We start from the raw sequence: 55301 nt of genomic DNA, 5'->3' as shown, positions 1-55301 counted from the left end.
TTAATGAAGCAAATCTTATTAAAGTATTTCCATCAGGTTTTTCTATAATATCTTCGGCTGTAATTTGTTCTATATTTCTTGCTATTTGTGGATTTCTAATTTCAAATTCACTTGGTATGGTTATTTCATTCCATTTTAATCTTTTTGGAGTATAAGTTGTAGGTCTATCAGCATCAACTTGTAATAAAGTTGTTTCTTCTTTAAGAGTTTGAGTCATTATAAATTTGGGATTTAAATGAGATGATAGAGGTATGTAATACATTCTGTATATTATTGCAAAATTCTTTGTATGTTTTTCAAATTCATTTCCTTGTAGATGAACATCTAATATAACTGAATTTAAAATATGTGGGTCTGTTAGATCTATTGAAAAATTTGGAGCACAGTTAAAATATATAGGTCCATTACAAACATTTGTTTGAATCATAGAAAGTAAAGAAGTTTTATATCTTTTTAATCTAGTATCTCTTAATGCTAAATATATTGGAGCATCTACTCCTAGATGGAATAAAGGTTTCACAGCAATTTGTATTAAACCTATATGAATATATCGATATCCTTTACTTAAATATTTTTGAATTGTACTATGATTTAATAATGGAATTGTTTGATATTCTTCTTGAATAGATATTGTTTCTTCATGAGTTTTAACTGATAATGCGGTTTTGAAATCTAACGAGCCTATTCTATAAATATGTTCTATCTTTTCTTCTGGAATAGTCCAATCTGAATTATTTATAGGCATATGATATTCATGACTTTGTACTATATTAGCATGCTTTGAATTAGATCCTAATTTAAATTGTCTAAGAAATGCAACCATGTTTAATATTTAATTAAATTTTACTTAGACGGGAACAACCGAGCACTATGCCTGGAACATCCTATTCTGGACTTACCAACGGTCTAACAAGGCATCAGGTCTTACCAACGTTTTCAGTAAAAGTTTAATAAAATATGCAACATAAATGCATGCAATAGCCAAGTTAAAATAGAAACGTAATTCAAATATAGCAAATATAATTGCAAAGTTTAAATATGCGTATGCACTTTAAACAGGGGTGTGGCTCTGATACCACTTCTATTATTCTGTCTAATGTATTTATTTTTGGAGTAGAAGGTTTAGATTCTATGGTTAAGTTTTGTAGGGCTTGAGATATTTTATTTAATACATTATCTGTAGTATTTATTTTTTGATTATTAATATTTTGTACTAAATCTTGTTCTTTTTCTCTTGTCAGACTTCTAGGTTTAAAATGAGGTGCTGAAATATCATTTGGGAATTTTAATTCTGGTTTCTTTATTGTATCTATCTTAGTATTTAATACTTCCATATGTTGAGAAATTGTATGAAGAATTTGATTTGTATAATTATTTTGTTGATAAACTTTTTTAATATCATCCAAATTTACATTATTATTTGTACTTGATTCAGCTTCTCTACCCTTTTTAAAAGGTGAGGCTATTATATCTCCTTGTCCTATATTAATTTTTACTTCTTGTAATGGAGGGTGTATTGAAGTTAATATTTGATCATCTTTTAATTTCCATTTTTTATACAAATTAGTTTGAACATTTATCTGTGGTGTATTATAAACATTATTTATTCCTAATTATAGAATGGAAAAATGAATTAGACAAACAAAAGTTTGACTTTCCTTTCTTTACATGGTTATCATTTTATACATCAATATCTTATTTTCTTAGAATATTTTTTAATTTTCTTTTTATATGCTGATGGTGATTTAATTCTTTTAATTCCAAAAGCATCACAAAATGATCCTACTTCTTTTGTTTTTGAACCATATTTTATTTATAATCTTAATTCTGAACATAACATTAATCCTTCTTTTTTCACAAAAGCAAATAATTGTCCAAAAGTAATATTTTCAAATGAAATGACATCTGTTCCCATTTCTTTTTGTAAATTATCCATTATTCTTTGTGAAAATAAACTTGGTAATCCGGTTATGAATCTTTCTTTCCAGAATGAAGCATTACAATCTGGTCTTCTTAATACATTTGTTAAAAACATATCTTTATACCATCTAAAGTCTGATAATGTTGGACATCTTAAATTTGTTAAGAATGTTTTATTAGAATTTAATTCCTCTTTTGGATTTCCTATAAAATACATTACTATTGTTACAATTAAAAATTCTGCAGCATCTGACTGTATTTGAATATTTCCTTGATCATCTTCTATTTCTTGTGTGTGATCTAATATTGATAATTTATCTTGTAATGTTAAAGCATTATCCCACCAATTTTTTAATTGTCCAGTAAATCCTGAGACTAATAATGTTGCAATATTTCTTTCTTGAATATTTTTAATTTTATAAGCTAATCTAGCCATTCCCATTTCTTGCAAATTATTTAATACTTCATATTCAGCTTTGCCATCTATATTCCATTCATATATTGAATCTCCATCATATTTTGTAGTTCTAAATTTTGGTCTTTCTTCATATTGAATATCTGGAGGACTTGGTCTAGGATAATAATTTTTTGAACTTACCATCTTCCAATTATTTTTCTTGTTATAATCTTTTCTTTTTATTCTATTTATTTGATTTCCTTCAGTTTCTTCAAATTGATTTTCTATTGGTAATATTATATCTTCTTCTTCTGATTCTGTTGATTTTTCAGATAAATCTTCTTTTTTTTCAGTTGAGTTTTCTTCTATTATTCTGTCTAATGTATTTATTTTTGGAGTAGAAGGTTTAGATTCTGTGGTTAAGTTTTGTAGGGCTTGAGATATTTTATTTAATACATTATCTGTAGTATTTATTTTTTGATTATTAATATTTTGTACTAAATCTTGTTCTTTTTCTCTTGTCAGACTTCTAGGTTTAAAATGAGGTGCTGAAATATCATTTGGGAATTTTAATTCTGGTTTCTTTATTGTATCTATCTTAGTATTTAATACTTCCATATGTTGAGAAATTGTATGAAGAATCTGATTTGTATAATTATTTTGTTGATAAACTTTTTTAATATCTTCTAAATTCACATTATTATTTGTACTCGATTCAGCTTCTCTTCCTTTTTTAAAAGGTGAGGCAATTATCTCTCCTTGTCCTATATTAATTTTTACTTCTTGTAATGGAGGGTGTATTGAGGTTATAATTTGTTCATCTTTTAATTTCCATTTTTTATATAAATTCGTTTGAACATTTATTTGGGGTGTACTATATATATCATTTATTCCTAATTTTGACATATAAAATGTTAGCCATGTGAAAAAAGGAAAGTCAAACTTTTGTTTTTCTATTTCAATTTTCCATTCTATAATTAATTTTTCTTTATATTGGGATTCTAATTGAAAAAACCAAATTCTTTTTTCAGTATTTTCTTCATCATCAAAATCATCTTGTAAATATTTATGATTTATTTTATATGGTTTATTTATAACATTTATTTCTCCTTTCATTTGTGAATGAGTAGGGGAATATTCTGATTGATTTTGATTTATAACTTCTGGAACAGGTGTTTTATACTTAAAAGTGGAATTATTTTCTAAAGGAAAATTAATTTCAGTGGATTCATAATTAGAATGTCTAGCTGGTATCCATGAATAACTTGAACTAGGTCGTTCTCTTAATGAAGCAAATCTTATTAAAGTATTTCCATCAGGTTTTTCTATAATATCTTCGGCTGTAGTTTGTTCTATATTTCTTGCTATTTGTGGATTTCTAATTTCAAATTCACTTGGTATGGTTATTTCATTCCATTTTAATCTTTTTGGAGTATAAGTTGTAGGTCTATCAGCATCAACTTGTAATAAAGTTGTTTCTTCTTTAAGAGTTGGAGTCATTATAAATTTGGGATTTAAATGAGATGATAGAGGTATGTAATACATTCTGTATATTATTGCAAAATTCTTTGTATGTTTTTCAAATTCATTTCCTTGTAGATGAACATCTAATATAACTGAATTTAAAATATGTGGGTCTGTTAGATCTATTGAAAAATTTGGAGCACAGTTAAAATATATAGGTCCATTACAAACATTTGTTTGAATCATAGAAAGTAAAGAAGTTTTATATCTTTTTAATCTAGTATCTCTTAATGCTAAATATATTGGAGCATCTACTCCTAGATGGAATAAAGGTTTCACAGCAATTTGTATTAAACCTATATGAATATATCGATATCCTTTACTTAAATATTTTTGAATTGTACTATGATTTAATAATGGAATTGTTTGATATTCTTCTTGAATAGATATTGTTTCTTCATGAGTTTTAACTGATAATGCGGTTTTGAAATCTAACGAGCCTATTCTATAAATATGTTCTATCTTTTCTTCTGGAATAGTCCAATCTGAATTATTTATAGGCATATGATATTCATGACTTTGTACTATATTAGCATGCTTTGAATTAGATCCTAATTTAAATTGTCTAAGAAATGCAGTCATGTTTAATATTTAATTAAATTTTACTTAGACGGGAACAACCGAGCACTATGCCTGGAACATCCTATCCTGGACTTACCAACGGTCTAACAAGGCATCAGGTCTTACCAACGTTTTCAGTAAAAGTTTAATAAAATATGCAACATAAATGCATGCAATAGCCAAGTTAAAATAGAAACGTAATTCAAATATAGCAAATATAATTGCAAAGTTTAAATATGCGTATGCACTTTAAACAGGGGTGTGGCTCTGATACCACTTCTACCCAGGTAACATAACGATAACATGAATGTATAGAACTGTAATTAATGTAAAGAGTTGGACTTACAATTAATTTGAGAGTTGCAATGAGTTCTACGGAAGCTTGCACAATTTCTTGAATCTTGACTTTATTTAAGACTTTTGAAACAAGAGTGGTTGGGATATGTTGAAAAGTGGGTTGAAAATGAGGATGGTGTTTGAGAGTGTTTACAAAGGCTTTCTTACTTCTGAATAGCTAATTCACCGATGCCTTCTATCTAACATTTTGATTCTATTTATAGAGGCTCGGGAAGTTACATTTGAACTTCAGTTCATCTTCATTTGAATTTCATCTTCTTTTTGTTGAGAAGTGGCCGACAGTATGAAATGATTGCTTTGTCATCATCTTTGAGTAACTTAAAAGTCATTGGGGTCTTGTCCACATGGTCCCCCAAATGGATCAAAAGTTGATTCAGATGAGCCTGCTGACTCCTCTATTTTGTCGCTTTTGTCATCCTTATCTTGCTTTTGTAGATAGTCCAAGTATTCTTTAAACATCTCGGGATTCTGCATCATCTTTTTCATCACAAAGTCATTTGAAAACGCCTCGGATGCCATACTAGTAACTTTTTCTTTATCTTTTTTCTTTGGAGTGGTTGGATTAGGTAGAATAGTAGTTGGAGTAGGTGGCATTGTCGTTGGAGTGGGTGACAAAGTTGTTGAAGTGGTGGTTGAATCTTTTGTCCATTTGAGCTTATCTCCGGTTGTCAGAAATCTTATCACGTTTGCTTGATCTCCGAATTCCTGATTGAATCCTGCCCACCATTTAATCTTGAATTCTCTGACTAGAGACATTGGAAGTGCCTGCTTTTGAATCCATGATCCTGCAAAATTAGCAAATAATCCTGTTAAGCTGTTCTTTAAGCTGTTGAATTCGATTTATAATTGGCTGAATATCTTCTGGAGGATGATTGGCTTTTTCTAAAACATGTTTGAATATGATATTCGAATTGATCTGCCTTTTTAGAAGAAAGGCTTGTTCTTTTGGTGTGGTTGCAGTCCAAAAGCTGTGTCTAATATGAACTGTATCATGGTTTCGAATTTGAGAATAAGGAATTGATTGAATGGTTTTGTCAGGGTTTTTGACATAATAAGTAAATGGTCTATGAGATATATTTGTATCTCTTTTTTGAAGAATAGGGTAATCTTCGAATGTATTCTTTGTGAGTTTCACGTTCCATTTCCCTGTAAGAATTCTCTAGTCAAGAAGTCAGGAAGAGAATTATTTTCTCCTTTAATAAATTCTATGTCAAAATCGAATACAGATAAAATAGCTTGCCATCTAGCAAATATTTGTTTTGAAACTATATTTTGAACATCTTTTTGTAAAATTTCTTTTGCAGATTTACAATCTATTCTAATTAAAAATTTCTTATTATATAAATCATCTTGAAATTTTGATATACACAAAACTATGGATAAAATTTCTTTTTTAATAGTTGAATAATTCTTTTGAGGGTCAGACCATGTTCCAGAATGAAATCTAACTAATTCTTCTTTTGAATTATCCATTCTTTGTTTTAATATTCCACCATATCCTAATTCTGATGCATCAGTTTCAACTATCATGAATGCTTTAGGATGAGGTAGACATAAACATGGTAATGACTCTATTTTTTCTTTTAAATATTTTATTTTTTGTGTATGTTCGTCTGTTCAAGGTTTTGAATTTTTCTTTAATCTATTAAATAGTATAGAACATTCTTGTCTTAATTTGGGAAAGAAATCTGCTATATAATTTAAACATCCTAAAAATCTTTGTAGTTGATTTTTATCTTTTATTTCATTTGGAAATTTAGTGGCAAATTCTAAAGCTCTATTTATTGGTTTTATTGTTCCTTGATATATATTATGTCCTAAAAATCTTACTTTAGTTTGAAATAATTTCATTTTTGGAGCAGAAACAACTAATCCATTTTTCTTAACTACTTTTAAAAATATACTTAAATGTTTAAAATGTTGTTCTATAGATTCTGAAAATATTAATACATCATCTATATAGACTATACTGAATGAACTGTAAGGATTAAAAATATCATTCATTATATTTTGAAATTCTGATGGTGCATTTTTTAATCCAAATGGCATAACTTTCCATTCATAATGACCAAAAGGTGTTGTGAATGCTGTTTTATATTTATCTTTTGGGTCTATTATTATTTGCCAATATCCTGATTTCATATCAAACTTTGAAAATATTTTTGCGTTAAACAATCTGTTAAACAAATCTCTTTTATTTGGAATAGGATATCTAATCCATTGTAAAACTTTATTTAAAGGTTTGTAGTTTATTACTAATCTTGGAACTCCTCTTTCTTTTTCAACTTGATTCATAACATAAAATGCAGCACAACTCCAAGGTGATTTTGAAGGAGTTATTAATCCTTTATCTATTAATATTTTTATTTCCTTCTTACAAAATTCTAGAAGCTCAGAATTCATTTGTATTGGTCTAGCTTTTGTTGGAATATTTTTTTCATTAAAATCTTTTTCATATGGTAATTCTATCATATATTGTTTTCTATCCCAAAAAGCATTAGGAATATCTGCACAAATTTCTTTTTTAAATAATTCTTCTAATTCTGATATTCTTTTTTGTATTTTAATATCGTTTAATTGTTCTTCAATTTTTAAATAGGATTTTTCTTCTTTAATATAACTTATTTGCTGTTGTACTCTAGTAATGGTATTTATTGTTTTATATATTGAAGATGTTTGTAATGTTTGTAATTCCCTTTGTCTTATTGGAGTTAGGAATTTAAAGGTAATAATTTTTCCCATTATGTTTACTGAAATTCCTTCATTACTTACTAGAAATGGATAAATTTGAATTAAAAAAGGTGTTCCTAATATTACATCATGATTTATATTATTTACAATTATAAAATTATGTCTAATACAATATTCATTATTACATATTGATCCTTTTGTAAATTTATATTTTACTTTTAAATCTTCTCCATTTGCTGCCATTAATTTTTCATTTGTTCTTTCACAATATTTTGTGGGAATTATTCCTTCTTTAATACAACTTATATCAGCTCCACTATCTATTAGAGCTACAAATGTTTCTTTGAAATCTTCTACTTTGATGGTTACTAAAGCAAACCATTTTTGAAAAGTCATTTTTTCTATAGCATTTATATATTGATCTTCTTTTACTGGATTTTCTGCTATTTCTATTTCGTTTGTTTTAATATTAGAAGTTGAAGGTTGATTGTTATCTATTAATGTTAATTTTGATTCTATTTCCAAGTCTTTTAATTTTAATTCTATTATTTCTTGTTGTAATTGTTTTACTTGTACTTTAAGATTATTAATTTCTGATTGAAGATCTTTAGTTGTTTCCTTTTTCATTACATTTATATTAGGATATTTGTCTATTAATTTCGAAATGCTAAAAGGTTCTATTATTTTAGGCATTTTATCTTCTTGAATGATTAAACTTTTTAATCTTTCTAAATATTCTTTTTTAGCTATTGGATCTTCAATTTTTTCTATTATATCTAGTAGAAATTCTTTATCTTCTTTTTTAGTTATAACATTTATATATTTTGGAGTACAATTACAATCTTCTTCACTTTCAGAACTAGTAATATCATCATAATAATCTTCTTCAGAATTTTGATCTTTTTCATTTATTAACAAATTTATTAATTTATTTTTAATTTCTTCTTCGTTTATACAGATTTCTGAAATTTTTTCTTTTAATTTACATTTGTTTGCTTTATGTCCTATCTTTCCACATTTATAACAAACAATTTTTCTTTTAATAAATTTTCTCTTTTTAGTTGGTTCATGTTATCGTTTACTGAGTGTTGCTATGGTACAGAATTCGGCAATACTAAAAATCACTCACCATTCACCACGTGTACACTTTGAAATAATACCGATTTTGCTATTATAGAATACTGATTTTACACTCTCAGATATTTATCTCTTAGCTTTCGGTAGTAGTTTCTTTGACTTTTGGTACTACCACTAACTACTAGTCTGCAATGCCGAAAAATAGTTACTTTTGACACTTGAACAATTTCTTCTTTTAGTAATGTGCACAAATAGGACTTCTATGCTCCACCATTTTATACATCCTTTATCAAATCTTACACCAAAATGTTCCTTGAAGCGAAAAGAGCTCAAATCAACAAGGATTTTGTCATGAAATCATCTATACATTCCCAACACAACTTAGTACCCTCATGATCATTTTTGACCATTTCAAGGCTTATTTGGTGTCAAAATTCTCTAGTATATCGAATCATTAATCTCCTAGTGTCATAGGAATTGCAAAAATATGATTTAATTGGTCATTTTGCATCGAACAGAACAGAACCCCCAAATTTTAAAAAATTTACCAGGCCTTCAATTTTTTTTGTGTTGTAAACGATGCAACTTTACCAGCTCAAGTGAACAAAAGAATTAGAAATACACGCTTTCAGAAGTTAGAGGGCTCAAATTATACAAATAATAGTTGAAAGGTTAAAGGTATACAAGCTTAATAATTAGAGAGCGGTAACTAAACATTTCGCCACCTAGAACTATTACTTTAAATTTAGTTGTGCAACTTTGGATCAGTACTAACCTGTTAGTTATAAACACGAGCAATGGGTCCAAAATAGAATAAAGTATTAACTATGATTTACTCATTATAATTACTTTAGCCATACATGCCATCTGGTAAATTTTAAAAAACATATTGATGCTCGTCCAAACTTCTTTACTAATATAGTGGGTACTAACTCTCCACGGGAGAAAAGATTAAAGAAGGCCTTCATATGATTCTCTTCATCTATTTTAAACAATCTAAACCTATATAGCTAACAACAATACACCATACTCATTCAGTATAACTGCATAGACTTCTTGAATACTACCATTTCATGATCTCAAAAGTGTCCAATGTGCTTCTTTCTACGAGCACCTGTTTGATGAGACCGAATTATCAATACGCAGACAGAAAAGTAACATGATGATATCAAGCAGATCTACAAGGTGAACAGTAGACATTGAGTTTGACGAATAACCAAGCACATGAAAGAGCGAGAAAGAGAGTGTAACACCTAAAGCATGATCATTCCAAGAAAACAAGCAGAATAACATGTTCCCCTGTATCTTTGATTACAATCGTTCACAAGAGGATGGGGGAAAAAAAAGAAGAACTAGAACAAATGATATGGAACAATCAGAGTGGAAATTTCATTGTAAGATGAGGAATAGAAGACATGGAACAATAATCCACAGACATACTAAAATCACCTTACTTTTAAGGGTTCTTCTATTTTGTTCCCTCAATAAAATCTGAGCTTGGTGTTACTTTTTCGGCAAAGTGTTGTGAACCAGGGTAATTTTAGAGTTTTCGTAATGGGCGCATCTCTTGTTTTGGTGAGCTTATTGGGCACAGAATCAGAAAAACTATCACTTATTCCACAACAGGCTAAGGATTGCAAATTCTAATGAAGGCAATATTCCTTTCTTCCGCTCATTAACTCAGTAATCTTTATCATTTGTTTGTTACTCTCCTTCTCTTTTGTTTTCTGGTACAGTAGCGTGATGATTTTGGGTCAGCGAAAACTAAAGCTACAAGAAAAGAAGCTTACCCATTTTGCTCCAAAGCACTTGAGCATCAATTGCAGTGAGGTGCTCATCATCAAGCCGCTTCCATGTTTTGATAGACTTCAAAGTTCCCCAAACTCCCTCATCTGTTTTCTCAAGAGATGCCACCACCATTCTTGTTCTCCTTGACCATCCAGCCTTGCCATAAGCATGATATCCAAACCCTCCAGCATAACAAAGATGTATACCACTTAAATCACCACAGAAGTCATTAAGGTGATCATGCCCTGTGAAAACTGCCTTCACATCCCCAGCTTCTACCATGGTTGCAAAGAAGCCAGAGTTGATAGATGCAGAGCTGATACCTTCCTGTTTCACACCAGTGAAGTTTGATGAATCAAAGCTTGCATATTCAGGCAATGGAATGTGAAAGTATACAAGCCCGGGTGCAGGAGATTTTTGAGCCTCTGGTTCATTCATGTAAGCTCTCTGCATAAATAAATAGGTAAATTACATAAGTTCCAACCAAATGTCAAGTGATAATAAGGTTAAAAGTATGTACATTGACTATGAAGCTGTACTGGAAAAAGGAAGAACTTAAGTTTTCTACCTGAAGCTTGGTAGAAGTTTGTTGAAACCAAAGCTGCTGAGAAGGTTTGATCCAGTCATAGCCAGGGATAGAAGGAACTTTGGAATAGTCACCACTGTCAAGGAAGTAGAGATTTAGTAGTGACTTATTCACCAATCTAGAATTTTCAATCCCGTGGACTTCCAGGTTGTAATTCCCAAAACCATCAATACCAAGAGCTTCAGGAGGATTTAACTGTGATAGAGTGTTCTTCATGCCAACGATATATTTCATGACACCTTTCCGTGAAAGTGTAGACTCTTGGTCATGGTTTCCAATCACTGCTGCCCATGGGATGTTGGATGATATTGCAGGGGAAAAAGCAGCATTCATAGATTTCACAGGATCAGTAGTATCAAAGCCAAATATATTGTCCCCTGAGCCAAGCATATCCAAATAAACATCATGTAATTTCTCATGATTAGGGATTCAATATATGTATATTAGTACCAGAGTACTGAGGATAAAGGATACAGGCTTTTGAATATAGATGGCCTAAACAAATAAACATATTTCTAGCAAGTGTGATTGCTCCTTGACTTTTTAAGAACATACACAACAAGAATGAAATGAAGCCAATTTTGTGACCTACAGAAAGCTTTATTTACACTTGATTTCTAAACAACATGATACTGAGACCTGTAAGTACTTTTCACATTCGAATCTATTGACTAAATCAAGGCAAAAGCTTCAATATTCTGACTCCAACGTGGAATGCACCAATTGGAGCCAGTAGGTCACAAAAATTTCATAAAGTGAGTTAATGACAGAATCATCTGTCGCATCTATTTAGTAACTCTTATAACAGCAATAATCATAAACAAGAGTATCTCTACAAAATTCGAAACACAGAGATGTGTCAAACCATCACTGTTTCCTTATAACAGGAGAAGCTCACTTAAAGAAGTGTAGTCTCTGCATGTTTGCGTGCTCGTGCATTGTGCATGCGTGCAAGTATAAGAAAGTCACTGATGAGCTCTTAACATTACATTCTTTATCTACAAACAACTATACCGTTTCCTCACTCTCTCTCTCTCTTCCCCCCCCCCCCCCCCCACAACCCACAACAACAACAAAAGATCCCCACTTCTTTATCTCTACAAGAAGTTACCACTGTAGCCTATGTGTTGATATGTTGTTCTTTATATACTGAATTAGGGAAGATACTCTAATTCCTTAGGCCCAATTTCTACTGTTCTGTAAGAGTTAGTTTCACTCCAGAAATCAACCTAATACTCTTTTACACTGCTACTTGTTTTCTTCAAAATTGAAGAACCAATTAATTTGATTTACGATATCAGGATACTCCTTGTTTATTTAGCTTTGATTTTGTGTGCAACAAATGCCAAAGTTGACATGAATCAACCAAACTCTGCAATTTCATTTTAAATCCTTTTCTGATGAGTAAACCTTTTTTCTAGTCGGTTCATCAATGAAGCACCTAATGTGTCATCAGCAAAACGCTCCATTTGCTTGGAAAATGTAAGACTAAGCATGTGTCATTACAAAAGACATTTAGTCTATGAAGTATCCTTGGATTTTTATGTATTTTAAGGTGCAATGTAGGACAGTAAGCTAGTGATTTATTGACTTTAAATCAAACGAATGAGCCACTGAGTTAAAATCATAAGAAAATGGTTGATTTCTCCTTTCCTCTTGCTTTTCTGACTTCTTCCAGAATCTCTGTAGCATTTCCAATCATTAGATCATAATAACTCCTACATCTATGAATTACAAAACCCATCTAATTTGCACTCCCTTCTACAGAAAGGCTCACAGTAGGTCAACAAGCTTCAAAGTTCTCTTCATACCCTCCAACTCAGGTTTGGTAGTCCATCTGCATCTTACTTTTCTGAGTGCATTAAAGTTTTCCACTTTTAAATGCAGAAGTAGATTCATAACTCATGTTGGCCCCAGGAGAATTTAGCCTGCATTCTTGTGGGCAGTTGTCTCAAGCATAAGGCTTTAAAGTCCCAATGCCTACCTCCAGTTCAAACACTCTTCAGATATTTTTATTCTTCTTCATGCTTTTTGTGTTCTGATTTACTATTGACCGTATCAGAGTTGACTACAAGCCAGTACATACTCATCCACATTTTTTATCATAAATCGAAAGACATGGGAGTAAGAGCATTCCATTATTTTGGGTACAACTCTGATTGCTCCATTAGTGAAGACCTTTTTCCCTGTTAAAAAAACCATGTTTGGGACCAAAAACTAAATATAGATAAAGTTAGATTGACATTTTCATTGCCAAGTAAGATTTTGCTCTTGACTTAATAGCAGTCTTGTCTCTTTTACCTTGTAGGGGGAATGTGCTAGCACTGGTTCAGGGTTAAGAGACAAATTCCATTTGGGAGGTTGTTTGGTCAACTTCTCCTATGTACGTAGACAATGAATGTTCATTAGCTTTCACTAAGATTCTGCTTAGTCTATCCTGTCCTCGATTTAAGGGCAGACAATCTGCTTTTGACATATCATGTTCAGTAATTGTACTTGGGATGATCTAGAAACTAATTATTTTCTGTTCTAATTCTTCACAGAAATTGCCCTAGCATCAATCTGCATGGATCATCCCTAATTTGGACCAAAATTAAACTACCACCACAGCATTACTTAGATTTACTTTCCAAATTCCTTTGGTCCAGCTTCGATTTCTTACTCTCATCCTTATTATTTTCAAGACTTTATCTTTCTCATCTTCAACTGGCAAGATAATGACGTAGGCATTCTATAATAATCACATTTTCAAAATTTGTATGGCTACTATCAACAAGAGCTATTTGATTTCATCGACAAGTGTAGCTTTTCTTTCAAGTTTTCTAAAACTTTTACTCACCGCTGCTGGGTCTTTTGCATCTGTCAAACTCTAAAAAGCTTTTTTGCACTCAAGGAATGGAATAAGCAGGAAGATCATAGGGCTTTTGCAAAGTCACACAAATAAAGTTGCTCTTAAGTGGCATTTTCATTCTGTATCCTTCTATTTTTAAGTAGTCTATATGTCATTACTATCTTTTATGTACTAAATTTACCAGTACAGAAGCCTCGGTTCGTTGCACATAGTAGATCAGGAATTAATATTTTTAATAATATACATCCACAATAAGCATCATGGAATATACTACGTAGATCTACTTGTAAATGCATGAAACTGCTTATCTAGTACAAGAAATATTTGCAATCAAAGATTAAAAGACAAAAGAGAAACCAAAAAAAGAATGTAGAGAGTACCAGTGAAAACAATAAGGTCAGGCTTCTCTGCAAAAATAAGTCGTCGAATAAAAGCTGTGGTATTTGTATCAGAGCAGGAGGCAACCTGCTGGGGCAGTACATCCAGACAAGGAGTAGTTTTACCATTAGCATAGTGCATGTCAGCCACTTGCAGAATCCGAAATTCCCCATTCTTATTGAACCTCAGTTGCTTACTTGCATGGACAGGAACAGTGCAGAGTATAGTAAGCAGCAAGACCAATATGAAGCTTGCCATATCCAGTAATAGACAATAACGAAGGAACACAGTAATCAGAAGATCTATTGAAATGGTGATGTTTCAGGCTGTACAGAGTCAACACTTCAAACCTCCATTAGTTTGCCAGGCTGCTGTAAATTTATCATGTGCACCGAGTCTATGCCTCCTGCAAGTTGCAGAAACTTTGTTGTCAAATTCTGGAATTGGTCTGAACCTGAGTGTGAATTCAGATGAAGTCCTATAAATGAAAAATCAGACAGATGAAGAGTCTAAACGACCAAGACCAAAAATGTTCCAACAGGTCAAACTAGTCCTAAAAGAACAAGTTAGCCAGGATGAGATTATAACAGTGTGATAAAATAGGCATAAAAAATATTAAATAAAGTCCCTTTTACTATTAAAAAGATGAAAATACTGCTTGCAAGTTTTTGAATGTCAAAGCAAAGGCAGAAATCACACTGTTTTATCTTCTGTGCATGTCTTTGCAGGTACTTCAAGAAATTAAATACCGGAAACTTGGACTTTCACCAGTTAACCTGTGGACATTGGTGCGGTTATTAACTTCACTCAAATCTGATATCTTCCTGATTTAAAAGGAACATAATCAGAAAATGAAAAAGGCAAGTCTACTCGTTTTGATACAAGCGGAAATCTTGGATACAAGTTACAGAATATAAACAATTCATCAAGCCAGATATCAATACTGCCATAGCATGTACATCAATATCTGGAAATGCAAAGAGGAATTAGCAGATGGACTAAATTTATTCAAATCTGATGTCTTCCTGATTTCCAAGTATCATAATGAGAAAATGCAAAAGGGAAGTCAACCCAATTTGATGCAAGTGGAAATCTTGAATACGAGTTACAAAATATGAACAATTTATCAACCAGATATTGATATTTCTGTAGAATGTACATCAAAATCTGGAAACGCAATGAGGAATTAATCACTATAAGAATCTCAAATCTAACCTGGAAAAATACGAAGGATATAAACAAAAAAATTCAAACTCAGCACAAGCAGAGATATTTTAGAAATGTTTGAGTTAGTTGCTAAATTGGTTACAATGAACTCTATCTGAAACTCAAATAATATACCTAATTTGTAAATTTAATCGCCAGCAGCTGCCAAATAACATGACTCAGTTTCACCAAAAGTTTAAATTGTTAAAAGATACCTAAACATGATCAAACAATTGCTGGAGTACTTTCGTTCCCAAAGCTCTAGTTTACATGTATAACCCTGCAGGTTTAAACACTGAATCCAGACAAGCATGTTTACCAAATGAAAAAGCACATTGAAAAGCACAAAACTGTGACATCTGCAAGCTCTAGTTCATAACCCTTTTACTCATCAAATGACACAGCAAAAGGCCAACTGCACTTAGAAGAATTATCAATCCAATATAACAGCTATCACAATCAAACACAGAAGTCACCTTTTCCAACATTAATCAAGATTACTCATCTTCAGTTCAAAAATATGCAAGATTTCATATTAAACATGTGGCTCCACTAAAAATTACAACATTTATTCTTACAGATCAACACCTCAAAACAACATGATAACACTGAAAATACAGTAAAATAAGTCCGGAATACAGGATAATAAACAAATTTCTGCAAGAACATACGAGACTTAAAACTAACATCCAACCCAGCGGCTCTCCTGCGACTACAATTACACAACAAGAAATCAATAGAAAACCATACAAGACACGACAAAAGGATAGCTATATGAGAATTTATGTCCTTATATATAGCTAAAATGAGCTTACCAGCGTGATGTCTCTCTCCTAGAAGGCTTGAGAATTAAAGGGTCGCAGAAATTGAGATTGAGAATGTGGGATTTTCAGATATTCTGAATCTTTATACACTGCGTTCCTTTGTTTTTTATTTTTATTTTTTTTGGTAAGAACTTTGTCTGCGTTTACTTATAGAGCGATAAGGTCCTTGATGTGAAAGAGACATTTAATGACAGCAAGCAGTTGGATATCCGTCTCCTAGAATGCTTGATAAGAAACAGATTTTTTACGAGTTTGGAAAAAAGGTTATAGAAACAAAGACAGGAATCACGGGCTTAGATACCAACACGGTTGAGAATTTAATGATAGAAGTATTGTTTACAGTTGGAATAGTAACAAAATAATGAAATATTCGCATATCCAGTGCTGACAATAATTTGGGATGAACCAATGAAGGACTATAATTATGACTAGAAACAGTTTTGACATTGATTTTGGGCTTATTTTGGAAACCTACCCTTGAGGCTTTTAACAATTGTGAAGGAGCCCCCGAATTTGGATATCATGCATATTAGCCCCATTGGATTTGCAAAATCTATTGCAATAACTTGTGATATTTTTTAGATTGATTTTGCGATTAGTTTGGAGGCCTACCTTTGAGGTTTCTAACAACTGTCGATGACTCCTCATATTTGAAAATTATGCTTATTAGCTCGTTAGATTTGCAAAATTATCAACATAGTGTCTATATGATGCACTCATGCGATAGTTTATAACTCATGTAGGGATGGCAATGGAGGCGGGTACATCATGCGGTAGTTTATAACTCATGTAGGGATGGCAATGGGACGGGCACCCGCCCTGCGGGGGGCTAATGGGGAGAGGGTTGGGACAGGGGTGGGGGGAATGCGCTTAGAAACGGGGCTGGAGGCAGGGGAGTGTAGCCCTACCCCATCCCCCGCCCCGCCACCCATTTTAAAAAAATAAATATATAAAATATATATGTATATAATTATATATGTGTACTAATACAAATTATTAATTGGTTATACTAAATTTACTAATACATTTATACTAAATCCCTAATTACACTTAATACAATAACATTTTTTTCTTAAAAAAAAGCACAAGCACAATAATAAATTAGTGATTGTATTTGTGCCAAAAGTGAAAACTTGACTACTTTAGTTATATTTATTTCATCATTTTGGATTGTATTCAAATATTTTTTGCTTGATTGTTTTTATAAGTTTCAATTGTAAAATTATAATGAATAATAATTTGATGATGTGTTGATATTTTAGTACTTGATTATTTGCTAAAATTTAACCATAATAAAATTATATTACAAATTTTTATTAGTCTCGCGGGGGCACCCGCGAGAGAAGCGGGGTGGGGGGAATGAGGGAAGGGGAATGGGGCAGGGGCGGGGGGAGCTTCTAGGCAGCGGGGTGGGGGATGGGGGAGGGGTCCCCCGCCCCAACCCCGCCCTGTTGCCATCCCTAAACTCATGGTTTGATTAAAAATTTTGGGCAAAGAAGTATTTGATTTCTTTTTAATATGTTTGTGAATTATTTGTGATTGCCTTGTAAAGACATTTTTTTTGGGGAGGGATTATATATGTTGTTTTGCACACATCTAATGCATGGGATTGTATTTTTATGCTATATTGGTTGTCAACCTAACCATCCCTATATTTCAAGTATTTGATTTTTATATCCAACTTAAACATGAATGTATGTAATAATATTTTTAGTATTTAATTAACCTTTTGGATTTTTACCAAGAGCTCAAGCAAAACTTATAATTTTCAAATGTCCAACTTATTGGATTATTGAATTGATTTTTTGGGCTCTTACCAAAGGCTAGTTCAAGTGAAACTTATAGACAAATTTTACCTAAGAGGTGAATACATATTTTTTTTGAACTTGTTGAGGACCAATTCAACGATACTATGAAAATTCAGAAAATGAATTTGTATTGCAAATTAAAGATGAAAGAACTTTCTACAACATCCAACTTAATCAGTAAGAAGTAGTCAAGTGACAGTAAACTCCTTAGTTTGATCCTTAACCCTTCCCCTCTTTATTAAATCAAACACGACCATAAACTTTATTACTAGAAACAATTTGATGTACATCAACTTGCTACTGTTGAATCGTGAGCCACAACTATTGGATTCCTATCTACCTTACTTAAAGTCACCCAAGAGTAGAAGGACAACATACATATAATGTATGATAATATTCCTAACAGCAGGTGGTGATTCTAAGGGATCCACAATATAGCGTAATAATAAAGTACTATTGGTTTTGACCATAATGTTCCTGCAGCAAAGTATTCACACTCCTATGATAGACTCTAGACATGCCACTGCTTTAGCTTGAATGGCAGATTCTGTTGATGTCAACTTAGCTTGGGTATGCATCACCATTCCTTGGGAATTATGAACAACATGGCAAATGCGACCCTCATGTTTTGGCTATCAAACTAACTATCTATAATTCCAATTATAGGAGAATTGTCTAACAAAGAGAAACCCGAACGAAAATGAAGCTCCATATTCCCCTTGGTAATCACCCTATTATGAGATTCAGCATGCAAATTCAAACCTCAATCTACTCGATCCATAAATGTTAAAGACTTCCACATCTAATAGATAGAATGAAGTGCTTGCGCTGAATTGATACACACTCATTCCTAGAGCAGTTTATTTCTTGCCAGCCAGATTTGCCAAATAATAGAGATCGATAACAGAATAAGATCCTTAGATGGCATTGTTTGCATCCACTGACTGAACCATTGCTTAAAGTCCAGCGGTTGTCCTATGCTAAAGTCAAAACTCATTGTTGAAGCTCTCCAAACTCTTCACGTAAACTCATATTAGAATAAAATATGAGAGATTGTTTCATGCTTCACATCGTATCTAAGACACGATGATACAAGGATACATTCCTTTTTGAAAAGCGCTACATTATTTGGACAAGCATTATTCAACAGCCTCCATATAAAGAATTGAACTGTTATAGGAGTCCTAATTAACCGAATTGCTTTCCATAATTGTTCATCACTTCCATAGGTAGTTCTCATGCTAGAAAAATACTGCTTGCATGCTTCTCGCATGGTACAAGTTAGATGATTACTTGACTTTATAGAATAGAAGCCATTATTTGTGAGCTCCTAACTCAAATAATCCTTTCCCCAGGAAACTGAGCTGTAGATGCTGAGTATTCTGTTAACTACTTTTTGGAGAAACAGTTGGTTTACCAAGGCTTTCCTTTGTTGTCCACTTTGATCAAGTAAATCAAAAACCCTGAGATTGAGGAAATTTGAGAGCAATTAGTTTCTAGGTAAAGGGGTCAGTATGCCAAGAATCCAATTATCCTATATCTTAATGGAGCTTTCATTGAAAACTCTCCATTTAAGACCTAATTTCAATAAATCCCTTCCCCATAGGCTACTTTTCCATTTCCAAAATGCTGTTGGTTTTGGTTTAAGAGAGATAAAATATATTGAATGGCAATACTTGGCGAAGATGAATTTACTGAAAAGTGATTTTGGACATGATAAGATATGTCAAGTGTACTTTGCTAATAACACTCTATTCAACTTCTCTATTGATCTCAGCACTTAAGATCCTCGGTGACATGTTTTCTATACCAATCCAATGCCACCAATAGTATTGCGCCAAGTGTCATGTTATTATTTACCCTTGTGTTAAACCAAGTCAAATTGAATTATTAAAAAATTAAAGTGTAAATAATAACATGACACTTGGCACAACACTATTGGTTGCATTGAGTTGGCATAGAAAATATGTCACCGAAGATCCCAAGTGTGATCCTCAGGCCTAAGCCATCGTGAAATCTAGAACAACAAATAAAGTTCCATGCCTTCTAAGGAATTCCTCTCCCATCAACATTGCCTACCCAGATGAACCTCACTATAAATTTGTCAAATGTTATGGTGATAGTTTTGGGGATACGAAACATGGAAAGGGTGTAAAGAGCAATGGAAGACATGACACGTATAGCTAATATTACTCCTTCCATCATCGATAATGACGAAGTTTTTCAGGTTTCAAGCCTAGCAATAACTCGATGCCTTAGCTCCCTAAATAGATGAGATTCTGGTTGAGAAAAATCAAAGGGTAAGGCTGAAATATTAAGGAGTGGAAGCAACTGATAAAATGTGGCAGATGTTTTGGCTAAACTCCTCGCTGGCATTGGGACTGAGAACCAAGCTAGATTTTGGTAGTTTATGAGCTATCAGAGAGTTGAGCATACTCATCCACCAATGACTTAAGAGCTAATGTTGCTTGATTTGAGTAACGAAAGAAGATCGTGCTGTCATCTTTAAACATCAGGTGTGAGATAGGAGGTACACTTCTTCCCACCACTAATGGAGGGAATAGGTGTTGTTGGGCTAACTAAGTAATGGCAAATGAGAGAGTTTCTTGATATAAAATAAATAGATACAAAGAAAGAGGGCAGCCCTACTGAAGGTTTCTCGTGGGCTAAAAAATGTTGGAGAGTCATCCATTAAATGACACCAAGAATTTAACAGATTGAACACACCCTTTAATCAAATTTATCCAATGTTCAAGAAATTGCATCTTCCGAAGAACCATCTCCAAAAATCGTCAAGACATTCTATCATATGCTTTGCTTATGTCCAACTTTAGCACTGTGTAAACTTTGGAGCCTTTGTTGGTCTTTCTTATGTACTCAAGTACTTCATGTCCCATAAGGATATTATCAAAGATAAGGCATTTCAAAACAAAAGCATTCACATAAAGGGAGATTAGCCTTGGCAACACTCCTCTTAGGTGGTTAACCATCATCTTCGTAAAAAGCATTGCAAAAACTAATAGCCAAAAATTTGTTAATTTGGAAGGTTTCTAAACCTTTGGAATTATTACTATTATGGTGTGGTTTCAATATTCAGGGTAATTTCTATGGTTTAAGAGGTCAAGTGCAACTTCACTTACCAGTGCTCCAAAGATACTTCAAAACTTCTAATAAAAATCTGTTGAAATGGCATTGGGACCTAATGCTTTCTATTTTGCCATTTGAAATTTTGCTTCATGAATTTCTAATACTGTGAACAATCTCCCTATTTCTCTTTTATCCTTTTAGAGATTAAAATAGTCAAATTACTCAAGAAATTTTGAGTATTTTCTTGTGATAGGGGTTGATTTTCTTTAAAATCTCCATACTATGTGACACATTCTACCATGTATAAACTCCTGAAATAATAAAAAACCATTTGTTGAAGTTGGACATCATTAGAAATCCATTCCCTATCATCATTAATTAGTTCAATAATGTAATTTTTCACTCCTTTTTTAAAGCCAATTGAAGAAAAAATTTTGTACGTTATCTCCCATCATACCTCAACTGACCTTAGACCACTACCTTTAATAATCCTCTTGGCATTGAAGCAAGAAATCTAAGTGATTATTAAGCCAATTATCAATCTATATGTCTGGTATTTCATTGATTTGCTATTGGGCCATTTGTAAATTACTTTGAGTTTAAGTTTAAATTGCAAAAATAGTAGATAAAGTTGGTGTTTATGCTTGTTTAGACAGGTTCTTGATCAAGGATGAAAGGCACATTCAAGTTGGAGAAGCATTAGATAAGAATACGCGTGAAAGTCTAGAGGAAAAAGCATGAAAAGGTACATTAGAGGTCTAACCAGTTTTTAGAACAAAATAAGCCCCAATCGATTGGAAGAGTCAATTGGAACCATTTTGCCAATTTGCTCTCCATGATCAAGGTTTTCAAGTCCCTTCCAAGTTTGGAGCTCTCTTGCTATTAATAAGACTTTATGTGGACGACTTGATTTGACTTTTAGGCATCATTGGCTCAGTTATAGAGTATTTTAGCTGGAAAAAATAATTCATTTTATCTTGTTCTTGATTTATACTTGAAGATTGCTAAGGAGAAGGAAGGAACTCTTTCCCTAACTTGGCTTATACCCTACTCTCTTTTATTCATTATGCATAATTCTATGTTATCTTCTATAATGCTTGCGTTTTTAAGCTTAATTATGGATAAATAAACTACTTGTTCCTATGGTTAGATGGAATTGATTGTTTCTTAGTTCATAATCTATCTTGGTAAATTGATGAATCTTATGCATGCTATTTTATATCTTTGGTTTTCATCTTTGTAATTGGAAAGATCCTTAACTATGGAGTGTCTACGGTGTCAATTGATAGAAGAAAGTTATTAATTAATACTAGTTCATAAAGACTTAAACTTTAAGTTGTAACTATCATAAAACCTTTAAGTTGTAATTCATGAGAGTAGAGAAGTTCTTGAAGGGTGATTTATATAGTCTCAAGATCTTAGTGAGTCTTTAATTTAGGTTAAGTCACAAAAGTAGTTTTAATCTTGTTATTGATATAGTTGATACACTAGTAAAAACGGGAATTACAAACTTAGGAGATTCACCATAGTTTTGCACAAGATTTATTTAACTGACCAAGATAAGATTTGTACCTAAGATAATTAAGGAAATTGAAATTGGAGAAATCATTTTTTATTGGTAATTTTCATAAGATTTGTTATTTGCTTAACATTTTTCTTTGTAGTAGTATTTTTAGTTTTTTGTAACTTTTTTTACAATTCGGTGTCAAAAAAATAAGGTGATTTGAAACATTTTGGTAGATAATTTTCCTTTTCTGTAGAATTCAACACCTAAATACTAACTTATATTTGATCTATGCACTTGCAAATAAAGAAGTAAGGTTAAATAAAATTTACATCAAGCTTTTGGCACCATTATAGAGAAAAAATTAATTAATATCAAGATTAAGAATTACTTTATTAGTTTAGACAAATTTTTCTTTATTTTGATTAATTTCTTGTGTTGCTGTTCTTTATGTGATCTTGTGTTGTATGATCCAGAAATCAAGAAGACCATAAAGGTAAGAAACACAATCCAATTTGAAAGTCTAAAAAAGGAAGAGGAGTTTTCTACGGCTAATATAATGGCAAAAGAAACTAATGAACCCAAATCTAGGGTTTTACGCGATTTATTTCCCAAACGGTCCAGGGCCAGACAAGTATATCATGTCCAACTATGAATGCTAATAATTTTAGTTGAAACTATCCTAAGAAAAAGCTAATTCCATGAAACTTAAGAACCAATGAAATTTGCCTGGTAAAATGAAAGTAAACATTAGAGAACATGTAGAAGTTATTACCCTCCCTAGTACTAAATAGATAGATGATCCTTCTGTAACAGTGAGTGAAAAAGAAGAAAAAGAAAAAAGTGAGGGAGTGGTGGATAAATTTCAAGGAAAAAAATGTGGTTGATTCTTCTAATTTGAATATTATGTGTACACCATATTCATTTTCTCCAAAAATTGAAATAAATACATTGGATAAGAAGTTTGAGAATTTTGTGAAAATTTTCAAGTAGTTGCGTATTAACATACCTTTTGTTGATGCTACTAAATTTTTAAAAGAAATTATGTTTAGAAAAAAGAGGGATTGAAGATCATGAAACAATTGCATTAGCTCAAAAATGTGGTAAATTTCTATACTTTTCTATCTTCACTATTTCTTACTCTGGCGGCGAAATTTAGTTTTTATTGTTTCTTACTCCAGTTACTAAAATGAAACCTTCTTAGATAATTTGCTATTAAAATGAAACTTTCTTAGATAATTTTACTCCAAACTACAAGGAATTTACTTTATATCTTAGATTAGCTTATAATTATTAGCCATGCATATACACGGCGAGTGACAATTCATATCCCATTTCTCCATGTGGATAAATTTTCAGTAGTTTTATAGAACCAGAAGATGTCATGAGGAGAAAAGTTGCTTATTTAATCATCCCAAACTTGCTTTGAGCAAGGATACAACAAGAGGACAAAGCTGATTGTTTGGAATATGTACATTCTGGTGACTGTACCTGTGGAGGGACATGCAAATATCACCCATTGGTTGGTTGTGAACGAAGAGTCACCTTGAATAACTTCAATTTTCCTTTGTATCTAGATGCAACAGATTCTAATCACTATTTGCAAGATAGATGTTCATGTGGGTTTTTATGTAAGTATAATCATCTAGAACCTCCTCTCTTGCCACATAGGAAATCTGATATATTAATCCCCTCACTTATCAGAATACTTGCATATCCTTCTATGGGATCTATGTATCCTCATTTGTCTCTTATACCACATCATATGGTACTATTATATTATATAATCGAATATGTGTATTCTTTCATGCACGTTATGCCACCTGCCATAGACAGTGTTTTAAAAGGCGAAGGCGTTAGGCGAGACATTTTATTTCCGTCTAGATGGGGTGAAAGCCCCAAGGCGTGGGGCAAAAGCCCCATAAATTTTAAAATTTTAATATTTTAAAATATAAAATATAATAATTATTAAAAATTTTTACAATAAAATATTATTAAAATACATATAACTACAATTAAATATTCAAAAATAGATTGTTGTGATGTATGGAAGTAATAATAATATTTAAAATATAGTAAAAGTTTACTAAATACATGTGGGATTTTAAAATGTTTATAGATGACAAGAGACAACAACACTATTTGGAAAACTAATATTGCAAATTTTGGGGTAACTTTTAAACCTAAGAAAACTATAATGATTCATAGCAACAATTTACATAGTATTATAAGTCAGATAGAGACCACGCATGTCTTCTCTTCTTCGCCATTCTTACTTTCTGTTATTTTAGATTTGTTTTTGATTAATTCGAACAACTAAATCTTAGCATCAATCTTATTGCTTGCAGTTTCTTGTTTTCTATCTTTATTTACTTGCTTTATTCTCTGGCCCTATATCTATGTTTTTTCCTCTTCCATTAAAGGATTTCTATTTCTGTAAATCTGAGTTGCCCTTCATGCCTCAAGACGTGCGCCTCATGCCTTGGGTGTCATCTCAAAACTTGAAGCAGCGATGGGGCGTATGCCCACTGAAAGTTGCACTTTCTACCAACACCTTGAGGCAAATTTGCTTCATCTCACATGGAGCACGTCTCAGGGCACACCCTAAATACGCCTTTAAAAACAATGGCTGTAGATAGTCGTTTACTTGCTCTGTGACTGCCTCTTGGAGTTAGAGCTATTCATGTAATTTTCATTTCTTAGGGCTAGAGCTATTCATGAAGTGTCCACTGCAGTAGTTCAGGAGTTTGGTGTCATACATGGGGAGTTGGACTTATCCCACGATGAAAAGGGTGTGTTCCTATTAAATGTTGTTTGGGTTCTGCAACTATGCTTCAACTTGTTCGTTTATCCATAATTGATTGTAGACCCATGCATTCCTATTATTCGAACAGTGTGAAATCCTACTTACAATTGCTCACCTCCAATTGTGTAGCTTAGCTCACATTCAAGGGTATAGCTTAAAAATGCAGTGAATTTATGTTTTTTTTTTTTTGTAATTGAAGTAAATCTATATTGCTAGACTTTGTTCATTTTTCATTTATAAGTTAGTTATAGAAGAATGATGGAAATACTACTTTATACTAGTTTAGCCTTTTACTATTGAGAAAGTAATTTTCCAGTTAATAGTTTCTCTAAATATACTATTATTTTATCAAAATATATCAACTTTCGTGCAATAAGGGGCATGGATTATAAGAAGCAGAGCAATTAAAATTCAAACTTGTTCAGTAACCGAAAACATTCATTTAAAAATGTTTGTCTTCATGTTAAAAGAAAAGTGTTTCAGAGTAAAAAAGTAGAATAAAAGGGCAAATGTGTAAAAGTTAACTTTCTCAATTCATCTTTGATAAATATGAATGCAAGAATTTAATTACTAGATATATTATCACATTTATTAATGGAATTCACTAAATTGTCAATCATAGTTGGTTTGAGATATATGAATGGAATTGGACTTGCATAAATCAAGTATTTTTCTAGAAATCATTCCTTTATTGGTAATCTTGATGATATATGTTTTTTGCTTAATTTGTTTTTCTAATGGTCATTTTGAATACTTGAGCTCTTTTTGACAATTTTGTGTCTAAATAGTAAGGTCATTTAAAATGTTATGATAATTACTTTTCTTTGCATGTAGCACAACACTTGAATACTCACTTGTATGAGTATTTGATCTATTCACTTGTAGATAGAAAAGTAAGATTAAATAACTTCACGTCATATGTGTAGTGAGAAGATGAAAGAGCAACTCGATAGTGATTAAAAGATTTTACAACTAAAAAAGCTAATAGTGGATATTTCTCGACTTTGAGAAATTAGGTATTTTTATATGAATAAAATCTCAATTAACAACTGTTATTGCCTTCAGATTTGTTAAAAGATTAGATATTATTATTTAGTTCTGTGATAGTTGATACAAGATGTTTTAACATTTTTGACAATTTTGAATAGTTTGTCTTCAAAATTGTAAACAAATGTCATAGTTATGAGTTTTTCATCTAAAAAATTTTAACAAATGTCATAGTTATGAATTATTAACATAAGAGTTTTAGATCTTTAAATATAATTTCTAACTTTTAACAAATGTAATAGTTATGAATTATTAACATAAGAGTTTTAGATATCTAAATATAACTTCTAAAAGTATAAATATCATAATTGTGAACTTTTCATCTAAAAAATACATTGATTTTAGTTTCATTACTTAAGTTAGAATTCAACATTTGAGTGGAGATTAATTTCTAAGAATATTAGTTAAAGATAAAAGTCACAAAAATGAGAAAAGTGGAGAGGGCTTTCTACTTATAAAGTCATTGTGTATGTTACATGCGATGGCCAAAGAAATTCTTACAATTTTTTTTTTAAAATAAGACCATTGTCGTAACTTTTGACTTGCACAACTGGTCCCTACATGCAGATAGGACCTATTTTGTAAAATTGGTCGTCGCATCTGATAGATTGGGTGGCAAAAAAAATTTTTTTACAAGTATTTCAACTGACAGCTTAATTATTTTTACTTTGACATTCAATTAATATGTTTACACGTAATTTATGTGTTTGCAAATTGCAACTCTTTATATTGTGCTCCAAGCAACTTCTTCCATAATCTACACACTCCCTAGCATTGTGTTCATTGCTGAATTCTCTTAATACTTTGCTATCTTTTGTAAGTAAATTCAGTTTCCAAAAATTATCAATCCAATGTACTTTTATTTAAGTATATGATGGTACGAGGGAGTCTAAGCAAGAGGTCTCGGGTTCGAATCCTCCCGTTTACACTAAAAAAAGAGAGGGGAGGGATGGGTTGGGTGGTATGGAGGAAGGGAGTGTAAGCGAGAGGTCTCGAGTTTGAGTCCTCCAACTTACACTAAAAAAAAAAAAGAATGTTACTCTTTGAGGGGGGGAGGGTTGGGTGGTACGGGGGAAGGGAGTGTAAGCAAAAGATCTTGGGTTCGAGTCCTCCATCTTACACTAAAAAAAAAAATCTATGGTTGGGGATTCCTAGAAATACAAAACTAAAAGCTTACACTATATATAGTTGTAACATAGTAGGAGAATTTGCCAAAGTTGTGATTAGATGAAAAGCAGATCTGGAGGTTGTTATCAAAGTGAAGCGGTCCAATCTGAATTGGGAGGTGCAAGTTAAAGCTCTGACGAAATATAAGGCCAATGGCTGAGATAAGCCATGGGAACGACGCCTCCGGGCAATCGCTTGTGACGCTGAAATAGAGTTTGTGTCTAGAAAAGTTAGGGGAGATTGAGGTTTTTGGAGAATATTAAGGAAATGGGGTTAGGGTATGGGGTAGTAGAGGGGGTATGGGATAGGAAGCATTTTTTTTATGCTTTTGGCGTTGATGTCATGTTAATATTTTCTGTCGTATAAATATGCTATGTCAGATTAGTTCAGATTCTCGACTCTAATTTATCCATGTATGAGGATTTTTAATTCAAATTTTATCGGCAGTGCTTGTATGTACAGTAGCTAACTATAGTAGTTATCATCATTTTTGAATTCAAAAAAGATGTAATACCTACGAGAAAGAATTAAGGAATCAAAGATTCTTTATGTTTCAATATCGTCTGATTAGATTATATATAATATCAAACCATTTGATTATAAATTATATTACTCCCAAAAATTAAAATTATTACTTATATTTTACCAAATGAATTATTAACTATCTAATTACATACTCAATTAAAAAAATATATAAAACCAATCAATGCTAATATCAGATTATTTAAATCTTAAAAAGAGTAAAACAAGACACATGCCATAATATGCATATAGCTATCTAATTTTTAAAAATTATGAAATGAATAACATGCTAACACAAAAGTAATTTATTTTAAACAACATAAAATAAGTCACATGTTAATTGTAACTATATTAATTTAATTTTGAGCTATTTCTAAAAAGTTTCACTACAAAATATTAATAATACATTAATTTATTCTTAAATACTATAACTAAAATTACATGTTAATATTGGATTAATTCATTCCTAAGCACTATTAAACAAAACACATGATAGGAATACACTAATTTTGTATAACATAATATAAAATTTAATTACTTACCTTAAAAAATAAGACAAGATAAAAAAGGTAATATGCCTAAAGCACGTAAAACAATGACATAATAAAATAATAGTCCAAAGAAAAATTAAGTGATAACTCACTTTTGGAGCTGGAAAGATACTGCATATGCCCTTAAGATTGATAAATCTAATTCAGTCAACCAGGAGCCTAATGCAAAGTTGGTACTTGTCGCTTCTTGTAAATGTGATGACAACCTTGTGTAGAAAAAAAAAAAGAAAAAATGGGCTAATGCGATTGTGAGAAAGAAAGAAAGAGTAATGAGAAAATAGAGAGAGAAAGAGTTGTGAGATTGGAGTAATATAGAATAGAGAAAATTAGAAAGAGAGACATAATATAGAAGTGAAAAAGAGAAAATAACTTGAGATAGGTATAAGATCTTGTTTATTGCTACGTTAGTTTTATAGAGGTTTTTTTTAAACATCAAAGTTACCTTTAAATTAGCCATTGATTTAGCTGCTGTGAAAAAGAGACAGAATCTAGTTACTGTGTATTAGTTTCTTTTTTTTTTAAAGGGCCCCCACGTCTAACAAATATGATAGCTAAAATTTGCAAAATAGTTTTCGCTATCACTGCATCTGTCAAACTTGATTATAATTTTGGCCATCATATTTATTAAACGCTGCAGCCATGCTTTTTAAAAAAATTAAACAAGAATCATTTTGGTCATTACGTATGACAGATGCGGCAGGTCTATAATAAGAAAATCATCTGCACTTTCCCCTATTTATGTGATCTATAATAATTAATTTATGAAAATTTACCTTTAGATATTTTGGACAAAAAAGTAACATTTTAGGGAAGAGATTGTAAATTTTATGTCTAATATGTGTGTGTTTTTATTTTCTTTTTTATTGAGTAGGTAGGCATACTTAATTATAGTAACCATAAGTTGTCATGAATTTTGGTGATTGTAGATACTATATGTTAAATGCAAGATCCTCATAGATGCGATTGTCATGAATTTTGGTGATTGTTTGTGACGCCCGGAAGAAGAAAAGAACAAAAAATTTCTGGTTCGCTTTGTTTTGGCGAATCTTGCCGGAAATCCGGCCAGTTTTTGGCTGGATACCTGGCCGGATTGCCTTGGAGTTTTGAAAAAAAAATGATTTTTGCCACTGCCTTGAATCCGGCCAAGAATCCGGCCGGATTGTGACGTGGCATGTCAGCCATCAACTTTGACCAGCTGATTTTCTTCCTTCTTATCTTGTTTTGGCTGAGATTTTTCCTCATTTCTTTCCTTGGCTTGGCCGGCTGTTGAGAGAGGAAAAACAAGAGAGATTTCTTCATTTTTGCTAGTTTCAATCTTTGCTCACATCTTGAGATTTCACCGATGGTTTTGAAAACTACTCCATACAAGGGCTCACTATGGAAGTTTGCAGAGGTTGATGGAGTTGATTTGGAAGGGGATGCTTTAAGATACTAGCTTTCTTGAGTTTTGAGGTAAGTTGGATAAGAAAGTTCTCTCTTGCTTTAATAACGGCATATTAGTGGTATATAGTGGTTTAATATGTTGTATTGTGGATGATTTTACGAGTTTAAGTAGAGTTGGACCAATTTCTGATTTATTGGGAAATTTTCTGATTTTATATGATTATGGTTCGTTGGTCATGAAATGATAGCTTGTTGTGGTGAAAATTGGAGCTTGTATACGTTGGATATGATTGTTTGCGGAAAATTCTGGTTTGGGCGGAAATTCCGGTTTTAGGGTTTCATTTAGGGTTTTGCTTTGATTGGTTGTGAAGTCCTTAATTGGTTAAGATTGGAAAGGGTATTGTGGCCCTAATTGGATGTGTTATATTGCTTATGAACCGTATGTATAATTGTGGTTGATGGTTATGAATTTGGTGATTGTTTGTAGGTTGGAAAAGAAAGAAATTAAGGGGAAATACTGTCCGATCTTTGAAAGCATGTGATTGCTTTGAGTTTGAATTGAAGGGCTTGAGTTTGATCTATGAAACTGTCTATAATGGATGAGGTTCATGAGCCGTGGTTTGTGAGTGATCTCAAACTATTTCCAAAGTTATTTATGAACCGTTTCTTGTATTATTTACTCGATTGCATATCATGTGTGCTTGCATGTGAGTTCATGACATGATTTGGCTTCAATGAGTTCTCACGAAGTCTTGTGCTTAGAACCAACATCTCCACCACTATTTAATGTTCATCTGGAGCACCAACGGGCTCCCTATCACTGATTGATTGTTAATTGATCTATTTGAGCGTTGGATATTTAAGTACAATGATTTTACTGGCTCACGAGAGCGATAAACGTACATTTGATTCCAGATACATGACATCATTGAAATGAACTATTGAGAAACTGATTTGATGACTGCTTTTACTGGTTACTCGCTGAGCTTCTAGGTCACTCCAAAAATATTTTATTCCCCTGCACAGGGCTCGAGGCGAAGGAAGCATTTGTATTAAAGTTCTCCGTGTAAATGGTTGGATAATCTCCTGTACCGTTGAAGTTTTAGTTCGACCTTGTGTAATATTTGAAACTGCAATTGTATTTGTAATTATGTGAGAACTGAGGACGTTTGTCTTATTTGGGGACTTAGTATTGTTTTATCTCTGAGGTTTTAGTTTGTAGTGCCATTAAGAAGTATTCGCTTTATTTATGATATGTGAATTTTTGGAACATTTGATGTATATTTGAGATTTATATTGTAATTTAATTGAGGACTGTAATGAGTGAGTGAGTCCTGGCGAGAGTTGGGCAGGCTCTCCGCTGAACCCTTTGGTTCGCCTTAGGAGGAGGTAGGGCTGTCACATTGTTAATTGTTTCTCATTGAATATATAGGGTTAAAAATCAAAAAATAAAAAATAAATACAAATTCTAAAACCAAACTTCAAGCATTGTGCTTTTATATGGATGCCTTTATAGTATTTTCTTCTTTTGAGGTCAATGTAGAGCTGTAAAAAGCTGACACATAGTATATTAAATTGTGATAATTATATGTTATTAGGCAATGCTCTTTAAATTTTATATGTAGGAATTTAAGTATGTAGCTACTACCATAGGTTATTTGGAGGACTAATAAAATGTTGTAATGAAATGGAAGGACAACATGTATTAGTATGAAGGTGGATAGTAACATTTGCATATATTTAAAAGATAAATAAGATAGAGAACATGTTTAGTATGAAGGTGGACAACATGTTTAGTACACTTGGAATCCTCAGACTTTTAGAACCATCATATATATTATGACATTCACTGCATAATATTCCTCTTATTTTACCATTTTTATCAACTTCCTTCAACTCAAGATGACGGATGCTACAGTGACCTTCTAAATTCTCCAATTAAAGAAACGATGTAGGGGGAATACACATTATACATATAATACTTATACTTCTGATAAAAATCAAAACTATCAATGTCACAGGCACAAATAGAATCAATAGCTGAGAAAGAGAAACAGAACTTCATACCCAGTTAATTCATTTTGCAATAGCTGGATTAGTCCTTGTGTTATCCTTCGAAATTTTACTCAACATGAATATTACATATAGAGTAAAAGATATTATTGATTGTTTGGATGATGAGCAAAGGGAGTTTGTTCATACATTAGGATGTGGGCCAATTTTTTGAATGTGAAGAATTTTTGTACTAACTAATTGAGTATTTCATATAGATCAAAGGAGAATATATATACATATATATATATATATATATATATATATATATATATATATATATATATGTATGAGTATTCGTTAAAGGTTACTTCCAATGGTGTATAATACATTTTGGCCTGAGCAACCTTACGAGTAGCCAGTATAGACTAAGAGAAAGAGCTGACATCGATGTAATTGATACAAAATTGATTTGAAGGAGCGCACAAACAGTTATTGTACATTATTTTTAAAATAATAAGATAGTAGTTCAAAAAGGTTTTAAAATTAGATTTGATTTTAAAGTGAAGTGAATGAGACAAAGGATCTAAAATGGGATTTTTGAAAATGGGTCTATAAGTGGGCTGGGTTGAACCTAAAAATATTTAAGAAAGAGTTTCACTAAAAATACATTTGGTAACCAAAAACATTTGAAAAGAAAAAAAACTTTTGATTACAAAGAATAAAAATCCGTTTTAGTAGATTCTAGGTCTTTGAAGGAAAAAAAAAAAAAGAAATAGGCTTAGAAATATAGGTGTACATTTTGATTTGATAATCTAAAACTCCGATGATCCAATTCGGATTCAAATTGATAAGCAGATATCTAATCCATCAGATGGATGGTACTTTTTTGATTTGCGTAGTACCTTTTATTAGAATTTTTTATGCATTAGATCTACTGATTTATAATAGTTTTGTCTCTTGTCTCTTATTTTTATATCTGTCTTTTTCCAAAATAGGTTTTATTTGCATAAGGTGTTAAGTTTTAAAATGTATTGTCATATAATTTGTGGATAAAAAGGTTGTAGGTGAAATATTAAATCTTATTTGTCTGAATCAGAATAAAAAAAATGAAAGTTACTTTATATTGCAATAAAAGAAAGTATTGATTAACTTTTAAAATTCATATGTAAGTACAGCAAATCATTTACGTGATATTTCTGAAAGTCTAATACATTTAAATTTTATTTTATTGGGATTTATAGTTTTTAAAGAAATTTTAAAAACAGATACGAGTCAAAAATCCAAATTTTGAATATCTGCATTAGTGGATTTAGATACAAATCATAAAATAATTGATCCAATTTTTGTAGATCGGGTCAACAATGCAGTTTATAGATTGGGCAATCAATTTATGAAAGCCTCTACTCGAGAGTCACAATTGAGGAAAAAGAAACCTAAATTCAATTTATTCGAACGTTAGACACCATTTTACACTTAATAGATGCCAATTATAAGGATTAATTCAATTTTTTTTTATTGTAATCTTGACCACATATCCATTTTATATCATCTATATCAATGTAAAGTGTAATAATGTTGAGGACATTGAATATAGACAAAATTTTTAATTAAAACCATTTAGTAAAATTGCATTAATTGCAAAGTTCTAAATACGACAATCTCAGAATAGTATCCAGAAATGCAAATGGAACTTGGAAGAAAAGAAAAAAGTAAGCAAAAAATTTGCATCTGTAGGTATAAATACACAAGAAGAAAGGAATATAACATAAATGATTTAGAAGACCAAGACTTGTGACATATGATATTTTTTTTCTTGTATAGAACTAAGGGTCTATTAAGGTTAGAAAAGCCAAATTCATCCCCTTTCTCCTTTTTTTTTCCAACAAAAAGATTTTAGATGTAGTAGTTGAGAAGAATCACTTGACAAGAAACTTATCCAAATCTTACATCTAAAATATTCTCTAGCAAAATCTTAATCTTTTCAAAATTTTGTAATCTAAAAGTAGTTTTTTTCAGAATCTTAACCTTCTTAAAAAATTTATCCTCTTCAATGGGATAGTGAGAATCAATAAAATATCAAAATTGAAATGCCTTCCCAATACTTCTAGTTAAAAAAAAAAATCTAAAAACAAGTTGGTCTCTATACTCATGTATAAACATGTAAGTTGGATGGTCTTTCAACTTCAAATGCACCTAGACAAAAGCCTTATACAAATGGTCTGGTATCTCCATTTGTCGAGTCCCAATTAAGTATACATCTTGATTATCATTAATCAAGTTCAAAGTAGGCCTATACTCACCAAAAAGTTATCCTCATAACCTGTTGTACGTTCAGCATCTCTTTCCCCATAACCTTCTCTACATCCAACATCTCTTTCAAACGCACATGCAAAGACTCTACCTCTTGAACAGTAATAATTTTATCCTATTCTAATTTAAACATTGTAATAAAACTCACGACTGTGAGTCCATTCAGGATTCCTCAAAAACATCTTTGGCCGGTCATATAAGGCACCCCCTACGTCCACATAGAAACTGCAATGATAATCATCACTAGGAGAAACGAAGGCATCATAATGCAAATCCTAATAACTCATCTTAAATCAGTTGGGTGAATCCTCAAAATCGTATTTTTCTTGCACTTTAAATTGTAAATATCAAGATCAACCACAAACATCTCATACTAATGAACAAATCCAAAATTATGAATCATTTTTGCATTAGTATATTGCATTGCTCCCCCAGTGAACTCCATCATAGAAATTATAAATGTCCCACCTTTTTTCTTAGGAAATAGTTTTTTCATCTATTCCCGATGAAATGAATTGCACTTTATTTCTCTACTGTCCATGGTCATGGCTATGCCTCTATGTAGATCATCCACCAATCTCAATGCATATGGTTTTGATGTTGATAAAAAAAAAAGACGTTATGTGAAGACATAGACATTGCATAAAACACCAAATCGATTGTAGTTTGAGTTTTTCAATTAGAGCAAAGTAGTCAACAGCTAACAGTATGACTTTAATAATAGGGATCAAGAGTGGCTATGTCCGATTCAATTTGAATAGAGGTGATAAAGGGCAAATGGAGCATCCAAAACTAAAGAAGATGGAATTCTCAGTCCTCTACTTTAATTGAGGTGGCAAAAGGCAAATAGAGATGGTAAAGGTCAATAATAGGTCGATGAGTAAGAGTGTTAGACTAAGATAGAGAATGAAGGCAGAAAATGAGCCAAGAAATAGATCAGAATTGTTAAGGGAGGACAATTGCCACCAATCAATCACCATTTCAGGAGGAAGAATTGGTTTTGTCGAGATTTTTCTATTTTTTCAAGAAATTGAAATGATTATACTACTAGTCGTTTCTCATAACCTATCAACCCAACAATACTTATTTTACCTTAAATTCTATATGATGTGCAATTCTACATATTATTTATTAACATACAAGAAATAGAGATATAAGGAAAAAAAGGCATGCAAGATGAGAAAAAAGATCTAAATGAACAATTGCATGAGAAATGTCATGGTTATGAGAAGATAATGCATTAGTCTAACGCAAAATAATTTTTTTTTTAGAGGCTACGATTAGATTAGCTATTCAAAATTGCAATACTAGCGTCAGACTAATAAGACAAGTGAGAAATATCCACAACTAATGTTTGGATTATTATGAAGATGAAACAAACATTAATGGTAATAAATAAAACAAATAAAGTATAAAAATCAAGTAAATTGACACATAGAAATAATCTCTAGTATGCATTGTCCTAAAGAAAATAGCCACTACATAACCACATAAAGCATGCAACCTTATTTATTGTTTAGACTAAATAATTACAACTTATTGTATAAACAAAAGTAAAGAGAAATTGCATACTTATTACATATATTATGAATAATACAATCTAAGTTCACAACAATACAAAATCGCATATATATTACATTGACTATATTTATTTATAAAATACTCATATGACTCCTCATCTATTAGGAAAGAGTCTCTATTAATGACAACAAAATATTAAATAGTGCAAAATAAAAATAGTCTAAATGAAGTAACGAAATCACATAACACATTAAACACATAGGACAAGTAAGAGCACATAAATGAAATTAAAGATAAGAAAGTGTACATTCTTTTCGATATGCTTGCTTATATAAAGAAAAAAACCCCTCATCTGATGCTAAGACATAAGAAAATGATGTTAAGGTACTAATTTCATGAATAATAGCAAATTTTATAATACATTGAAATAATTTAATCACATTTGTCATGCAAAATTAGATAAAAGATTCAAAATCAATTAAGAAAACATAATTAAACAGCAAATTTGGCAACTAAAAAAAGAAAGTTACCCTATTAGATTCACAAAATGAGGTAGAGTTGCCTATTAATACTCAAAATCAACAAAGAATCACTGCATCAATTTAATTGAAAAAAATATAAAAAAAAAAAGAAGTACTAAATTCACACTATTATGTTAGAAAATGTAAATAAATTCAAACACTCAAAAAATACAATTTAAATACATGCAAGAGAAGCATAATTACCAACTAAAGGAAGGGAACAATTACAGTTGAGGAATAAAAAATTATTAGGGACTAAATTACAAAAATTAGAAAATTTTTGAGATCAAAATATAATTTTATAAAAAAATTAGGAGGCAAAATTAAATAAAGATAAAGTTTAGAGGCCAAAAAGCAATTAAATTAAGGACCGAAATAAAAGAAATTTAAAATTTTTGAGCCACAGTTAAATTACTCAAAATATTAGGGGCTAAATTGCAAAATTTGGTTTTGATTTGGGTGAAATATGAGGAAACAAATTGGGCTATATAACTTCGGCTCAAGATAAAAAATGAAGATTATCTTATTAAAAAAACATAAAAGAGCCCAACTAAAAACCCGTATAATCATCTAACAAATGTATTGGATTTAACCATTCCAAACTCAGGTAAAAAACCTATAAAGACAAAAGCCCAACCGAAAATAATGAAACAAGTCCAATGGTTTTTTTTTCTATTTTTCCTTCCTTTTTCTTTCTTCCCCTTTTTTCTTCTTCTTTCCTCTTCTCCTCCTTCTCTGATGGAATTAACTCTAGCGGCCTATGTATGCCATAGCGGCGCCGGCCACCGGACTGCCGTTGGTTGCCGGTCGATGACAATCTCTCCAGTGGCAAAAATTCACCAAAAAAAACACCACTCTACTCGATTTTTTATGTACAATCCATTTCTGGCCTTAGTTTTCGTAAAATATGAACAAAAAGACAGTCAAATGGCCGATTTACAACCACGATTCTATTTTTTTAAATCACCCAAATCAACACTAAATTTCGCAAAATCTATACTAAAAAGACTCTTGTGGATTTTAGAGTGCAACTATGATCTTAAATGAACAAAAAAATAACCCAATTTAATTCAATTTTATCATTCTGGCATTTTTTCAAACACTTGGAAGGCAAATACAAAAGCTATTTTTCTTTCTTCAATGTTGTTTATAACTTAATCCCAACATTTCAACAATACAACAACAACAACAATAGAACCAGAAAAAGCAAGAGAAATTAAACAACAAATATGGATTTAATATGATTAAAAAAACTAGAAAATACCTCAATGTAAGTAAGAGTTTCTTGGTCAATTTTTTGGATGAATTCCCAAACCTCAATCCTTTATTGCTTGCTTTCTTTTGTGTTTGATTTGTGTGTGGCTGTGTTGTGTGAATTAGGTGAGAAAAGAATAGAGGGAGCCAAGAGGAGAAACAAAATTGGTGAGAGTTGTTGTGTGCAAGTAAGTGTAAAAAGAGGAATAGAGAGGATTTTTTGTGAGTGAGCGTGTTGTGTTGAGAATTTTTTTGAGAAAAAAGGAGAAAAGTAGCCGATAGAGGGAGTTGGATTTGGTGAGTTTTTTTATTGTGTGTTAGTTTGGGAGAGAGGAGGGCCGAGAATGAGTGAGGGAGCTTGAGGGAAATTTTTTTTTGTCTTGTCAAAAAAAAGGACCGAGAAAGATTGGAGAGGTTGGAGCGGTTATAAGTTGTGCTGACGAATTTTGTACTAAAAATGGAGAAAAAGAGGGATGAGAGGTGGAGTGTTGAATTGGGTGAATAGTGTATTAGTTGGGAAAATGATTAAAGTGTTATAAAACTAATAAAATAAACTACCAAAAATAAAAACTACCAAAACTAATAAAATAAACTACCAAAAGTATAAACTACCAAAAGTAGGGATTGGAATATTAGAGTGAGAAGCGAGAAGAGAACTATAGTTTTATTATCTTCACTGATCAAAGTTCTTCAAAGTTACAAATGAAGTAGGATTTACCCTTATATATAGGTAATCTAAGATCAAAGGTACATGAACCCTATTAAATACTAATACATGAATTTAGCACTTCAAGTACATCCATAAATGGGTTCATCCAATCTACTAATGAATCTAGAGAGAATAAATGTATCTATCTACTTGAAAATATAAATGGATATCCACATCTTATAATTATTTCATAACACTCCCTCTTGAATGTCCATTACACAAAGAATATGCTTCGTTAAAACCTTACTAAAGAAAAATCCAGTGGGACAAAAACCTTAGTGAAGGAAAAAGAGTACACTATTCTTGTGTAATAATTTCTCCCCCTGATGCAAACATAATATGAGATCTTTTAGTCGACGCATTCCAATATTCTTCACCAATTTCTCAAATGTAGCAGTCGGCAATGCCTTGGTAAACAAATCTGCCAAATTATTATCCGATCGAATTTGTAGCACATCAATCTCACCATGCTTTTGTAAATCATAAGTAAAGAAGAATTTCGGTGAAATGTGTTTCGTCTTATCTCCTTTAATATATTCTCCTTTTAATTGAGCTATACAAGTTACATTATCTTAATATAAAATTATTGGAGGATTTTTCTTCTCCAAGGATAACCCACAACTCTTCCGGATGTAGTGGGTCATTGATCTTAGCCAAACGTATTCTCGACTGGCCTCATGAATTGCTATTATTTCAGCATAATTTGATGAAGTGACAGTTAATGATTGTTTTGTAGAACGCTAAGAAATAGCTGTACCGCCACAAGTAAAGAGATAGTCAGTCTGAGATCGTGCTTTATATGGGTTAGACAAATACCCAGCATCAGTATATCCAAGCAACTCAACCTTAGATTTATTTGAATAAAACAAACCAATATCAATTGTTCCTTGGAGATAGCGAAAAATGTGTTTAATACCATTCCAATATCGTCTTGTAGGCGAGAAATTAAATGTTGCTAATAAATTCACAACAAATGATATATCTGGTCTTGTACAATTAGCAAGTTACATAAGCGCACAAATTGTACTGAGATATGGTACTTCAGGACCAAATATCTCTTTATGTTCCTCTTGTGGGCTAAAGGAATCCTTATTAAGATATAATGATCTAACGATCATTGGGGTACTTAATGTATGTGTTTTATTCATACAAAACCGCTTTAATACCTTATGGGTATAAGTAATTTGGTGAACAAAAATTTCGCCTTTCTAAATGCTCAATTTGTAAATTAAAACAGAATTTTGTTTTTTTTAAAATCTTTAATCTCAAATTCTTTCTTCAAATATTCGACAGCCTTTTGAATCTCTTCAGGAGTTCCAATCATATTGAGATCATCAACATATATAGCAATAATCACAAAATTTGACCCATTTTTCTTGATAAAAATACAAAAACATATTGGGTCATTGGTATAACATTCTTTAGTAAAGCATACATTGAGACGGCTATACCACATACGTCCAGATTGCTTGAACCCATACAAAGATTTTTGTATTCTAATAGAATACACTCTTCTAGGATTTGATTTACATGCTTCAGGCATGTTGAATCCTTCAGATATTCTCATATAAATATCATTTTCAAGATTTTCATACAAATAAATAGTGACAACGTCCATCAGACGCATAGCAAGTCTTTCATGCATTGCAAAACTCACAGGATATCTAAATGTAATCGTATCTACTACAGGTAAATACGTTTCATCATAATCAAATTCAAGCCTTTGTGAAAAACCTTGGACTACAATCTTGCTTTATATCTCACAATTTCATTCTTTTCAATTCTTTTTCTCACAAAAATTCATTTATATCCAACTGACTTTACACTTTCAGGTGTTTCCAAAAACTTTTCTTTTAACCAGTGAATCTAATTTAGATTGTATTGCATCTTTTCATTTTGGCCAATCATTTTTATACCGACATTCATCAATCAATCTAGATTCATGATCCTCATCAACTTCTATCAAGTGCTACATTTCATTAGGTTTCAATTAAATTTTCTATAATTTCATTCTCTTCAGGAGTTGGCTTTTTGGGAGCTGACTATTCAGGAGCGACTTGTTCAAGAGGTTAAATTTTGTCATGACATTTATTTAATCTCCGAAAATATTTGAAATCAATTTATACCTTATATAGGTAGGCCGGCCTTTATATGTAGCACTTGTGCATGTTCTTCAGGAACATCAATTTTAACAAGAGTATTTCCTGCAGGAATAGTTGATTTAATGACTCTTCTGGAGTCGATAAATATAACTTTTTAGTTCACATTATTTTGTATGAGGATCGAGGAAATCCAAATTTTATCATTTCCTTTTAATTGATCTTTTCCTCCCCCTAATGTCGGTAATTGTAACTCATCAGAATAAATAAATTATTCAATAGATCACTCTTTTGGGTGATGCATACCCAACATAAATTTCTTTTGGAATCATGTATAATATAAAGGAGATATGTATAAATACTTGTCGACATTCAAATATTTTTATTTTTGCCAAATCATATATTCATTGGAATCAGTAAACTTTTGGTTTACTGCAGGTGATGATTATAAATTCAATGAAAACAATTATATCAATAAACATGATAATGTGCTGATTAGTAGATTGATAACATGAAAACATGAAGACAACTATTTCTAAATATAATCTCTATTATTATCTCAATTAATGTCTCAATTTGATATCCATTTCTTCATCAGGAAAAAACAAAAATAAACATGAATAAAAGATACGATAATTGATATTTACAAAGTAAATTGATAAAACTAACAACATATCAAAGTAATTGACAATCTTGCAAAACTAACAACATATCAAACATTTAGACAAATATTAAATATTTAATATATGATCATATTGCATCTTCAAGATGCTCAAAAAAATCAGCAACATCCAGGTATATCATGTCAGCATCATCATCATCATCATAAGTATCCTTTTGATCGATAAAATTTGTTTCGACATTTTTATCTTTCTTTTTCAAAAATGCTTAATAAAGGTCAATAAGGTGGTCAGTCGTACGACAAGTACAGGACCAATGACCTTCCATACCACACCGATAGCATTTTTCTGGTCATTGTTATTATCCCACTTCTGGGGAATATTTTGTTGTTTGCCACGATCATTGTCACAAGGTACAAATCTGCTACATCCGCGACCACGACCAGAATTTTAAGGTTGAATCGCATTCGCTTCAGGGAATGGACTAGTACCAGTTGGTTGGGACTCATGATTTTTTAACAATAATTCATTGTTTTCTTCAACCAAGAGGAGACGTGCAATAAGTTCAGAATACTTTTTAAATCCTTTCTCTCTATATTGTTGCTGCAAGAGCATATTAGAGACATGAAAAGTAGAGAATTTTTTCTCTAACATGTCTTCATCAATAATATTTCACCACATAATATTAATTGCGAATTAATTCTGAACATGGCTGAAATATATTCATTGATAGATTTAAAATCTTGTAGTTGTAAGAGAAGCAAATCATATCGGGCCTTTGGAAGAACGACCAACTTCGGGTGGTCAAATTTTTATCATTTAAGTAGTTCAAAGGACAAGAGGATTCTCAAACATAATTAATATTCTATAATAGCATCTCCAAACTCATTGCATCAGGGTGTAAATATCTATAACAAATCATTTTCATGATAATAAAGATCAATGAGTAGAATTGAAATAAGAAATATTACCTCAAAAATGTCGAAAAGTATATGTTTGTGTTTAGTGGTTGCTCAATAGTAAACACTTGTATTTCATGATTACTTAAAAATTAGTCATAAGAAATTGAAATAAATTTGTAGGAAAGAAACTTACCTCAATAGTTCATCAATGGTTTTCCCAAGAAAATGCCCAATAGTTGATTTGACATACTAAAATCCTGATAGAGTCTTGTGTTTCGTTTTCACTTTAGGTAGAGGCTTCGTTTTCATCTTTTGCTCAGAAGTAGAGACTCATACTTTTCCTTCGCTCAAGGTAGAGGCTCGTGCTGATAACGTGTTGTAAAACTAATAAAATAAACTACCAAAAGTATAAACTACCAAAAGTAGGGATTGGAATAGTAGAGTGAGAAGCGAGGAGAGAACTATAGTATTAATATTTTCACTGATCAAAGTTCATCAAAGTTACAAATGAAGTAGGATTCACCCCTATATATAGGTGATCCAAAATCAAAGATACATGAATCCTATTAAATACTAATACATGAATTTAGTATTTCAAGTACATCCATAAATGGGTTCATCCAATATACCAATGAATCTAGAGAGAATACATGTATTTATCTACTTGAGAATACACGGACATCCACATCTTATAATTATTTTGTAACATAAAGGGTGATTTTTGAATTTTTTTCTTTTTCTCTTTCCTCTTTTTTCTTCTTTTTTCCCTTTTTGGTAAACCTACAAAAATAATAAAATACACATTAAAATACATAAAAATAAATGATCCATAAATAGATGAAAATTTCAAGAAAATATTAAAAATTAACAAAAAATTGGTGTTTACAACATTGACAGTAAATATCAATTATAATCCTTGAAAGAGGATTAGATAAATTAAATATCTTTAATTTGTCAATAACTTAACTAATTAATTAATTTTATTTTTATAGAAAGATTGACATTTAGCAATGCGTCATGACCATTTAAGTGATTAGAAAAATCAAATAGTTTGATTTCACATTTTTCTGATTGGTTGTCATGTAATTATTATCCTTTCATCTTAAATATATTCCAATCAGCATAGAAGTACAAAATCTGTACCAACTTCTTTAAATGTTGATCATTTTCTTATTTCTGAAATATAATTCCCTTGATATTAAAATTTGAGATAATTTAAATTTCACTTTCTCTCTCCATAGAGATTCTAGCATCAATATTTCAATAAGAGACAATCAGGAATATATGTTCCTATTATTAGGAGAGTAAATCATTTATTAATAATTCACCATCCTTCCATATTTTAGGCCATACATCACAATTACGGTATAAGTTACTTGATTAAAAATGACAACTTATAGAGTCAAAGTATACTGACCAGCACTCGGGATTCTATGGTAATATCAAATCTAAAGATCACTTACCCAACCAGCACAAAGAAAATATGCACTGGTATTCAAATAGTTATTTATATGACAATCTTATAGAGGGTCAATCCAATATATTTATACTCTTACAAGCATCCATTTATTAGAATAAGTGTTTTCATACCATAGTTGATAAGATCAACTACTCCCCAAGGAAGTGACTTAATATATGCTAGTCTATCAAAAGTCGACTCCCTCTTTGCTTCTAATTCTATAGCTAGGGACATTTACAAATAATACCGTGAATGTAGTAAGAATCTTATCATTATAAATTTTTATATTTCTCTTGTTAAAATATAAATCTTCATAACCCTAACTATTTCATATACTAATTGATGTAGCATTTAATCTTATTAATCCAATAAGGTAATAATTATACATATTTCAAATGCAAAACTTGTATGAGTAAATGCGCGCTACATTTCAACATCCTTCTCAATAAAAATCGATCTACCTATTTTGAAAATGAGAATTCCCTTGTAAATCATATTGGCACCAAGTTGACCTTTGAGGAAATACTTATACACTTAGACATTCCCTAGTTTGGGTATTTCCCAACTTATTCTAGTTTCTGCCATTCTAATTTGCAATAGTTGTGTCAACAAAAAAATGTTTCATTCTTTCATTCGTCAAATGGTGTCACTGTTCCCACCAATTAAGCATAATATAATGTCTACACAAATTATAACCTATGACGCTTGATTCATGTGAAGCGACTACTTCATAGGCCATTATTTGCCATAAAATAAAAACTTTAAATTGATATATGGATAATGCTTCGGGTAAACTTTGAAGACAGGTTTGTGATTAAGTTCATGGCCTATCAGAGACATAAATGTACAGTTACTCAAAATGTGGTTATGAAGAACAATGTCAATGTCACTATATATTGTTAGTAATCAACCAAGGTTAAGATAATATTTGAAGAAAAAGATGAGACCCAAAACTTTTCTATGATTGTTAAGCGCTATAAATATCATGATTTTCTTAAGAGGACAACCACAGTGACAAGGGTGAACCAGATGTCTGCCATGGTTGTTCAGAGATATGACTAAATCAATCAAAAGCAGCCACTAAGTAGGTTCTCTTTAATGTTTGGCAAAGGATATATGTCCCTGAAGTTCCTTTGTTAGGATTGGGTAGTGTAATGTGAAGGTCACCGAGGCTTCTGTTGGGATTCTATTAATATTTTTTGTTGACCACTCTTAACAATAACTTGGTTACTGTTCAAAACTTTTGTTGATGTAGGTATTCGAGGACTTTAGTAATCTATGTTAGGAGACCTTTGTGCAGAGATGAATTAAAGCTCCTTCTTGTGTTTTGTCTATGAAAATATGCACTATATATAAAAAAAATGTATATATCATAATTGGAGATGGTTTTGGAAAAAAAATCCTTCCTAATTTCCCTACTTAAGGTTTGAAATGACCATTGATTTCATAGCATGACTAATCGCTACATGTAAAATACTACATTACAATTCAACGACAATAGGAAGCTGTCATGGAAATATTTTCAAAATACCACAATGGCTAACTAACTAGTACATCATATCTTCAAAACAAAAGCAACAAGCACCAATAACGATGGCTGCCATACCATCTTGAAAATTATCCAATTAATTTTGGATGCTATGAAACTAATTCACAATTATATGAATCTAAATTATCAAAACCGACATTGGTTTGACAGTAGCAGTAGTAGAGTAGGAATTGGATTGGGAAATCCAACTACTCTAGCGTAATTCTAATACTAGCTAATGAATGTGCTATTTGACCTTCGTAATGATAAAATAATGCAAGGTAGTTTCACTAGCTAAATCATAAAAAATAATGTTGATGAAAATTAAATAAATAAAAAAGTAGAAAATAACTTGAAACTTACTTCCTTACCTAGACATCTTTAGTTATGCCTTCTCATTCAAACTTCCAAGTTGTAAGGAAACAAATATGTATATGTAGTGGAGGTTTAATTTTTATTTCCTATAAGTAGATCATCTTAGATTAATTCCATGCAATATGAGAGAGTGTTCATGAATAATATCTCTAATTGGTGTACTCCCTCCGTCCCATTGAAAGTGTCATACTTTTCATTTTGGGATGTCCCAAAATAATTATCATGTTAGAAAAGTCAACATACTTTTTAGTCTCTCTTTCCAATATAGACCTTCTTTCTAGTCACATGCATGTTACCATTCAAATTTAAATTTTGAATTTGTGAGGGTAAAATTGGAAAGAGAAGCACAAACATCACAATCAAACCATTATTTCACACGTGCACGAGCCAAGCTCTTCAAAGAATCCTTCCAAGGCCTTGTGTGAATTGTCCAAGACCAATATGGAGTCCATAGAGATATTGCAAGACTTAGAAGGAGACAATAAAGTTATCTACACCATGATCCAAACCCATAAAGAGACAAGTGGACCTCCAAGTGAGTTGGACGAATAGGGCATTAAGCACTGATACGGTTCTCGATCAACTCGTTTTGAGACACGTAGCATGTTTGCCAAGGATCTAGCGAGATTGTCCAATACTTAGATTGCGGAATTTAGAATCAAACGGACGACATGATTTGATTAAAGGCGGAAGAATGACGACTCCAATTGAAGGTGAATATTCCAGTGGAAAGGTCAGTAGAACAATTAAGAACACGACGCAAGATTGCTCAAAAACTCTTGCCAAGAGCAAGTAAAGACTTGAAATTCTCACAAGGAAGAAAGTCGAAAATCTAAGCAAATTTTATTAATAAAACGTCCAACTCACTTGGAGGTCCATTTGTCTCTTCATAGGTTTGGATCATGGTGTAGATAACTTGATTATCTCCTTCTAAGCTTTCAATATCTCTATGGACTCCATGTTGATTTTGGACAATTCGCACAAGGCCTTGGAGGGATTCTTTAAAGAACTTGACTCGTGCACGTGTAACTAGACCCAATGGAACTCGGATTGGGTGATTGCGTGGGTTGAGATCCGTGTACACATCAGTCCCCTCCTCTTGAGAAGGATTTGCCCTCAAATCTGGATCCTCCTCGTCAAGAAATGGGCTCAAATCTGCGACATTGAAGGTTGCGCTAACAGTGTACTCCCCAAGTAGTTTCAATTTGTATGCGTTGTCATTGACTCGTTAGAGCACTCGAAAGGGTTCATCTCCTCTTGGGGATAACTTGTTTTGACGCTGCTTGGGGAATTTTTCTTTCCTCAAGTGTAGCCAAACCCAATCTCCAGGCTCAAAAATCATATTACAACGGTGCTTGTTGAGTACGCCTTGGATGTGTTGTTGAGTACGCCTCTCAATGTTTGTCCGAACGGCTTCATGTAACATGTGCACAAAATTAGCTTTTTTTTCATCTAAGCTTGTGTGCTCAGAGGAAGGTAAGAGTACTAAATCAAGGGGGGTCAGGGGATTAAAACCATAAACAATCTCAAAAGGTGAGTAGTGTGTTGCACTATAAACAGTTCGATTATAGGCAAATGCAACATGAGGTAAGCACTCTTCCTAAGATTTAAGATTCTTTTTAATCAAAACTCGAAGAAAAGTACCAAGTGTGCGATTAACAACTTCAGTTTGTCCATCGCTTTTTGGATGACTGGTGGTGGAGAATAACAATCTAGTGCCAAGTTTGGACCACAAAGTCTTCCAAAAGTAACTGAAGAACTTTACATCTCTATCACTAACAATGGTTTTAGGCATGCCATGTAGACGGACAATTTCTCTGAAAAACAAATTAGCAATGTGAGATGTATCGTCAATTTTGTGACAAGGGATAAAATGAGTCATCTTAGAGAATCTATCAATCACGAAAAAGATGGAATCATTGCCCCTTGGTGACCTAAGTAGTCCTAAGACAAGGTCCATAGACAAGTCTACCTAAAGATAGTGAGGGATAGGCAATGGGGTATACAAGCCGTATGGATTTGTTTTAGATTTTACTTTATGACAAGTGACACATCTACCAACCATGTATTCAGCATCTCTACGCATATGAGGCCAGTAAAAATGCTCTTGTAACATGGCTGGAGTCTTAACAATACCAAAATGTCCCATGAGACTACCACTATGCGCCTCTCGAATCAAAAGATCACGAATGAAAAAGTTAGGGACACACAACTTATCCACATAAAACAAAAATTCATTGTGTAAGAAATACTTTCCATGTGGATTCTTTATACAAGATGCATAGACTTCCCCAAAGTCATGGTCATGGGTGTACAGTTCCTTAAACATTTCGAACCCTAGCAACTTAGCATCAAGAACAGCAAGCAAAGAATGTCTATGAGATAAAGTATCAGTTACCACATTCGTTTTGCCAGTTTTGTACTTAATGACATACGAGAAGGTGTCAATGAAATTATCCATTTGGCATGGCGCTTGCTCAACTTGGGTTAGCCCTTGAGAAATTTCAAGGATTCGTGATCAGTGTGTATCACGAACTTTCTTGGGTGGAGGTAGTGTTGTCAAATCTCCAATACTCATACAAGTGCGTAGAGCTCCTTATCGTACGTGGAGTAGTTTAGGGCAGCACCTCCTAGTTTCTCACTAAAAAATGCACAAGACCTCTTGTCTTGCATAAAAACGGCGCCAATACCTACACCAAAGGCATAACATTCAATTTCAAAGGTCTTGTTAAAATTTGGTTACGTTAAAACAAGTGCATGTGTGAGTTTGTCTTTGAAGGTGAGGAATGCTTGTTCTTGGGCTTCTCCTCACGGCAGTCAATGAGGCAGGAATGGTGCTGAAATCTTTGACGAATCGTCAGTAGAAGCCTGCCAATCCATGGAAGTTGCGCACCTCATGGACGGATGTTGGAGTTGGCCATTGTCTGATGGCTTCAATCTTGAACTCGTCTACTTTGATTCCCTGTGAGCTCACTACATATCCTAAGAACACAAACTTATTAGTACAAAAGGTGCACTTCTTAAGGTTAGCGTATAAATGCGCCTGTCGAAGTGTCTCAAGAACTAATCTCACATGCTCCATGTGCTCTTGTTCACTACGACTATATATTAGAATATCATCAAAGTAAACAATGACAAATTTTTCAATGAAATGCCTTAAAACATGATTTATTAACCGCATGAATGTACTAGGGGCGTTAGTCAACCCAAAAGGTATGACTAACCACTCATAGAGACCATATTTGGTTTTGAAAGCCGTTTTCCATTCATCGTCTTCTTTCATCCTAATTTGATGATAACCACTTTTTAGGTCAATTTTAGTAAATATAATAGCACCATCAAGTTCATCAAGCATATCATCTAATTTAGGAATGGGGTAACGATATTTAACAGTAATAGCCTTATCGGCCCTACAGTCAGTGCACATGTGTCAAGTACCATCCTTTTTGGGGACAAATATCACAGGCACAGCACAAGGATTTAGACTTTCCTTTACCCAATTCTTACCTAATAGGCCATCAACTTGCCGTTGAAACTCCTTTGTCTCCTTAGGACCCATGCGGTAAGCAGGTTTGTTGGGTAGTGGTGCTCCAAGAATTAGGTCAATTTGGTGCTCAATCCCTCGAATGGGTGGTAAGCCATCAAGGATCTCGTCAGGTAAAACATCCATAAATTCCTGCAAAAGAGCGACCATACTCGAAAGCAATGCCTTATCGAGCTCAACAACGCCTAGTAGCACATGCTTGCAAATCATGAGTAAGATAGGTTGATCAGCATTTGCAAGTTTGCGCACATCCTTAGCCTTAATTATCATGTTTTGCTTCCTAGTGCTTGGTTTAGTCAATGCATGATCACGTGGTACACTAGGTGTGCTCACTTGACCTTTGGTGGATTGCTCACATATGGAAGTGGAACAAGTGCCAGGGTCGACCGTCCTTTGCTTTCTCTTTTGACAGTCTAAGTCACACTCCCTTTGCAATTTTAATTGGTCCTCACAAACTTGTGCAGGTGTGAGTGGCGTCAGGACCATGCATTTCCCTTTGTGCAAAAGTGTATACTTATTTACCCTTCCATCAAATGTGACGTGTTTGTCAAATTGTCAAGATCTTCCTAAGATGACATGGGTAGTATGCATAGGCACTATATCACACACAACTTCATCAATGTAGGTACCAATTGAAAAAGGAACACGTACTTACTTGTAGACACGTATCTCTCCCTCTTCACTTAGCCATTAGAGGCGGTATGGGTGTGGATGTCTAGTGGTAGAAAGGCCTAGAGTCTCTACCATGAGCAAGCTCGCCACATTGGTGCAACTCTCACCATCGATGATAAGGCTACACACCTTGTCACTTACTTTACAACGAGTGTAAAATAAGTTTTTTCTTTGTAATTGCTCGTCCTCCTTGACTCGAGAGGTTAACACTCGCCGTGCCACCAACCATCCTATTTCTCCTTGTGTCGGAGAGCATTCTTCCTCTGCCGAGTCATTCTCTAGACAATCTTCTTTGATCAATCCAGGCATCTCCTCACAATCGTCGTTATCAGATATGATCTTGCCATTGTGAGTGATTAATATGACCCTTTGGTTTGGACATTGAGACTGAATATGTCCAAACCTTTGGCACTTAAAGCACTTGATATCCCTACTCCTAACTTTAGGAGTCTCATGTGGTGCCTTAGAAGTGGGCCTGAGTGTTTCAACAACTTTGTCAGGGGCAAAATTAGAAGTTCGGCTAGAAGGGATACCTTGAATTTGGGTAGTAGCATTTAGTGTAGCCGAATTTCCTATCTTGTGGGTTGTTCTCCGTGATAGATTTCCCTTCCATAAAGTTGAGTTGGCAGTTGGGAAGGGACGGGCCCCACGTCTCAGTTTCTTTCCCCTTTCGGCCTTGATGGCCAACTCAAGAAGATCATGCATGTCCAGGTAATGTTGGAGTCCAAGGCTTCTTGAAGGTCAGGGTTGAGTCCTCTAAGAAACCTAACCATGGTTGCCTCACTATCTTCTTGAAGGTTTGCCCTCATCATGGCCATCTCGATCTCTTTGTAGTAGTCCTCCACACTCAAGTTACCTTGAATGAGAGTTTGAAATTTATAGTGGAGATCGCGATTGTAGTAGCTAGGAACAAATCTTTTTCGCATCAATGCCTTGAGTTCTCACCAAGTCCGGACTCATGATTCTCCCATTCTCCTTCGATTGGTCCTTACTTGGTCCCACCAAATTAAGGCGTAGTCGGTGAATTCAACAGTGGCAATCTTCACCTTTTGTTCCTCGCTATAGTCATAACAGTCGAAAACCATCTCGATACGGCCTTCCCATTCTAAATAAGCTTCAGAGTCACTTTTATCTTTGAATGCGGGAACTTGAATTTTAAGTCCTTTGAATTCATTTTTAGACGTGTCCCTTTTAGGCCTTTCGACTCTTTCGTCATCCTCACTAGCCGAGTAATCTTCACTATTTGCCTCTTTGGTGCCATGGGTACTCTGGTTGTAAGACCTTGAACGAGAGCCTCGTGTGAGACTCTTGGATAGCTCATCAAACCGAGTGTGCAACTTCTCCATTTGTTACTCACTAACTCGCCTGAGCTCGTTCTTCATGGCGGTGAACATCAAGGAGTAGTCTGTGAACGGTTGAGTTTGCTCCATGTCTCGTTTGTACCTGCAAAGGTTAGTGGACAAAGAAATAACGCAAATATAACTTCACTTCACTCCCTTAGTGTATCACTTACTCTCGTGTTTTACCGTTCAAAACATTCTATTGGACTTACCAAATACCTTTATCTATTGGATTAGGTAGTTGAGAAATGCCGCTCAAGTCCAATAATTTTCATCAACTTTTTTCACAAGAATAACCAAGAAGGCAAGACACAAATATGGGTGGAAAAGAAGTAGAAAATGGTCGACTTTGGAAGGGAAGTAGTGGCGGACAGTAATAAAAGGGTGCAAATGTGAATACAAGAGAAAGAAACCCTAACTTCCTAAAGTGAAAGAGAGTATGTAGGAGGGTGTTCCTAAAACGTAGGAGAGAATGTAGGAGAGTATCCAAGTGAAAACAAAATAGTTATCCAAGTGGTCTACTTAGTTTCCTAAAGTGATTTGGAAAACAAATTAGTTTTGGAAACTCTTTAGAAAACCTTTCTTGTACAACTTTTAGAAACTTTCAAATTCCTCTCCAAGTGGACTTGCAAATCAGATTTGATCTCCACCTTTTCCAACCGAAAATTTCCAGATTTTCTCCTTCCAAAACACTTCACCAATGTCGGTTGGGATTCTATAAAATTTTCCAAGGCAGCCGACACCCTCTCACACCAACACAATTCAAATTCGGCTCCCTCCTTCCTTGCGCAACACACAACAGTTTCGGCCTTTGGTTTGAGTCAATGGCATCTCAAGAAGATGTGAGCAACCTTACTCAAGCTTCCCCCCAACGGGCAGCTCAAGAATTGCCCAAAAAATTTATTCCCAAATCAAGGAAGCCCTTCATCGATGCTAGAGAGTACCGAAAGTTGTTTATTCAAAGGGAGGTACAAGTATTCAAGGCTCAAAGTGATCAAAAACCCCAAGAACCGCGAAGGGTAGTACAAGTGATCAAGGCTCAAAGTGATCAAGAATTTTAAGAAGAGGTAGGCCAAAACTTTTGAGTTTCTTTCCCTTTTTTTTTGGTTCGAATTTTCTGTTTGGGATACAAGCACGATTTAAGAGACTGATTTGGCAATAAATTTCAACTCCCTCGCTCGGTTTTTTTTTTTTTCTCTCTTGCCACCCAAATGGCTTTCTTTCTTTTCTTTTCGTTTCTTTTTTTTTTTACTTAAAGAACAACACAAATACTTGGTTGAAGTAGTAAAATTCCAGCAATAAGGTCAACCCCTCAACTCGCAATAACGCATAACCCAAATCCCTCAAGAACTAGCAAGATACTTTCAAGAATTTCAAGAACTTCTAGGTAGTAATCAAGAACTTCAAGAAACCCTAAAATCTTGTAGGTTCTCTTCAAGATTTCACAACACCAACAAGTTTTAACCCAAAATCAGTTTAGAAAATTAAGAAGACAACTTGAACGACTCATGAATCAACTTGGATAGATTTGGAAACAAGGCACCCTAGCGCAACAACAAAACCCTAGTGTAAGTGGGAACCCTAGCCGCAGCCCCTAGGACTCTTCTTTGTTCCCTTGATGAACACGAACAGATTGGAGCTAACTACGACACGCACGACTTAGGCAGAATTTAATGCAACAAGGGACACAAGATGCGGTCAGATAGTCAAAGGCCACAACAACACATGCATGGACAGATTTGACACAATGCAAGAAACATGACTTACGGACAGAATTGAAGACCACTAAAAAAAATCAAGTGCGAACAGATTTGATGATCATCAACGACCCAACAACAACAACAAGTCATGGACAAATTTAATGAGCAATAAACCATGCACGATAGAGACACAAACGGCCAGAAACGTTATGTAACAAACGATACAAATAGAATTTTTTTTTTGGAATAAGACAGCGGAAATAACAAAGAATTCTATGACACAACTACGAAAAATATAGATATAACGAAAGATACCTCCACTTAAGTTCTGAAGCCAACTGATACGGTTCTCGATCAACTCATTTCGAGACACGTAGCACGTTTGCCAAGGATCTAACGAGGTTGTCTAACGCTTGGATTGCGAAATCTAGAATCAAACGGACGACACGATTTGATTAAAGGCGGTAGAACATCGACTTTAATTGAAGGTAAATAGTCCAGTGGATAGGTCGGTAGAATAATTAAAGACAAGACGCAAAATTGCTCAAGAACCCTTATCAAGAGCAAGTAAAGGCTCGAAATTCTCACAAGAAAGAAAGTCGAAAATTTAAGCAAATTTTATTCATAAAACGTCCAACTCACTTGGAGGTCCACTTGTCTCTTCATGGGCTTGGATCATGGTATAGATAACATGATTGTCTCCTTCTAAGTCTTTAATATCTCTATGGATTCCATGTTGGTCTTGGACAATTTGCACAAGGTCTTGGAGGGATTCCTTGAAGAGTTTGGCTCGTGCACATGTGACTGGGTCCAATGGAACTCGGATTGGGTCATTGCGTGGGTTGAGATCCGTGCACACATCAGAAGCACAAACATTCCAATCAAACCATTATTATTAAAAGGTTAGATTCCCTAAACATGATAAATAAATGGGACGGATGGAGTATTTTAAATAAATTCATTGAATTTGTAGCAAGTTGTGCAAAGTTTTTCTTTACTGGAAATTCTCCAAATGTCTAAAATGACGATCCATATGAGTTTTTTCACAAGAACCTCATAAGATAGAATCACACAAACTTGATGTCTCGAAGATCAAACCTCATTAATTAGTTATTGTGACAGCCTCACCTCCCCCTAAGGTGAACCAAAGGATTCAGCGGACCGCTTGCCCAACTCTCGTCAGGGCTACAGAGTCGAATCTCATAAATCATATAGTACGCACGATAGAATCCAAAGAAAACAAACAATTGGAGACTACCAAACCCAAAATAGAACTTACCAAACCATACGGAAATACTGGACTTCGATTAAATACTTCAATGAAAAAAGAAACGAAAACGAAAATGAAACGAAAAAGCCACGTCACAATCCGGCTGGATTCAAGGCAGTGGCTAAACTAAATTTTTTTCAACTTCCCCTGTCAATCCGGCCAAGAACTGGTCGAATATGTGGCCGAATTATCTGAAGAATATTCCCGCTAAAAATTTTTTTTCGTTCCTGTTCAAATGCTGCGCTTGCCCGATCGCCAACGGTTACATGAAACGTTCACCAAAGTCACAGGAGCGCAACATCTCAAAATGAATACACTTAATAAACAAGGTTAAATACTTATTTATATCAGAGTCTTGAACAAATTAACTAAAGTACAAGTCAAAATATCCATACGGTTCAAAATATAATTAGGATTTTGGTTGCAAAAGAGCTTAACAAAATAACATATACACTAGCTCGACTATTTCTTCCAAAACCATGATTTCAAAGTTTGTCCGCTGTAAGGAAAATAAAGATAACGGGAAAGGGGGTGAGGTTACGCTCAATGAGGTATCAAAATAATAGCAGACAAGAATCATGAAATTTTATGTTCAATTAGTCACATATGCATATCAAATAAGGAGATGAGCAAACAGCTTAGATAAAAAGGATACAGGTGGCTCTCAAGAGCCCAACATTCCTATTTCAATACTTGATCCAAATCCGTTGACTCTCCGTCAATGCATAAAGAACAACCATCTCCGTCCACCAAACATACCCCTTACCGGATTCAAACACCTCAACAGAAATAGAAGTGGTAATACTCGAGTATACCGGAAATCTAGAGTCTCCAATATCTAAAGATTTCCTAGAACAGACTACCATAGTTTATTATCTAATCGACCAGACCCTTGCCGACTCGACTCGAGTAACTAACCAAAAGATTTAAGCTCAGATGTCATAGAAGGGTCGTTGGATACCAGCCTCCAAACGACGTCCGAACAGACTCAGATACAGATAACAGATTCAAATGTACACAGCAAATAGGCATGTAGACAGACAAGAGAACGAGTGTAATAAAGTACACCCTCGTCTCAAACAAAATAAACAGATAGTACAGTCATTCAAATCATAGATTGCAGGTACAGAAACCAAGTTAAACAATAAATAAGGGGAGCGGTACACTCACCAGTTCAAGTAAACAAATTCAAATGTTTACTTCCTGGATCACCGACACGTCCTATAAACGATCAAAGTAAAACAATTATGGTTCCTATAAGAATGACTTCCTATAGGAATGACTTTAACTGTTGACCTTGGTCGATCAATCCTTGGTTTTGATGATTAACAAACCAAAATGTAGATTTGGACTAATGTTTTTATGTGAGTAATTTGTTAGAACAGATTCTTGTGGCATAAAAGAAGAAGGTAAAACAGGGCACTCATGTCGGACGCTATCGGACGTC

At 33.0% G+C, this 55301-nt stretch overlaps 2 protein-coding genes and 2 long non-coding RNA genes across 12 annotated transcripts; 1 reads left to right on the top strand and 3 right to left on the bottom strand.

The window, feature by feature from the left end:
• Positions 1–9336: 9336 nt before the first annotated feature.
• LOC113716813 (probable inactive purple acid phosphatase 29) lies at positions 9337–16431 on the bottom strand. 8 transcript variants are annotated; one of them, XM_027241284.2, is made up of 6 exons: positions 16152–16431; positions 14830–14954; positions 14133–14536; positions 10884–11278; positions 10318–10762; positions 9337–9641 (listed from the first exon to the last, which is right to left on the bottom strand). In XM_027241284.2, the coding sequence occupies exons 3-6, from the start codon at positions 14386–14388 to the stop codon at positions 9607–9609; spliced, it is 1131 nt and encodes a 376-aa protein (XP_027097085.1). In that variant the 5' UTR covers positions 14389–14536; positions 14830–14954; positions 16152–16431; the 3' UTR covers positions 9337–9606. The 8 variants fall into 8 exon arrangements, with proteins under 8 accessions (XP_027097085.1, XP_027097089.1, XP_027097091.1 ...); XM_027241288.2 differs by having other exon boundaries at positions 14880–14954; XM_027241290.2 differs by having other exon boundaries at positions 14907–14954.
• Positions 16432–29883: 13452 nt separating this feature from the next.
• On the top strand, positions 29884–31355 carry LOC140017061 (uncharacterized). The gene is made up of 3 exons (XR_011823368.1): positions 29884–30104; positions 30523–30657; positions 31062–31355. It is a non-coding gene; the product is annotated as an uncharacterized lncRNA (long non-coding RNA).
• A 385-nt stretch (positions 31356–31740) lies between these two features.
• On the bottom strand, positions 31741–38077 carry LOC140017062 (uncharacterized). Of its 2 annotated transcripts, none has more exons than XR_011823369.1 (2): positions 37647–38077; positions 31741–36219 (listed from the first exon to the last, which is right to left on the bottom strand). It is a non-coding gene; the product is annotated as an uncharacterized lncRNA (long non-coding RNA). The 2 variants fall into 2 exon arrangements; XR_011823370.1 differs by having other exon boundaries at positions 31741–36213.
• A 9825-nt stretch (positions 38078–47902) lies between these two features.
• Positions 47903–49358, bottom strand: LOC140016517 (uncharacterized). The gene is made up of 2 exons (XM_072070053.1): positions 48836–49358; positions 47903–48018 (listed from the first exon to the last, which is right to left on the bottom strand). Exons 1-2 carry the CDS (start codon positions 49356–49358, stop codon positions 47903–47905), a joined length of 639 nt encoding a protein of 212 aa, XP_071926154.1.
• Positions 49359–55301: the final 5943 nt, after the last annotated feature.

The sequence above is a fragment of the Coffea arabica genome, chromosome 11c, assembly GCF_036785885.1.
Source record: "Coffea arabica cultivar ET-39 chromosome 11c, Coffea Arabica ET-39 HiFi, whole genome shotgun sequence".
NCBI lineage: Eukaryota > Viridiplantae > Streptophyta > Magnoliopsida > Gentianales > Rubiaceae > Coffea > Coffea arabica.
This window is presented reverse-complemented; position numbering and strand designations above follow the sequence as displayed.

Excerpts from the sequence above, each read along its gene's own strand:
- LOC113716813 (XM_027241284.2), bottom strand. The coding sequence starts at position 14,388 with ATGGCAAGCTTCATATTGGTCTTGCTGCTTACTATACTCTGCACTGTT. Across the intron at positions 10,763-10,883 it reads AAACTTCTACCAAGCTTCAG|AGAGCTTACATGAATGAACC; the intron begins GTAGAAAACTTA and ends TTATTTATGCAG. Across the intron at positions 9,642-10,317 it reads AGTGCTTTGGAGCAAAATGG|GTGCTCGTAGAAAGAAGCAC; the intron begins GTAAGCTTCTTT and ends CTCATCAAACAG.
- LOC140016517 (XM_072070053.1), bottom strand. The coding sequence starts at position 49,358 with ATGGTCCTGACGCCACTCACACCTGCACAAGTTTGTGAGGACCAATTA. Across the intron at positions 48,019-48,835 it reads GCAAGTTGATGGCCTATTAG|GTATTGGCGCCGTTTTTATG; the intron begins GTAAGAATTGGG and ends CCTTTGGTGTAG.